Genomic DNA, 72,089 nt, shown 5'->3' with positions numbered 1-72,089 from the left:
TCCCTGACTACTCTTCAAATTGGAAACAGTTCTTCCCTGATTCCCAGCACTTCTTATCCTCCTTACATTTATTATTATTATTTTTTTCCATAACAGTTGCCACCAGCATCTAACCTACTAGATCATGCATTTATTTCATATATTTAGACTCCTTCCCCTTACAAGGACATTCGCTCATAAGAGCAGAGATTTTTGTGAGATTTGTTCACCGCTCCCTAGTGCCTAGAGCTGTGCCAGTAGGAACTTAACAAACACTGTTGAATGAAATATTTCTCTTCAGCTGGAATTTGTCTGGAGAAAGGGGCCCTAGAGATCTGACCAAAATGCTTCCCGGTGCTTCTCATGGTTGTACGTGCCGGTCCTCCTTTCAGGAAAGGAGGCTGGGTGGATGCTTTCAAATGATTTCCTGTATGGCACAGCACCTGAGAATCTAGGACCCTCTGCACAACCTTGCCAGGTTCCTCTGCTTCTCATTTTAGGTTGCACTGACCCAGGGAATGCCCTTTGGAGCTCAGCTTGGCCAGCTTACAGCATTGCTCTGGGGAACCATGGGACAGCCTCTTCCACCCTGTGTTTTACGAGCTTCCTGGTCTCCTGTGCAAGTCTGGACCTGACAATCCATGACACACATCCCCTCTCATCCCTGAGCCAGACTCCTGGCTGCTCATTTCTAGCCTTCCTGTAGTCTCTGTCCCCTCTCCCCCCACCTCCACCATGAGCTAGAAGTTTGGGAACTGGGAGACACAGATGAGAAACAGGGCATGCATCCATCCACTCTCAGACAGGAGAGTTAAAGGATTTCTTCCAGGCTGGAGATGAGAATTGCTTGGCACTAATTTAATGAAAATGACACGGAGGAGCCAGAGTTAAGCCAAAAAATAATTCAGAAAATCTAAAAATTAGAATTGATCAGCAGGTTAAGAGTTCTTTAAAATTCTAATGAGCTTTCAGCATTTGTGCTGTTTCCTGGGCTTAAAGAAACACAAGGAAATAAAGAACAAAAATTGCCTTTTAGGTTTGGGTGATGATGGCTAATGCATCTATTTCCCTTGCTACTTTCAGTTTCCATTTCATTCCAACATCTTACTAAACCCAGGAGGTCGCCTTCAGGTTTTCAGCACTGCAGGGGATGATCTAAATCTAAATAATAATAAAAAGCCACTGCTTTTATTGGGATTCTATTTTATAAGTTGATGGAAACATTTCATATACACATTAGGTTTTGTAACCCAATTTTGGTACTTGCTGAGTCCCGGAGGGGCTGTTTCACTACTTGGGAGTTCCCTGACATTTGCATTATTCCTCCAAGGCAGAAGAAAGAAATGGTTTCAGTGAATAGTGTTTTTATTTTAAAAAAATTTCACATTTAAGGTGGGACACACATTCTTAGGTACACACACGCACACTCTCTTTCTCACTTTCTTAAACAGGGTATATCATAACATTGTAGAGTTTTAGAATTGAAAGGTCCTTAGAGGTCATCTGTTCTAACACTGGTAAGTTACATATGAGGAAGTTTCTTCCCAGACAGGTTAAGTACCTTGTCCAAGGTCACCAGCCTCCAGGGGAAGGGACCAGACTACAATTTAGGTTCCCTGACTCAAGTCTAATTTTCTTTCTGCTACACCACATTGCCTCTCAAATAAGTTAATGTATATGAAATCATTTTGAAAACTGGAATGTATTATGCAAGTGCTGGGTGGGGAATGGAATGGGGAGAGAGCGTGATAATGAGATTTCTTTCTTCTGAGACAAGCCTGACTTGCTTGGCCCTCTTTCCAAATAAAGAAAATTCATGTTACATGAATCACACATCGCATTTCTAATTAGGTTCCTGGATATAGCCTCCAGAAATTGAGCACCAAAGGGGTCAAATCCAAATACATTCTTCGTTCAAATACATCTGTCTGTCCCGTCTTTCTTCCTTCTTACCCTCCCTGTTTACCTCCCTCTAGCGTCCATCTTTAGTTACTGCGTTACTGAGTGTATGCCATCTGGTTGCATACAGACTTCACAAATATTTATGTATTGTTTATTGACATTATGTGGCCTATATTTTGATATAAGCAGCTGCTGACAAGAGCAAATCAGAATGCTTTCATATCAACAGGAATAACCGGTTAATATAAAGGCTTTGATATTGTTTGATCCCTGGGTTGGGGAGATCGCTTGGAGGAGGGCATGGCAACCCAGTCCAGTATTCTTGCTGAAGAATCCCTATGTCAGAGAAGCCTGGCGGGCTACAGATCATGGGGTTGCAAAGAGGCGGACATGACTGAATGACTAAGCACAGCACAGCGCATTGTTAAGAAAAGTCTTTAAAATAGTTTTGAAATTAGAATAAGACTGTATTTAGAGCTTGATTATTAAATTGTTTTTAATAGACTTGAATCACAAAAAAGTCCTTGTAACTAATTGAAATGTTTAAATTACAAGGAGATATAAAATTTTAAGACCAATTAAATTAGCTAACGCATGATTCAGCAGAAGAATGAATAACTACTTTAGTTGGAATAATGACAATTGCTAAATATTACTGCAAATAAGTTGAAATTTTATTTTGGTGCTATTAATATATTAATTCACTAAATCATATAGTAATGATAAATAATTTTTGTGTTGACCTTTCTGACATATATATCTATATTTCAGCCCTCATCCATTATAATATCTGTATTCCCTTGAAAGAAGCATGTCCAATCTTTCAGTATTCTAGCCAGGCCCCTTGTTAGGGTGTAAAACATTGGCAAGATCATTGGAGGGAGATGCGTTGGCAGTCTTTGGACCTCACTCTCTGACCTCATAAAATCCATCTAAAAACACAAGTGATATTTACAAATAAGAGCCTTCTACGAATTTCCAGCTCGTGTTGGCATGTGACAAATAGGTCAGTGTACACAGAGAGGAGAAGAGGTTCCTTTTTTACAATTAATTTTTATTGGAGAAGAGTTGCTTTAAAATGTTGTGTTGGTTTCTACTCTACCAACACAAATGAATCAACCATATATGTGTGTGTGTGTGTGTGTGTGTGTGTGTGTATCCCCTCCCTTTTGGACTTCCTTCCCATTCAGGCCACCACAGAGCATTGAGTAGAATTCCTTGTGCTCTACAGCAGGTGGAGAAGTGGTTCTATGTGGCTCTCCCCTGCTGCCTGCCTGCCTTGATCTACCAGCACTTGGCTCTCCTTCCACACCCCTCCTCGTCCAGGAACACATAGAAGATGTCAGGCGCCCACGGGCACACGTGCATTCTGAGAGCGGAAAGGCAGGAAGTCATTCAGGTGGACGGATGGAGCCAGGTCTCAGAGGAGAGGTGGGCCTGGGCTGTGAATCACCATGCTGGCTGGTTTCCCCTGCAGCTCAGCCTTAGACAGGTGTCTGGGGACACCTCTCATTTCCTGTCTTCTTTTACAGGGAAACTGCCAAATAGCAGAGAGAAGAAAATTCACCTGCAAATAAACATTTTTATGGCTTTAACATACAGACTAAACCCTACTTTACTACTCAAGTGTGGCCCCAAAAGTTCTGTCACAGATTGGAGGGGTGCTTTATTGCCAGGTTAATGGAATGATCTGTTTGAGCCTACGGTCCAGGGCTGAGTCAACTGCCAGGTGTGGAGTTTCTGAGTGGGATTTCTCAAGGGTGCTCATGAGAAAGGAAATCAAGGTGGCCTTGTTTTCAGTCTGTTCCTTTTCCTTCATCTAGGGACAGACTTCCTCTCTGCTTGTAAGGGACAGCACGGGACCCAGGACAGACCCATCACAGTCCTCATTCCCAGCTGCACGGATGGGTCCAGGCACTCACAGGGCAGGGCAGGGCAGTCAGAGTCCTTCCCTGATACTGTTCTCTCTTCATGAGGCTGTAAGGACCTAGGTCCAGACTGGAGTGGCAGTCTTGCCACAGAATCAGCTTTGTGGAGATTTGCAGACACCAGCTGAGACAGCATCTAAGAAAGAAAGAATGTCCCAGTGCTGTTGTCCCCCAGGCCAGCTGTACCCAAACCCTTTTTTTTCTGTCTTGTTTATTATTGTATTATTTTCAGTTCAGTTCAGTTCAGTCGCTCAGTCGTGTCCAACTTGTTGTGACCCCATGAATCACAGCACGCCAGGCCTCCCTGTCCATCACCATCTCTCAGAGTTCACTCAGACTCACATCCATCGAGTCGGTGATGCCATCCAGCCATCTCATCCTCTGTCGTCCCCTTCTTCTCCTGCCCCCAATCCCTCCCAGCATCAGAGTCTTTTCCAATGAGTCAACTCTTCGCATGAGGTGGCCAAAGTACTGGAGTTTCAGCTTTAGTATCATTCCTTCCAAAGAAATCCCAGGGCTGATCTCCTTCAGAATGGACTGGTTGGATCTCCGTGCAGTCCAAGGGACTCTCAAGAGTCACTTTTAATTGAAGTATGGAGTTCCCCAGTAGCTCAGAGGTTAAAGAATCTGCATGCAATGCAGGAGACCAGGGTTTGAGCCTCAGGTTAGGAAGATCTCCTGGAAAAGGGAATGACAACCTACTCCAGTATTTTTGCCTGGAGAATTCCATGGACAGAGGAGCCTGGCGGCTACAGTCCACAGGATCACAAAGAGTCAGACACGACTGAGTGACTAAGACTCTCTCTTTCTTTTCAATTGAAGTATAATTAATTTACAATGCTGTGTTAGTTTCAGATGTACAGCAAAGTGATTCAGTTTTATGTATACATGTATAATATATTCTTTTTCAGATTCTTTTCCATTATAGGTTATTATAAGATGTTGAATTTAGTTCCCTGTCCTTATTGTTTATCTATTCCCAGATCCTTTCTTGCAGTTTACTGTTTTCTCCCCCTTTTGGTGTAAGTTAACTGGAATTGGGTTTCTGTTACTTGTAACTGAAGGACCTTTGAATAATACAGAAGCGACTCTAGGGTCTGAAGACACGTTAGTGAGGCAGCGGTTGTGAGCGATGAAATTCCATCTTCAATTAGCTTCATTGTATTGGATCGGGGAACCAGCGTGCCCAGGAGAGGCTCTTGTTTTAGATGCTCAGATGGTATCTTCAGGATCTTAATTTTTCTCCAACCCTACCCTCCACCTTGCTCAATCCTAGTTTTATTCTCAGTATAGCTCTCTGCTCGGTGGCAAATCTCCTCCACCTCATACCCAGCCCACTTAGGAGCCACAGATGTGCGAGGAAGGTCCCTGGATCTCACAGTGCAGAAGGAGAAGGGCTCTCCCTCTCCCATCACCCAGATGACCCTCACCTCCCCCACAAAGTCAACCCATCATCATGTCCAGAGGAACGCGCCCTCTGACTGGTCAGAGCTGATCTCTGACCCGGAGGCTGGGAGTAGGTGGCTGGGCCACCAGCTAATGGCACAGACAGTCGTTACCATAGAACTGGGAGAGGGATGTCCCCCCTTTGATAGACGGACTGCTATGACTACCCAGACATGGTGGGTTATGGCTGTAACAGATTGAGCACAGCTGAGCAACTGCGAAGCGGCAGCAGGCGAGGCTGGAAGATAAAGTTCAAGCACCCAACCAGGTGAAGTCCTGTGGCTCCACCTGGGAAGGCTGGTCCCTGCGAGCCCTCTGTGCACTCACGAAGATGCCCAGGCTCTCAAGTGATGAACAATCTCCTGAAGGGAGTCAGGGCGGGCAGCCTGGCCAAGCAGTGCTCATCTGGGCAGGGCTGTCTGCAGGAAGGCAAAGAGGAGCACAGGGCAAGAGCCTCAGCCAGCGACCCTGCACACCCGAGCTCGGTCTGGGGCCGCCAGCAGAGGGACGGATGAGAAAACTACCTGTGGGGACTTTTATCCCTCTCCTGGTTTTCTCTCTTTTTTGTTTAATTGACAGCTCTGTTTCCTGTTGGCTTGAGCAGCGTGAGAAGGAAGGAGGGTTGAATTAGCTGCAGAAAGCAGACACCTTTGCTAGGAGCCTGGGGTCCTTTTAAAAAGACACAGCTGTGTGGTGGCTTCAAGGTGTCATCTGGAATTAATTGCCATGAATGGATCAGGTGTGAAAAATAGCCATGAACAAATGCTGATGATCTGAGAATATACTGGGTCAGCCTTGAGGTGTTTAGCATGGGATGTGCTTGTCAAGTCCAGGACATGGAATTGCTGAATTCCCTGGTCAGCTGATTTCTTCTCTGGTTCCCATCTGAAGTGCCCTGAAGACATCTTTGGCGAGCCTGGGTGTCCTTTTAGGCTCGCCTTTGGGCTTCCCATGTAGCTCAGATGGTAAAGGATCTGCCTGCAGTGCAGGAGACACTGATTCAATCCCTGGGTCGAGAAGATCCCATGGAGAAGGAAATGGCACCCCACTCCAGTATTCTTGCCTGGGAAATCCCATGGACAGAGGAGCTTGGCAGGCTACAGTCCATGAGGTCGCAAAGAGTTGGACATGACTGAGTGACTAACACTTTCACTTTCACCTCTGCTCGGCACTTGGAGTTTGGAGAAATGGATTGGCAAGAAATTCCAGGCTGAGAACTAAGCCAAGGGGAAAGAGGATCGCTGGCTTCAGAAGAGGCCAGGTGATTTGGGGGCAAAGTTGATAATCTCTTCTCCTTTGCATGAAGGGTGAGGCCATGGGGGGAACCCAAAAGCAGAGATTCAGAGGCTTGTCGAGTTTTCTGTGCAAGTTCTTGACAGGACCATAAATCCATCCCAGCTGAGAAAACTGTTTACTTCCAGCACCAAGCCAAGCAAGTCTGGCCTTAATAGACTGAAGCTGGTTGGATGCTTCTATTCTTGAATTTGGTGCTGTTCACAGAATATTGATTTAAGGCACTTTTGTTTCCCAAACCCCTCTCAAACCTGGATGAAGAGCTAGGCTTAACCTTGGCTTTAAGTAGAAAAGGCAGAGGGAAAGATGAGGGCTGGCTGTGAGGGTACAGTTGCAGGTCCCAGACACCCCTCTTCTGGGGGGTGGGCGTGGGTGGGGCTTTAGAGCTGGAGACCTGTGTTTACATTGGCATCAGTGGGAAAGGTCACTGAAGTACAAGGCGTGGTCATGCCCTGTGGGAGCATCTGGTCAACTAGCAAATCACAAGCAAACCCTATCAAAACTGTCTAGTTATGTTCCTAGTACCTGGTATAAGAAAAACCATAAATAAAGTAACCCAGGCAGTTCAGAGAAGGACTTGGGGTGGGAAGAGAAGCTACAGTGAAGAGAAGTAGAGTTCATTGTGGTGGGGTCTCTGGAGGATGGGAGAGGAGCTTGGCTTAGGTCTTAAAATAAAAAGAGAAAAATTGGCTAATTTATCGCTCACAATATCTGCTGGGAACCACTCTGGGTGGGACTCAGCAGGACGGAGAGGAAGGAGATAAAGCTGGAAGAGCTTCTCCATCCCTGTGATTCCAGTGCTGCTCAGGCCACCCCCCACCCCCGCCCGAGGCCCAGCTGAGCCTCACCTGTGGCTCACCTGTGAGTGGGTGACAAGAAGAGAGGAGGGAAAGCAGAGGGTTCAAGAAGGCAGAGTCTGGTTTTCATTCGTTGCATAGGACTGGGATGTGAATTAGGATGTGGCGCCAGCCCTGGGTCACCCGTGGGACAGGACCTGTGGGCTCTTCTCAGGTCTCCATGACGGGGCTTGGGGGGTGGGAGGTGGAGGTGGGGCAGTGAAAGTGAAAGTGTCAGCCGCTCAGTCGTGTCCGACTCTTTGTGACCCCATGGACTGTAGCCTGCCAGGCTCCTCTGTCCATGGAATTCTCCAGGCAAGGACACTGAAGTGGGTTGCCATGCCCTTCTCCAGGGGAATCTTCCCGACCCAGGGATGGAACCTAGGTCTCCTGCCTTGCGGGCTGAATTCTTGACTGTTTGAGCCACCAGGGAAGCTGCTGGAAGTTGCAGTGCTGAAGTTAAGTATCACATCTCTCCGAGTTTCTCCACCACATTCAGGAACAAGGGGCATCACACCGTATTATTTGTTCTGAAGAAAATGGAATCTGTCTCCTAGCTCCTACTTGTCAGTGGTAAGAAGTCAAGATGGGTTAAGGGTCAGCCCCACCCCTCCCTCAGGGTCTTTTGGAAACCCTAGAATATTCAGGCAGAGCAAGGTCTTCGGGGCAGGGCCTCTGGGCACCACAGCCTTGGGTCGCTGCTGAGGAAAGGACGGGGTGGCTCGCTGCTTCTGGGTCAGGTACGCTCTTGGCTGCGACTCCCAAGCTGCCAGGCCTGATGGCCATCTTCAGAGCATCCACATAATGGTGCTCTTCAGAGAGAGGGATCCCACCATCACTGGGGGCTGTGTGGGAGAGGAGGCTCCAGTTCCCACCTCCTGTGTTATCGTCATCCTTTCCTACCCTTCGGCTTTGAAGAAACCACCCATTTCTCTTTCCGGAAAGGCCGTTCCCCCTACTTCATCTCCTTCATCATTGACCAGGTCTTGCCTACCAAGTGCTTCCACATTAGGGGTGTTTCGTAGATGGGGGAGGGGAGGAAACGTGTGCCTGCCCGCCCGTGTGTGGCTGTCTCCGTGGTAGTGACAACTTCTGGCTACAGTTCTGAACGGCAAATGCCAGGGAAACTCCCTGGAGACTAAGGAGCCCAGCTGTTTAACACAAAGGCCTCGGGACGGGAGAAGTGTCCCCCATTTCTGACTCTTACTGAAGCCAAACCAACGAAGTAGGTTATTCCGCACATGCCCATTTGCGTTTGATGCTTGATAGAACTGTCTGTTTGCATCTTCCTGGCTGTATAAGGGCAAAGATGCTTGAGAAAGAAGAGATCAGGGTCCTGAGAGAGAACTTGTTCTCAACCCTTCACTCTCATCATGATAACTACTAACACACACACACACACAGAAGCGCAATGACAGAATGCCAGGTCTGACAGTTTTCTTCAACCAGAAAATGACCACAGGGTCCCTTAGAGCAGCAATCCCCAAACTTGTTGGCACCAGGGACTGATTCCGTGGAAGACAATTTTTTTCCCAGACCCGGGGTGGGGGGGATGGGTTTGGGATGATTCAAGAGCATAACCCAGGTGGCGACAGTGGTAAAGAACACACCTGCCAATGCAAGAGACATAAGAGACCTGGGTTTGATCCCTGGGTTGGGAAGATCCCCTGGAGGAGGGCATGGCAACCCACTCCAGTATTCTTGCCTGGAGAATCCCATGGACAGAGGAGCCTGGTGGGCTACAGTCCATAGTGTCGCAAAGAGTCAGACACAACTGAAGCGACTTAGCATGCAAGAGCATTACATTTATCGGGCGCTTTACTTCTAATCGAATGCCACCACTGATTTAACAGGAGGTACCCGTCCACAGCCAGCTCCAGCAAGGGAGAGGGTGGTGCCTCTCCTGGCTGGGCCTCCAGAATTGTGGCATGTTCCATGGCACGCTTAGCAGGTGACCCCAAATCTGTGTTAATTAGCATGTGATGGAGGGAAAACCCCTCTACATCTGTCAGGTTGGAGTGGGCTTCTTCAGCGACCAGGGTGTGTCCCAAGCAACGTGGCTGCAGATGCATGAGCAGGAAGAGCTGTGCCCTCCTGGGAGCTCACCCCGAGCCTCCAGCAGTGTCTTGTGCAGCGCCCTGTGCAGCGGGTGGGCCGTGTCTGGGTGAATGCAGGGTCTGAACACTGCTTCTGTCTCCTCCACCAGAGCTGGGCAGGGGGTTGCCTGAGGCACTGAATTCCTTTGGAGGAGCTGGGGAGGAAGAGCTAGGGTGTGGAGCCTCCAGGGGCCCCCCTGGGTTCTTGGCCCCCCAGCAGGCTACAGTAAGGTAAAGGGCCCTCAGAACCCAGGCAGAGATGATTCCTACTAGGAAACTGGGGGGAGGTCAGGGCTACTGAGCTTCAGACTGCTGCTTATTTGCAAGAGTTACCACCAAATACCACGTAGATCAGGTGCAGCTTCATTCTCAGCGGCACTGAGTTACCCACAGGTCCTCACCACCCTGGGGAAGGCGCCACAGAACTGTGATGTCCCAAAGATAATGATGACTGTATCTCTGGAGAATTTCCTCCTAAAGTATAGGCTGCCATCTGAAGCATGTGGGCCCATTTGGTAAGGAGCTTAGCAGGTGATCCAAATGATGTGTTAATTGAGCCCGTGGAGAAAAATTAAATAGATCCAATAAAAATCATCGAGGAAGGTTTCTGAAACTGCTGAGTATTGGGGACTCACTGATGGCTCCCTTCTATCAAGTCATTAAGCTGGTTGTAATAATTTCTCTTGGAAGATAAACCTTTTTCCTAGTTTGTATTGTGTGTGTTTACCTTGCTGTTGTCTCCACCATTTTCACAGCTGTCAGTCACTTCAGAAAGCCCAGATGGAAGGAACCGTGGAGGGCATTTCTGATCTCTCTCTAGGGGACAGCTGTTCTTCCAGCATGTTCTTCTAGGCTTTGCTAGGGCTAGTTTTAAAAGGATCCTGAAGTGAGGTCCGGCCACCTCCCCTGGAGAGAGACGATTCCATGGTTAGATCTGATCACACAGACAACTCTCCCCTTGTTATTCTTCCCCAACTTTCTGTTCTAAATGTCATCCTGGCAATCATTCATCACAATGAATAGGAAGTTATAATTAATAGAGGCCCAAATCATTCAAGTGGAAGATTACTCTTTTGAATTCTTGTATCTTTCTTGGAAGATGTCCTTGAGTTAATTATTTAGTTTTTTTTTTTCTTCACAGTCTTGTTTCCAAAAAGAACAAATTGATCACAGTAATGCAGGGGATGAAGGGATTATGTACAATGTATGTAAGCGACAAACGTTAGAAATAAAGTTAAAACAAGGCCCCAGAGCTTTGCGGCTCCCCCTGCTGGATTTTTCAGAAAAGAAAGAGAGATGCTGCCCGGGCTCAGAGCCGCACAGTGAAACAAAACCGAGAGAGATCCACCGGTTGTTGGGTTCCCTTAGGCACCGGGTTTGGCACAGGGCGTAAGAGGAAGAGGCGTTTTGCAGCCTGTGGGAGGGTGTGGTGGCTGCAGTTTCCCGGGCCCTGCCGTCAGCGCACCGAGGGGTCCTACTTCTGCATGGAGCCTCCTCGCGCTCCCAGGACCAACAACCTACATCCACGGAGAGACTATGGAACATTCATGGAGGCAGCCATTCCACAGTGAGCCACGGAAGAGGGCAAATTAGAAACGACACAGCCCTGGACTCTGTGATTCTGTGGCCCAGAGGGAGAGGCAGTGTGCGGAAGGCTCTAGGGCGCCCCCTACAGGCCTCCCTGTTCCCTCAGTTCAGTTCAGTTGAGTTCAGTGCTCACTTGAGTTCAGTACCCGCTCCAGTGCTCTTGCCTACAGAATCCGAGGGACGGGGAAGCCTGGTGGGCTGCCGTCTATGGGGTCGCACAGAGTCGGACACGACTGAAGTGACTTAGCAGCAGCAGCAGCTCAGTCGTGTCCGCCTCTTTGTGACCCCATGGACGGCAGCCTGCCAGGCTTCCCTGTCCATCACCAACTCTCTGAGCTTACTCAAACTCATGTCCATTGAATCGGTGATGACTTCCAACCATCTCATCCTCTGTCATCCCCTTCTCCTGCCTTCAATCTTTCCCAGCATCAGGGTCTCTTCAAATGAGTCATTTCTTCGCATCAGGTGGCCAGAGGATTGGAGTTTCAGCTTCAGCGTCAGTCCTTCCAATGTATATTCAGGACTGATCTCCTTTAGGATGGACTGGTTGGATCTCCTTGCAGTCCAAGGGACTCTCAAGAGTCTTCTCCAACACCACAGTTCAAAAGCATCAATTCTTCGGTACTCAGCTTTCTTTATAGTCCAACTCTTACATCCATACATGACTACTGGAAAAACCATAGCTTTGACTAGACAGACCTTTGTCAGCAAAGTAGTGTCTGCTTTTTAATATGCTGTCTAGGTTGGTCATAACTTTTCTTCCAAGGAGTAAGCGTCTTTTAATTTCATGGCTGCAGTCACCATCTGCAGTGATTTTGGAGCCCAAGAAAATAAAGTCTGCCACTCTTTTCCATTGTTTCCCATCTATTTGCCATGAAGTGATGGGACCAGATGCCACGATTTTAGTTTTCTGAATGTTGAATTTTAAGCCAACTTTTTCACTCTCCTGTTCCCTACCTGCTGGCATCTCAGTTTCTGCCCTGGGGCGGGCATTAGCATCGTGTTCCCAGAGGCAATTCATATTTATGTTTTATGTTCCCTTGTTGACCTCAGTCTGGCCACTTGTTTTTTTTTCTAAAGACACCATTGTGTGCTTATTCTCCAGGCTCAGCAGCTTCTGGGGTTGCTGAGATCCGGGGCAGAGTCCTGAAGCTGCTGAATGCCCTGAGGTTTGAGGCATCTCCCTGGCATTGGATTACAATGCCTGGACCGAGTTCTCACTGACCTGACTTCACCCTGCTGCTCTTGGGAAAGCCCTGAGTCAGGAATCACGGGAGCTTCCCTTATGAAGGGATTCCTGGAGGGAGGAGAGAAGCTCCAGCTATGAGACTGGAATCCTGGATTATGCAAGGGTGGGACTGCAGGGGGAAGGGGTGCTTAATCCATGACCACGGGACTGAAATGCGTTCATTCATTCATTCCTTCTCGCCTTCTTTCTCTCACTCTTGAGGCATTAACCTGATTAGAAATTTGTTCTACTAGTGAGTCCATGTGGCTTTTAAGGAAAATCGTTTCACAGCGATGACTCTGTCCATGTTGTGACAAATTGTTGGCGAAAAGGGTCCCAATTCTTTCCCTCCCTGCATCCATATAGAGTGTTAAATATGGCTTTGCATCTTTCTCCTTGAATAGAGGATTTTTTTTTTTTTTTTTTGCCCTTGAATCTGGACTGGTTCTGCCACTTCCTTTGACTTAGAATGTGGCGGAAACGATAATGCCAGTTCAGAGCTAGGCCTCCAGAGTCCCTGGATAACTCTGCTTTCAGAACCCTGCCACCTTGGAGACAAGCCCAGGATAGTATTAATCTCTGGCAAAAGAATAGAGGCCACATGGAGGAATCAAGTGCCGTTTGTCCCAGCCCGAGGCCATCATAGATCATCTTTCAACTGCTGACCCCTAGACACGTGAGAATCCAGCCATGATAGGGAGGGCTGCCTCCCCCACCTTGAGGGGACTGTCGGTGCATGTGTGAGGCCAGCTGACTCGTAGGCTTATAACCAATAAGCAGTGCTTACTGTTTTGAGCCACTAGCTTTCAGGATGGTTTGTTACACAGCAATACTGGCAAATGCAGTTTTAGCAATGAGTAGGCAAGGCAGAATCTGTCCACCAAGCCTGGAAGAATTTCTTGTTACCAGGAGTTTCGATGATATCCGTCAGCTGGGGACATGGGATGGAAAGGAAGTTGTGGCATGATTCCTGAGAAACCAGCTCACTTTGGATAGTTAAAACAGGGCTGCTACCCGCTGTGGCCAGACTTTTAGGAGGAACAGAAAGTTACTATAACTGACACACCATATTATGCTGTCTAATGCCGTTTGCTAGCCAGGTGTCCAACAGACACATCTTCAGTCTTATTGGCAGCACCCCCTGCCCATCCCCTTACTGCCCACCTCTGTGGTCTGTGGACCTGGGCCTGGCAACCACCTAGGAGAAGGATTCATAGTTACTGGTGGAGAGAAGGTCTCCAGTGCTTCAGGACCGGGAGGCCTGCCTAAAGTGGGGTGGCTCCTACCTCTGCTCAGGAGCTCATCACGGCTCCTGGTGGGTGACAGGGCTCAGGAAAGCACTGCAGGAGTGCCGTGTGGCCCTCACCGAGGGGGAGTGAGCTGCCACGCCTGCTGCTGGGACTGTGGTTCTAGCCCAGGCCTAGGCAGAAAGGAAGCGGGGCCCTTGACAACTGGGGTGTGAGGTGAAAGCAGGATTCCTGCTTTCTCAAACCCTGTTGAAGCCCTGCTCTTCTCTGCACCGCATCTGGAATTCTCCCCATGAGAATCATCAGTTGACCTCTTAAAATGGTCACCATGCACTCATTTTCTCATTTGTGTTTTCCTCACACGTGATGCAAATGACAACGTTCTCAGTTTCACAGAGGACACTGAGAACGGGCAAGGTGACTAACCTGCCCCAGGTTGGGCTGTTCCTGTGACAGAGCTGGGGTTTGAACCCAGCTTGCCTGGTTTGCAGGGCACAGAGATCACCCGCCAGGTTACACCAGCTTCAACAACAGGCGCTGCCTTCAGAGAGCCACTGTGAACCCTGACCAGAGGGAGGGACTGGGAGCCCAGGGTTGTATCAAGGGGAACAAGTCAGGGTCACCTGAAAGGACAGGAGATGGTGCCCAGGAGCCCTCAGTTGTTTAGGGCTGGGGGTGGGAGCACAGAGTGGGTCTGATCCCAGGGGCTCCCTCAACTCCCACGATGCTATGCACACCTCATTCTATTGGATGTCCCACCACAAGCCCTCACCTCCTGGGGGCCCCCTGTGAGCCTCTTGAGAAAGGAGTTTATAGAATTTTTATTGCCCACGGTGGGGAGGACTCTGTGACTACAGGTCCATAGCAGGCCTGGGTCTGGGTGAAGCTTGGCGGGGTGGCTGGGCCTACCATCAGGAAGACAGGCCTGGATTTGCCTAAAGTGGAGCTCCAGAGTGGCTGAACCCTCACCATTATTAAGAGAAATACAGGGCTTCCCTGGTGCTCCAGTGGATAAGAAGCTGCCTGCCAGTGCAGGGGACACAGGTTTGATGCCTGGTCTGGAAAGATCCCACGTGCCATGGGGCAACTAAGCCCAAGTGCCGCAACTACTGAGCCTGTGCTCTGAAGCCCGCATGCCCTGGAGCCCCCATGCTCCACACAAGAGAAGCTGCAAGGAGAATCTGCCCACAACGACTAGAGAAAGCCCAGGTGCAGCCCAGAGCAGCCAAAAAAAAAAGTAATTCAAAACCTCTAAGTAGAAGAGATCATTCTCAGAGTTCAGAGTAAGGAGAGCCCTTAGCCCTTACAGAGAGGTCATAGAGGAGGAGGGTTGATACCGGCTTTGAGATGAGGGAAGAGCTGCTGGTCCAATCAGAGCCAAATCAGAAACTCATAGGACTCATAGGATGGGGCCCAAGAATTCCTATATATTTTTAGGAAAAAAATATCGCCAGTGGACTTTTAAAAATTTAACAGTGTATGTTGTGTGTGTGTGTGTGTCGTAAGGTTTGAACCATTTATAAAGTCTGTATTGGATTTGTTACAATATTGCTTCGGTTTTACATTTTGGCCTTGAGGCCTGTGGCGTCTTAGCTCCCCGCCCAGGGATTGAACCTGCTCTCTCTGTGTTGGAAGGTGGAGTCTTAACCACTGGACCACCAGGGAAGTCCCCCGAGAGGATTTTGATTCTCAATCAGGTTAGGGAACCGCTGGGCTCTGCCCACTCTGGGTCACACACAGGTGACACCAACAGGCAAACGGTTCTTAAAGGAGCACTCAAGGATCACTGTCTACGACTGTTCTTTGAGTATACTTACTCCGGGTACGCATTTATTTTTTAATGTGGGGGCGCTCTGAGTCAACTAATTTTTGAATCTTTGAAAACCAGACGGAGAACAATGAACGTGAACTTACAGGGGGTAAACTGAACAGCATGCCATCTGTAGCAACATCAGCATATATTCCCCAGATGGCATCGGGCTGCCAAGACAACTCTCCAAGCCTTCACTCTCTGCTTCCGTAGAGCATGGGCCCTGGAGAGATTCAATTATCTCCACATGTGTGCTCCTAGGGAGCCTGGCAAAAGAGAAAGGACTGGAATGCTCAATAGTAAAGTTCCCAGAGCTTTGAATAAAGGGAAGGGCAGGTGAATCAGAGCTCAGCTTGCATTCCTGTTATAGATCTGATTGCTAATAATTAGCCAATGATTCAGTTGTGATACTTACATTTTGACCTAATTGAAAAATAACTGGTGGACAGCATCCTTTTAGGGACACATATTGCATATGAATATCCACTCATTCATTTCTGGCAAATATTTGTCTGCCACGTGCAAAATACTGGACAAGCCATATGGCTCCCACTGTCCAATTGCTTATAGAAAGGAAAGTGTGACATCAGAGAGGAGATACTAATTGAAGACTTTGAGGGGCATATTGTTCAGGGAAAATAAGGATGCTTTTAGGGACGAGATGAATTTGAGAAGAGCTTTGAGAAACAGATTGGATTTATAGGAGTGTAGCTTAATGGCAGGGCTTCCCAGGTGGCTGGGTAAAGAATCCGCCTGACAATTCAGGAGATGCAGGTTTGATTCTTGGGTCAGGACAACCCCTTGGAGAAGGAAATGGCAACCCACTCCAGTATTCTTGCCTGGAGAATCCCATGGACAGAGGAGCCTGGTGGGCTACATACAGTTCACGAGTTTGCAAAGAGTTGGAAACGCCTTAGTGGCTGAGTGTACACACACACACAGCTTAATGGCAATGGGGAGGAGAAATGGCAATACGAATAAAGCACAGGAGTAGGTGGCTAGACAGCAGGTTTGAGGAGCAGTGCAGTGACTTGTTTTTATTTTAACCAAGAGATTGGAGAGCTCTAATGTTAATAAGATGAAAGGTGGGCCAAAGGGTGGGAAGCCTAGAAGTGGATTGGCCCGTAGGAGGCATGGGTGTCCCATTGCCCAATTCCAGTGCTTATGAAACACATGACCAACTGATCCTGAGCATCTTTTCCATTAACTCTGGATACAGCTTTAGAGTTTTTTCCACGCTGTGCTCTACTTGTGTGTGCACGCTAAGTCTCTTCAGTCATGTCTGACTCTTTGTGACACTATGGGCTGTAGCCTGCCTGGCTCCTCTGTCCATGGGATTCTCCAGGCAAGAACACTGGAGTGGGTTGCCATGCCCTCCTCCAGGGGATCTTCCCAACACAGGGATCGAACCTGTGTATTTTATGTCTCCTGCATTAGGAGGCAGGTTCTTTACCACTGGTGCCACCTGGGAAGCCCTATTCAGTCAACTCCAATCAACTGCAGTCGGCTCATGAAGGAAAATTCATTCCGTGCCCCTCTTTGTCTTTTTGAAGGTCAAGGAATTCTCATTTTATTCTGGAGAAACTGGCTGGGGGGGAACAACCTTTCCTCCCCTTCTCTCCCTGCTCCCCCAATTGAAGGGGTGATGTAATCAAACACAGTGTTTTGAATGACTAATCTGATGATAGAGTCTGGAAAAGGTGGATGAGGGCAAGGAGCAGCTGAGGCTGGGAGGCCCATCGGGAGGTTGTTGCAACAGATGAGTAAGGAGCGACCATCGCGATTAGAGAAGCGGCAGTGACGAGGGAGCAGAAGCAGGAGAACAGCACTGGCATAGCTGGGAAGCTCACTGGATACTGGAGGCCAGGAGGGGAGAGACTGGAGGAATGCAATTTACAGTTCAGAGTACAACAGCCAACTTTGCCAACAAAGGTCCATCTAGTCTAAGCTATGGTTTTTCCAGTAGTCATGTATGGATGAGCGAGTTGGACTATAAAGAAAGCTGAGCGCCGAAGAGTTGATGCTTTTGAACTGTGGTGTTGGAGAAGACTCTTGAGAGTCCCTTAGACAGCAAGAAGATCCAACCAGTCCATCCTAAAGGAAATCAGTCCTGAGTATTCAATTGGAAGGACTGATGCTGAAGCTGAAACTCCAATCCTTTGGCCACCTGATGCAAAGAACTGACTCACTGGAAAAGACCCTGATGCTGGGAAATATTGAAGGCAGGAGAAGGGGATGACAGAGGATAAAATGGTTGGATGGCATCACTGACTCAATGGACATGAGTCTGAGCAAACTCTGGGAGTTGGTGATGGACAGGGAAGCCTGACATGCTGCCGTCCATGGGGTCACAAAGAGTCGGATACGACTGAGTGACTGAACTGAACTGTAAAACAGCAATAAGGTATGAGGAAGGGGTCTCAGAAAGGGCAGCAGGCTTCAGAAGTGTAGATGGTGAATTTTGTTCTATATTATTGAGTTTGAGAAGCTGGCAACACTTCAGGAGGTTTAGAGGCATGGAACCAAGGTCGGGGAAAAAGAGCTAAAATGTGCATTTGGCATCCTGGGTCTGCAGGTGATGGTTGCAGATACAGGAGTTGATGAGATCATCAGGGGAATGGATGGAGAGGAAACAGAAGCAGGAGGGGAGCCAAGAGGAGAAGGCAAAAGACAAGTGCAGCCTGTGTGTTGAAGCTATTACAGAACAAGCTGTGCTTGTATTTATTCTCCTGAGTCTAATGGTTTCCAGCCTATTCGACAAGATCCACTTTCGTGTACTAAAACCCCTTGGTAAACACAGCCTCCCCACAACATCCCTAATCAGTCAGATTCAGGAAAAGACCTAAACACTAAACACAAGTTGATAGATGTCAATGGCTGGTCCCTGTGGATGCAGGATTTTGTTGCTATGCAGACACCGGGCATGGAAACCTACATGGAGAGGGGCTAAGGAAACCCCTCCTGTGTACAGGAACCCGGTGCTTTTTGCCTTAAAATGCTACCTAACAGGCCCTTCATTCTGGATGAAGAGCAGGGAGGGTGTCCCAGGGCCAGCCGAGCCCCGCTTCAAGGTCACAGCCTCTGCGTTTGGGCGGGAAAGTGGCTGGCTGCTGCTCCTTGCCAGATGGCCAGGTGGCTCTGAGCGACCACAGGAGAGGGTGTAGGACAAAACTCTGGCACAAGAGGGCTTGCTGACCCCTCACTGGAGTATCCTCTTTGGCTTGAGGACTGAAATGGGGGCACCAACCCTAAAACCTTAGGGGTCCCCAAACTTCACTTGTACAATGCCACATGTGTTTGGGCACCCCCTTAGCTCCCACGCTGTATTTAACCAGTTGAAGAGCCTCACTGGATCCCAAATCAGCCTGCTGAAGCAGGCAAACATTATGCAGAAGTATATGCTGGGGGGAGGACCCTTTAATAAGTGAGATTACTCCATAGACATGCATAGACATGGGTAAACTTATATCGACTTCTGGAATTTTCTTTAGAGCTCATTTTCCTGGCCATTCCTGTTGGACCCCTCACCATCCAGACCCCTCTAGTCCTCCGACCTGTGGGGAGCTTTCCCAGTGGGAGATCTCATCTCTCTGGCTCCTGCAGCAACTACAGCTCTCTGCTCACTGCCCGCCCTCCCCCAACTCGCTGTCACCCCTTCCCTCTCCTCCTTGTTCTCTTCTTCACAGGCTCTGTGTTAACCTTCTTCATGTTCCTCATCTTCTTGGCTGTCTCACCGTCCTGCTGGGTGGGACTTCTGCCCTGTCTGGATTGTCTGTGCGGTGACCACAATGGAGTGGCCTTTGTTTGATGGGAGTCCTCTGTTTTCTTGGCAGGTGACATTCCTGCCCTTCTATGGAGGGTCACAGCTGTTTCCTTGCCAGAGAGGTGTTTACCACACTTATTTTGGCTGATGAAGGCTTTACTTTTGACTTTGAGTCAGTCAAGAGCTTTGCCCTTGTCTTGAGAGGCAACATAGTCACTTCACCCTGATATCCACCTAAAAAGTTAACAATGTCAATCATTTTTGTGACAATAGTAAGAACTTACACAGACTGTGCTTACTGTGTGCTTGGCACTGTTCTGAGATCTTCACATGGAGAACTCACTTAATCCTTAAAATAACCCTATAACATTGAGGTAGCCAATATAACTATCCCCATTTCACAGATGGGAAAAACTGAGGCTCAGAGAGGCTAAATCACATGCTCAAGGTCCTTATGAAGCTTGAAACATGGTAAGCTCTATAATAAGCACTAGTTGTTTATTTCTGTTTTTAATTCACGTCTGCCTCTGACTATTGTGACGTGGGAAATGTACCTTGTTTTTGTAAAGTCTCAGTTTCCTCATCTGTAAAATACAAATCATCTGAAATCTCCCTTCCAATTATAACCTTCATGCTCTTTGTTCATCTCATCCCTGCTTTCCTGTAGAATATAGAACAGGCTTCCCTGGTAGCTAAGATGGCAAAGAATTTGTCTGCAATTCAGAAGAACCCAGTTGGTTTCCTGGGTTGGGATGATCTGCTGGAAAGGGAATGGCAACTCACTCCAGGATTCTTGCCTAGAGAATTCCATGTACTGACCATTCAGTTGAAAAGAGTTGGAAACGACTGAATGAGTAACACTTTCTATGGAATGAGTTCTTTTTTCCCAGGAAGTCTATCTCTCTAGCTTTTCCTGGATTTTACAAAGAAATAATTGTTTGACTGCTCTGGGAGTTTCAAGAAAACAACTTAAAATAATGCCCAGGGGGGATTTTGTCATCTCTCGTTTCTCTCAGAAGTCACAGCCACCTCAGCTGTCTCTAAGAGCTTTCATTAAGCTGGCTTTGTGATACTAAATCAATGTTTTCCAACCTGAATTCCCTCTGGGAGCAGTGAGGGAAGGATCGTGAGAGGCTGGAATAGTCCTCAATCACACTTCTCCTCTGGTTAGTTCTTGTTTTCCCACTGAATTAAGCAGACCTTGCTGCACCACCTTGAGTTTGGCCAGAACAGAGGTTAGAATCAAGGGCTCCCCCTTGGCCATCAAAAGGCTTCCTTTCTTTGGGAGAATCACAGAGAAAGAGGTGCACTGGTTTTGCTTCTCTATCTGTTGCCATTTATAGGTGATTGAAGTTCTGGGCTCTCAGTGCCTCAGAGAGATAGGCAAGCCCACCGGCTAGTGAAGTGGGCTGAAGACCATGGTGCAGGCAGAGTGCCCTCTGATCCCATCTGGTAAAGTCTAGTCAAACAGCACCACAGGGATTCTGGAGTCTCTGGCCAAGGTGCTGAAGGACAGATTGTTAAGAGGGGAAAACTGTCTTTGAATTGTGCAAAGCACAGGGCAGTGCCCTTGCCAAAGCAACACGGTGGGAGCATGCTGGGTATTAATAGCAACAGCTAACATTTATGGAACACTTGCAGTGTGCCAGCTGCTGTGCTAAGCACCATTTAATCCTCACGATGACCCTCTGAAGAAGATCTTATTATCACTGCCAACACTTTGACGAGGACAAAGACACTAAGAGAGGCTGAACTCCTTGCCCCAGTTACACAGCAGAGCTAGGTTCTGATGCCAAAGCTCACATCCTTATCCTCTGCTCTACACTGTCTTCCTCCAGAGTCGTTGGTGCAAAGGACCCCACAGTGCAGATAAGGGGATCCAAGAGCAGCAGCTGAGAGGCTGCTTTGGGCCCAACATCGGGCTGGGTTTGTATCTTTCAAGACCCATTCTGGGTTTTGGCACTGTGATTTCAGAAGGTCTGTTATCATTTATTTAGAGGGGGTGGGGTTGGGCCTGGGGCAAAGAATTCCTACTGATCTCAAAGAAGAATCAGGACACTGGAATCCAGATGTTTGTATCCAAGGTGACCCACACCTGCCAGTTCAGTTCAGTTCAGTCGCTCAGTCGTGTCTAACTCTTTGTGACCCCATGGACTGGAGCACGCCAGACTTCCCTGTCCATCACCAACTCCCAAAGCTTGCCCAAGCTCTTGTCCATCGAGTCGGTGATGCCATCCAACCATCTCATCCTCTGTCATCTCCTTTTCCTTCTGCCTTCAATCTTTCCCAGCATGAGGGTCTTTTCCAGTGAGTCAGTTCTTTGCATCAGGTGGCCAAAGTATTGGAACTTCAGCTTCAGCATCAGTCCTTTCAATGAATATTCAGGACTGATTTCCTTTAGAATTGACCGGTTTGATCTCCTTGCAGTCCAAGGGACTCCCAAGAGTCTTTTCCAACACCACAGCTCAAAAGCATCAATTCTTCTGTGCTCAACTTTATTTACAGTTCAACACTCACATCCATACGTGTGACTAGACAGACCTTTGTCAACAAAGGTCCCACACCCACCATTTTTATGGTAATCCCTGTGAGGAGGCGGTCTGCTCAGGAGACCTCACAGCAGATCTGAACACTGCTCAAGAGACATTTTCCAGCAGTGAGCAGATCTTCTCTTTTTGAGGGATATTCCTGCCTGGTGCATTGGTTCTGGTCTTTGGAAGTCAGAGTGCCTTCATTCTTGATCTTTACTGGTGATAGTTCAATACATTCTAACTTCATGTTGTATTTTCCAGTACTCTGCCTTAGGCCCTCCCCCCACCTTCCATTATCACAACACTGCTTTAAGAAAATCATGATAACATTTCTGAGGTTTAGATATATTTTATACCATGATATTAAAATTTCTGCCTTCCAAAGAATTGGAGGAGAAAAGCATTAGGAGGCAGGAAGCTGGAAGCCAGGCTCAGGGCAGGTCAGCCCACTGAATAAGAGGACTAGAGATGGTCCAACCCATGCAGGGGATGAAGCTCAGCATATACTCCTGCCTGGACTGGGATGGAGAGACAATTAAGACCCCTGGCTGGAGAGTCTGGGAGAAAGGGGGGGCGGGGCTCAGGATAAGGATGACCGGGAGGGGAGATAAAACAGTTCCCTACAGGGGAGCACTTTCTGGGCCATTTTAAGTGACGCGCTTCCTGCAACTGAGGGTTCACCCCTGAGAAGCCCTCAGAAGAAACTTCGCTGATTGACGGCAGCCGCTGTCCAGACTTTGAGGCATGCAGGAAACAAGAACAGGAGCTGAGATAGACATGGTTGATGCGGACTTCTCTGTGGCTCACCTTCATGTCACTTCTAAGCATTCTGCCCTAAGGGAGTCCAGGCAATGTTTTTCAACTCTCCTATTGTTGATAAATAAATTACCTTCTGGGGAAGTGATTGCTGACCTAGAGATCTAGACTTCCAGGTCTCATTAGAGATATTTGAACTATTTTCAATATTTCATAAAGTTTTTAGGAAGTTGTACATTTACACAGATAATAATGCTTGTGCTAACAAAAATGTTCAGTTCCTTTGCCTTTGGGCTTGTTGTTCAGTCACTCAATCATGTCCAACTCTTTATGACCCCATGGACTGCAGCACTCTTGGCTTCCCTGTCCATCACCATCTCCTGGAGCTTGCTCAAACTCATGTCCATTGAGTCAGTGATGCCATCCAACCATCTCGTTCTCTGTTGTCCCCTTCCCCTCCTAGCCTTTGGGCTAGAATTATATTATTAGCTTGGTGTGGCAACACTGGTTATCCTCTTGCTAATAGGAAAAGTTGATTGGCAGATATCTATATTATGAATGAATAATGAGCCTGGAAAACAATTATACCTACTTATTTGTCATTTACACCCTGTCCTGTTACACAAAAGATTGGAGGTGGCTGAATTACTGCTTGATTTTTTAAATTATAAAATATCTTTCATAACATTGAGTCTGCATAGGAAAAACCTAATGAAAGTCATGTGAGGGAATGAAGGATTGGAGGGTTCTCTCTTGGCCTTATCTCTTATCTCAAAGTTAGGTGGCAGTGGAGGGTCAATAGAGGACACCTTGAGTCCCCTTAGTAAGGAGATCAGCTTCACAGATACCCTCCTACTTGGGATGCAGACAACTTTTTTCTACTTTCTGATAATGTCATCTGTATGCTTTTGTTCACCTGGGTTCTTGAATTGTCCAGTTGTTCAAATTCTCAAGGACTGACTTAACTCCCAACCTCTTTCTAAAACTATATCTTGTAGACCAGAATCATCATTTGCTTCTCTTAACGACAAAGGTCCTTTCTTCTTCACCCCGTTTAGCAGGTAATTAGGCATTGCCTTAGTGTCTTTGCTATGTGCTTCCCTATTATACATCTCTCCTGGGGCCTCTTGTAGGCTCCTCTCAAATCTTTAGTAGCAAAAGATGTGATACAGTGCCATGAGGACTTTATCATTCTGTGTGTGTGTGTGTGTGTGTGTGTGTGTGCGCACGCGCACGTGCTTAGCCACTCAGTTGTGCCCAACTCTTTGTGATCCCATGGACTGTAGCCCACCAGGCTCCTCTGTCTGTGGGATTGCCATTTCCTGTTCCAGGGGATCTTCCTGATGCAGGGATTGAAGCCGAGTCTTCTGCATCCCCTGCACTGGCAGGCAGATTCTTTACCACTAGAGCCACCTTATTATTCTACAACCTTTAGCATTTCTAAATGCCTTAGCCATCATCACCACACACGATCCTCATCACATCAGTCAGGTGAGGTAAGTGGGAAGATGTTAACACTCTAGTTCTACAGACAAAGAAACAGAGGCTCAGGGAGTTAAGGTGACCCAGAGTCACCCCATGGACGAGCGGAAGATCTGGAACACGAGCCACTGAGGTCTGATTTTCACTCCACTGTACCATATGCCTTCTTTCTAGATATTCAATTTCAAGTGCAGTGACTTTTAAATTACATCACCTTCCTGGGCAGTATTGCAGTAAGTATTTTTCAGAGGATCTGAGCAAGTTCCTAGAATCCCTGTTGAGTGGATATGGGGCTAACCCTGGTAACAGTAAAGGCTGTGCTATAGGCTTCTTTGCTTAGCTGGTTTCTTTATTCTTCCATCTGATACTGGACAAGTCAAGCACTAGGAAAGCCCTGTGATGCAACAGATCTGTTCTGCCAAGAAGATTGAAAAAATAATAACCACTTGGGTAAATGAAGCTACCCAGTAAACAAGGAGAATCAAAGATCCGCAAATAGAAGCAGACCCCTTTTGTCTCACGCATCCCAGCTGCTTTTCCTAGCTTGTTGGTTTCTGTGTCCTTTGTTTTCTAGTCTTTTCATTACCCTACTGCTCACTTCAGATTCTATGTCTGGGTTCATTAAAGAGGGTCACTTCACCCCCAAAGCCTCACTTCCCCTCTCAGTTGGGACACAGGGCTGACCTGGAAGAAGGGAATTGGCATGGATCCTCTGAAGCCTGCAAATACAAGTTCTGCCAAGCCCAGATCAGAAGCCCACCTCGCCAGCCAACAGAAGGATTTGAGCTGTTCCTGTGGTCTGGCTGCCGAGTCTCGGTCCCAGGCCCGTGACAAACGGCAGTCTCCTGGGAGGCTGAGGAAGGGGTTGCTTCACTGCGAGGCAGCCAAGTGGAGAGATGGTGGGACGCATCTGCTTCGAAATGCCTTCTCACGGCAAATAACATTTGCTCAATTATGCCTGCAAATATCACCATGGCATTTGCTAAGTTAAACACATGCTCTTGCTTGCTTGACCTTCACCTTATTCCAGACCCAAGATGATTCTGGGTCTGGGAGCTCCACGCTGAGGAGGGACTCTCCCCTCAGCTCTGACCTCTGAGGGTGAGATGCTTCCTTCTTGACCTGGGAGAACACATCTCTTAACACATACAGAATCCAAATATTAAACTAATTCTGATCTGGTGGTCCGTGACATGGAGGCAATGATAGTGAGTCCTTACACTTCCTATTTTTTGCCTCTCGTTAGCCTACAACACATGAGATGATAGACCTTGTCCATCTAATTTTCATTGTACTGTACAACCGTTTTGTCTTGATGTTTTCATATAAGTGTATTGCCTTTCCCAAAGGTGATAAGCTGCTGGTGGAGGGAGACTGTATCTTTCATTGCAGAGTCATCCACGCATGTTGATGGGCTACATTTAGACGTAAGTGCAGATACATCTGTATAAGATCATATAGGCATAGGGAGTTCCCTGGTGGTCCAGTGGCTAAGACTCCATGCTTCTAATGCAGGGGGCCCAGGTTTGATCCCTGCTCAGGGAACTAGATCCCACATGCGGCAATGAAGAGTTTGCATGCCACTACTAAAGATCCTGGATGCTGCAACAGAGCTGGAAGAACCCGTGTGCCACACCTAAGATGAGGAGCAGCCAAATAAATAAATTTTGGAAAAAATCATATGGGTGTAAAGAAGCATATGGATGGGTACATATTAGGTTATTAACACAGGTTATGTGAGTGAGACATAGGTATATGGATGGAAAAAAAGAATAGGAGCATGGTTAACAAAGAAAAAAGACAAAAAAGACTACACTTTAAGAAAGAAGACATTCCTAGTATATCAGTTCAACTTTGCGGGCAAAAGAAAGCAAAGAGGATGAACTAGCCAATCACATTTATGCATTTATGTAAAAATTTACATATATATGTCAAGAAATTAACAGACAGAAGAGATAAGGTAGATAAAAATAGTACTGTGCCCATACAGACATTCAACAATGCCTGTATGGGTGAATACATTCACAAAAAATATCTGGTGAATGAATGAACACTGGATAGTCTGTTGGATGTGATAATTTTGTAGATTGGGACTTTCAAGGACCGATTTGTTGAGTAATATTACCATGACCCGGCAGTGCTTGCAGTGTGTTGTCATAATCAGAACCACTTAGGTTCTCTGGTTCGAGGGTGAAATGATCTGCCTGGGAGAGTCCCAGTTTACTCTGTGGTCACCCTGTTCACTGACCGTCTGGAGTGATTGATATAAGTGGAAATGACAGGCTCCAGCCTGGGATTCGAAACTAACTTTGGTGGGGGGAAGGGTAGGACTTTGGAATCTGCATTGCTATGCTCATTACAGCTTCAGAACTGTTGCTCTAGGCATTGTTAGCTGCCAAAGTGATGTACTGCTTTTATAATTAACTATTCTTCAAACAAAACAAAACAAAGAGAGATTTATTATTTGCTATATATATATATATATAAATCATGCCTCAGTGTCTGACCTTCCTTGGTTGCCATTTCCTTCCCCAATACATGAAAGTGAAAAGTGAAAGTGAAGTTGCTCAGTCGTGTCCGACTCTTTGCGACCCCATGGACTGCAGCCTACCAGGCTCTTCCATCCATGGGATTTTCCAGGCAAGAGTACTGGAGTGGGGTGCCATTGCCTTCTCCATAAGACCCAATTCATGTGAACTTTGTAATGTGTCCACAGAACTTGCAATGAAGCTGTCATTTCTTGAACTGAAAACACCTCAGTGCCTTTTCTTGTCCCAGCTTTGTGCAGGTGCTGACCTGTCTTGGCAAAAGAATCTTCGGTCTTTTGTCATCCCAAAGCAAGTTTCTGAGAACAAAATGCAATATATCAAATATTAAAAATAGATTGGAGGCTAGCCCTCCATGCTCTTACCTCTCAGCTTCACCCAGTTGTAACATTTTGTTATACTTTCTTCGAATATACATTTTCATAAATAAAACATTCTAGAAAACAATTGTGTAGCCTTCTGTGACCCATCCTTCCTTCCCCCTTCCCAAAGGTAACCGTGGAACTGAATTTAGTGATTTTATTCCCATAAATATTTGTGTGTGACTGTATAATGTATTCATACACAATTTGGTTTGACATTTTAAACTTTATATAAATGGCATCATAGGGTGTGCATTTCTTTGCTAATAGATATGTTTTGCTCAATGATTTACCATGTTGGCATACGTAGCTCCAGCTCATTCAACTGCCATATAGTATGGCCTGGTGTGGTATAGCACTGTATCATGCAGGATGGTAACACATAATGGTATTACTAGTACAGTATTAATAGGTTGCTGTTGTATGAAGGTAGTCCCACTTTTACCTTTTCTTCCCCACTGAAAGGACATTTACGCTGTTTTCCTTTTTTTTTTTTTTTTTTTAACAATTACAGACAACGTTGAAGTGAACTTTCTTGGTGAATTTCTCCTGCTGTGTGGTTTTTCTGCATCTAGGACTGGACCTGTGTGTCGCTATGTGTGTACATCTGCAGCTTTGATAGATCTTGCCAAATTATTCTGCAAAGAGATTGCACCAATTCCCATAACCACTTCTTGAATATTCCAGCAAGTTTTCCTTTCTGAGGACTCAAATTGAAGAACAGAAAAGAGAAATACAAGCCAAAGTAAGAAAATAGCTTTGAGAATGCATTTAATGATCAGTGGAACTTACCTCAGGCTTATTTTTCCATCCAGGGGCATTTCTCCCATGGACCACCTCCCTTCAAATATAATCAGTGCATATTGGCTAAGCTCTGGTGACCAGGCATTTGGGATTCAAAGCTATACATGCAAGAAGACTTATTTTCTGAGAGTCTAAAGATTAACTGAGGAGCTAAGACAAACTATAGGCTAAAGTTAATTATTTAAATAACAATTTAACAGTAAGAAAGAAAAGATCTCACTGGATAATGCTGATTCATCATTGAATCAATTGTGTCTGCATTAATTCTCCAGGAGTTCCCCAGACAGGGAAGTCAGAGCTTAGGCGATTCTAATTTGGTTTCCTAGCAACCACCACTAGATGAGAATCAGCTAACTCTGCTTTTTTGTAGCAGACTTTATTTCTTTAGAAAAAATGAGTTAAATAAATACCAGCTTAAGGTAAAATTTCACCACATAAAATTATATCTGAAACATGACTTCTGAACCAAGATCTGAAGTGGTTTCCTTTCCCAGAACCTAACAAAGGTGGATATGTGGAAATGCAAGTAGCATCAGATTTTAGGGACTTGAGCATATGACTTTTCCTAGGAGTTGGAGTTGGACAGTGATGAGCGAAGAGACAAAAGACAGACTCAGGGGGAGAGAGTGTGGCAACAGAACCCTACACTTACAGTACAAAATTGAGCACTTTCCCAGCCACATCTGGCCCAGAAAGTTTTAGGGTTCTTAACTCAGAGGTGGGCAGATGAGTTATCTGAGCTTCAACCCTGCAGACTTGCTCTACTTCACCGAAGTCTGCTTTGTCTCTGGAGATTAGTTCCAGAGACAGAGATTAATTCTCTGGAGAATTGCATTCTGAATTGGCTGACATAGAAAAAAAAAATTGATTGTTTCTATTTCTCTTACCACTTCTTTCCAGCTCACCAAGCAACTGTCTGATTGGAAGGGGTAAGAGCTTGCAGAGTATTCCCAGGGAGAAGGCGCAAGGAGAGGGCTTGTTTATGTATCTTGACTTTACTAAGCACTTGTTGCCACAGCCCCACTGAACTTGACAGAGGAAACTCTGTCATCACTGAAGGACAGGTCTCCAAAGCAAACTCTGTCAGCCAAGACCACATCAAAAGGACATTTCTTGGGCCTTTAAATAGAAATGGAGACTCACAGAATTCTAGAGCTGGAAGAGAATCTTCCAGATCAAAAATATGGAACAGTGTTAACCAAAATTTCAGAAATGAAGACCTGATTGAAATAAAAAGGTGTTTATTTGGGGTTAGGACTGTAGCCTTCAAGACACAGATTGAAAAGAAGCACCTGAATTGTGTTCTCAACTACAAAATGGGGGAGGCTTACAAAGATAAAAACTACAAGATTATGGTTAGTTACAGGAGATGTTTATCAAGAATTATAATTGAAGCTGGCAAGAAGTAAGGGCGCTTGTTAAGTCAGGAGTGGTTGGGGTCCAGAATGGTTGCATAGTTACAAGGGGATGCGTTGCGACCATAAGGTTGTGGCTGGCAGGTGGTGTTCTGCAGACTGCTGATGTTGTCCTTGGGGCTGGCACAGTTCAAAGAAAGTTCAGGTTATTGATGGTGCAGCCACATGTCTGAGACCAGATCCTTAATGGCAGCCTGACTCCAATTTTGTGTATCTGAACTGTGATCACTCATTATAATTTCAATTTGTCATCAACGTAAAGGCATACCTTGTTCTGCCTTGTTGTTTAGAGTTTTACTTGTACCTGACTTTTGGAGAAGAAAATGTCTCTTTACCTTCCCCCTTTGTGCAAAACAAATACCTTCAGGGGCTCTCAGAGACATTTATTTATAAGAAAAGGCATAATTTATTTTTAAACCTTAATAAAATTGAGAATAAAATATAAATTAAAAGATTCTGAAAAATTCTTATTATTCTTAAAATCTAAGGTTTTAAGATAAATTTAGAGTTAATAATGGATCATACTAGTACAATTTTTCAGCACTTTAATTTCTTTTTTTTACATATATATATTCTTTTCATATTCTTTTCCATTACGGTTTATCAAAGGATATTGGGTATAGTTCCCCATGCTATCTAGTAGGACCTTGTTGTTTATCCATCCTGTATATACAAACTGGCATCTGTTACTCCCCAACTCCCAATCCATCCCTCCCCCATAACCCCTCCCCCTTGGCAGCCACAAGTCTGTTCTTTATGTCTGTGAGTCTTTGTTTTGTAGGTATGTTCATTTGTTGTATTTTAAATTCCACATATAAGTGACATCATATGGTATTTGTCTATCTCTTTCTGACTTTGCTTAGTGTGATAATCTCTAGGTGCACCCCTGTTACTGCAAATGGCACTGGTCTTTTTGATGGCTAAGTAATATTCCATCGCACATATATACACCACATCTTCTTTATCCATTCATCAATGGACACTTAGATTGTTTCTATTCTTGACTGTTGTAACCAATTCAGCACTCTAATTTCTGTTACATATTAAATGTGATTATAAGCCTGTAGAAATCAATGCTATCCCAACTTGAGAACTTTAGTGACAAATACTTTTTCTAGACGGTGGACTAAGTTATACACTTCAGGTATTCCTTGACATCATTTTTTTATATACCAATTTTTATTAAGAGTAATTAAGTTTTGAATGTAACCATGAGGCATGCCTGCTAAACTGCTTCAGTTGAATCTGACTCTGTGACCCTATGGACTGTAGCCCTCCAGGCTCCTCTTTCCATAGGATTCTGTAGGCAAGAATACTGGAGTGGGTTGCCATGCCCTCCTCCAGTTGATCTTCCCAACCCAGGGATAGAACCTGCATCTGTTCTATCTCCTGCCTTAGCAGGGAGGTTCTTTACTATTAGTGCCGCCTGGGAAGCCATGGTATATCAAGGAATAGTGATACTAGATACAAAAAATGTAAGATTCCAGCCCTACCAACTCTGGTGGATTTTCTGGTTTCTGTCCCCTGAATCCAGCCTGTACTGGAAGATACAGTGGTATGTTGGGGTTGGCTCTCTTCCCAACTTCATGTTCAGTGATGATGCTAGTACTTTGGAACAAGCTGTGGTAGGAGTATTCACGTCACTAAATGTGGCAAGCACTGTAAATCAGGGCTTTTATTGTAGAGCCAGTTGTTAGAAATTCACCAGCACATCCCTGGGCAGATGTCATCACTGTTATCACTGGGAACCATGAATCCTAAGCCAACTTTCCTTCCACTGTTATTTACCACCTAGCTTATGTTTGCCCAGGGCATATACTTAATTCTCCAGTTTATCCAAGCAAAATACAAACAGAAAGGTAGTTTAGAATCACTTAAAAAAAATTTAAAACCCAACCCCCCCACCCCCCTCCCCCACCAAATCCTCATAGAAACCATTCCACAACTGTTAATTAGAATCTTGAATATTTTGGCTTGAGGGATTATCCATATCTTAGAAACCCCCATTCTCATATGCAATGGAGACATCTCTTGAAAGCCAAGTCAATCTTCTCAAATATTTCTTGTTTATCTTTTCCAATGGGCTTTCCAGGTGGCTCAGTGATAAAGAATCTGCCTGCCAATGCAGGAGACACAGCTTTGATCCCTGGGTCTGGAAGATCCCCTGGAGCAGGAAATGGCAACCCTCTCCAGCATTCTTGCCCTAGAAATCCCATGGACAGAGGAGCCTGGAAGGCTATGGTTCATAGGGTTGCAAAGAGTCGGACACGACTGAGTGACTAACACTCACTACTTCACACTTTTAGCTTCGCTTTAGTGCTGAGTATTCTTCCCCTTGCTGGTTAAATCCCTTGTTTTATCCTATTGGTTGCACTAAGATTATCACTAAATATTCATCATGTGTGGGCAGTGTGCTAGGTACTGGTCTGCTGGGAAGATAGAAAGTGTTTTGTTGCTGTTGTTTCTCAGTAAAGCTCAGAGCCAATCCAGTATGATAGCGATTGAATGAGAGGTAAGAAGGAGCCCAGGAGACAGGATGCTTGGTTCCTTTCCTGTCCCATTTCAAGGCCAGAATTAGCTGGTACTGAGACCTGTACAGTGTCCGGTGATCTTGGTATGTTTTTGATGATGCTGATACAGTTAAAAAAAAAAAAAACAGCAGTGAAAAATATACTGTCACCTGGACTTTGAGAATAAGTCTTTTTAGGCAGAATAGATATCTACCTATCCATCCATCCCATGATGACATTGCAAAAACCTAGGATCTAGTCTGTGTAGGCTCTGTGAGAACAATTTGCCCATGAGTGGCAGTGGTTGGCGAATAGGAGTTGCAGAATAGGGTGCAGAATCTACTTATTATCAGCTTGCTCCCTTTTGGGTGCTGGTTGTTGTGGGTGATACCAAAGAACAAGAGGTCTTTCCCTGTGAGGAGTTTATTACAGCAGAGGAGCTCAGCATCTAAGCTGTCGGCCACCACGTCATCCGCAGAGAGAGGGGAGGAGACATAGATTTCACACCTCCTGCATAGTCTATTCCCTCGAGTCTCTAAACAAGGTGCTTTAAAAGATAAAATATTCAAAAGGTGTTGAAAGAATCACTGATAACAACCTATAAGCCCTTCTAGGGCAACCTCCGGAAAAGGCAATGGCACCCCACTCTAGTACTCTTGCCTGGAAAATCCCATGGACAGAGGATCCTGGTGGGCTGCAGTCTATGGGGTTGGGAAGAGTCAGACATGACTGAGTGACTTCACTTTCACTTTTCACTTTCATGCATTGGAGAAGGAAATGGCAACCCACTCCAGTGTTCTTGCCTGGAGAATCCCAGGGACAGGGGAGCCTGTTGGGCTGCCGTCTATGGGGTTGCACAAGAGTCGGACACGACTGAAGTGACTTAGCAGCAGCAGCAGCAGGGCAACCTCCTTTCCCAGTTTCATCCTGAGTCAGGCTTCCCTGTTTCTCAGAAGGCAAAACAGGCCATGGCTGAACCACAGCCTCCTGCGTGGCTCCAAGAATGTGCTTGCCCCTCATACCTGCTGACCTCCTGCATCTTGAGGGCACAGGGCTGCCCCAACCTCTCCATCATTCTCCTGATGTGTCAGAAACTCTGTGCTATGCTTACCAACTCAGAGAAAAGTCCAAGCAGGAAATAATAATTTGGTGGAAGATCATGTTTCAAAAGTTGAGTTTCGTGCTGTGTTGCTCCCATTGATGCAATTAGTTACCCAACAGCAGAAAGCTTGTTCTGATGTTAGCAGGTACCTTGGCACATTACCCGAGGAACAGATGGCTACTGGTTCCATAAATTAGATTTCCAGATAATTGCATAATAGTCACCCAGCCACTCCTCCCTGGCCCTTCCTGCCTCTCTGGTGAATAGGAGTGGGTCTGTGTAAATGCACTGACTTCCTGCCAATTAACCATTCTTCTGGGTGGGAATGCAGTTGAAGCAGAGTCTGAGGGAGGGCAAAGAAATGTGATCTTTCAGTTCAGTTCAGTTCAGTTCAGTGGCTCAGTCATGTCCAACTCTTTTTGACCCCATGAACTGCAGCACGCCAGGCCTCCCTGTCCATCACCAATTCCCGGAGTTCACTCAAACTCATGTCCATCGAGTCGGTGATGCCATCCAGCCATCTCATCCTCTGTCGTCCCCTTCTCCTCCTGTCCCCAATCCCTCACAGCATTAGAGTCTTTTCCAATGAGTCAACTCTTCGCATGAGGTGGCCAAAGTACTGGAGTTTCAGCTTTAGCATCATTCCTTCCAAAGAACACCCAGGACCAATCTCCTTAGGAGGGACTGGTTGGATCTCCTTGCAGTCCAAGGGACTTTCAAGAGTCTTCTCTAACACCACAGTTCAAAAGCATCAATTCTTCGGCACTCAGCTTTCTTCACTATTTAAATAATCTGCAATGTGATCAAACCAGTCAATTCTAAAGGAAATCAACCCTGAATATTCATTGGAAGGACTGATGCTGAATGTAAAGCCCCAATACTCTGGCCACCTGATGTGAAGAGCTGACTCATTGGAAAAGCCCCTGATGCTGGGAAAGATTGAAGGCAAAAGGAGAAGTGGGTGACAGAGGATGAGAAGGTTGGATTTAGGCATAGATTTATGCAGAATAGATATCTATCCACCCATCCATCCCATGATAATTAAACACAGCAAAAACCTAGGATCTAGTCTGTGTAGGCTCTGCAGGAATAATTTGCCTATGAGTGGACAGGAATTGGGGGATAGGAGCTGCACAAGAGGGTGCAGAATCTAACTCAATGGACAGGAATTTGAGCAAACTCCAGAAGACAGTGAAAGACAGGAAAGCCTGGTGTGCTGCAGTCCATGAGGGTCACAAAGAGTCAGACATGACTTAGCGACTGAACAACAATCTGCAATGTGTACATCTTCTAGCCCTTTCCCTCTATCCTTATTCCACCTCTCCCAGATGTTCTATGTATTTACTAACCTGAAGATACCAGATCTTGCTTCAGACTGCTTTATCAGCAGGTTGGGAAGGAGTCCCCTGCTCCAGGTCTATCCTTCTGATTCACGTTGATGTGTTGCAACTAAGGATCTTTCCCTATCACTAACGAGGTAAATAGGAAGGGATCTTCCTTAGAAGAATTGTTCATCAGTCCCTTCCTGCCTCCACAATCTCTCCTTAAAGGAATTACATAACCCTCCTACCCTTCAGACAAGTCCTTCTACTGTGTATCTTCCCTTCTACCTTGATGGCAGTTGACTAGGAAGGTTGGTCAACCCAATGCTCATAGCCACACTATTCCCAATAGCCAAAGACAGGGAAGCAACCTAAATGTCCGTCGATAGATAAATGGATAAAGAAGGTGTGGTACATGTATACAATGGACAACTACCCAGCCATAAAAAAGAGTGAGATAGCAGCATTTGCAGCAACATGGATGGACCTAGATATTTTCATACTAAGCAGAGTGAGTCAGAGAAAGACAAGCATCATACAGTATCACTTACATGTGGGCTCTTAAGGAAGACGCAAAAGAACTTATTTGCAAAACATAAATAGACTCAGCATAGAAAGAAAATTTTAGTTACCAACGGGGAAAGCGGAGGGAGGGATAAATTAGAAATTTGGGATTAACAGATATACACTGCTGCTAAGTAGCTTCAGTCGTGTCTGACTCTGTGCGACCCCAAAGATGGCGGCCCAACAGGCTCCCCCGTGCCTGGGATTCTCCAGGCAAGAACACTGGAGTGGGTTGCCATTTCCTTCTCCAATGCATGAAAGTGAAAAGTGAAAGTGAAGTCGCTCAGTCATGTCCGACTCTTCGCGACCCCATGGACTGCAGCCTACCAGGCTCCTCCGTCCATGGGATTTTCCAGGCAAGAGTACTGGAGTGGGGTGCCATTGCCTTCTATAAAACAGATAAATGACAAGGATCTACTATATAGCACAGGGAACTATACTCAATATCTTGTAATAACTTATAATGGAAAATAATCTGAAATTATTATTAGATATATATCTCTAACTGAATCACTTTGCTGTACACCTGAAACATAGTAAATCAACTATATTTCAATAAAAAATGAAGGTTGGTCAGAAGACATCAGATTCCCTCTCAGAAATGAAGAGGGAGGGCTCAGCGAGCAGAATGATGTCAATAAACAGGCAACGGGGTAAAGGTCTAGGTACTCCTCAGATGCCCTCAGCATGGTCCTGGCTCCAGGATCTAGTTGGTCACCTTCTCATTGGATCCCACTTAATCTGAATCTTTTGAATAAAAGCCCCTTTGTTTAAATTTGCATGAATGCTTTCTGTGCAGCTAAATGATTTATCTCTGGTCCATTATCTTACGTCATTTCCTTCCCCAAAGGAAAATCACAGAAACCATATCACTGCCTTGACTATAACTATCCCCCAAATCCTGAAAGTTCAGATGTCTATCCATCTACTAGGCAAAACCTTTTTGAGCCAGAACTACAGTCAAGTTCCACAGGGATGAAGTGGGAATTTATCTGAAGGCCTTTCACCTGCGCTCTACGCACTAGGGCAGCTCACATTGTCAGTGCCTTGAAATCTTGAAGCTAAAGTTTTTTTCAGTATCTGGGTTTGCCCACTCAGTGGTGTTCGGATCGTTATACTAAATGGATTGAATACTAATTGTACCCCTTGTTTTTCCTGCTTTTACAGGAAGGTGGTTTAAAGAGCAGTGATGCTGTTCATGGCAGAGGTGGGTTGGGACCTGCACAGTCCTCCATCAAGGATGCAGCTGGGCTCAGACTTGGAGCCCTGGAACCAGGCTTTGGTGGAGGAGAGCATCCCGGAGGTAGGCCTAGGGAGTGCCCAGCCAGTTGGAGAAGAGGTATGTCCTTTTGGTTTTATTTGGTTTGATTTTCTCACATTTTTAACATTTCTAACATTTTTTAACCCTGTCTACCAGGGTGTGTGCCAGGAGCCCACTGGACTCAGTCTCTGTAAAGGGAATGATTGGCACTGTGGGTCCAGTGCAAGGGATCTTCCAAATTTCCTGCGTAAATGTCGGGGGGAAGAAAAGCAGAAGCATCACTCACATCCTTACTCCAGGCTCTTGACTTGGGATCTTTGAGGCCAAGCCCTGGTCAAATCAACCAGTGGCAACTGTCTGTTTAGTGTGTAGACAGTCCTGATCTAGGCTACTGGGGAGCTGCCAGCCAGCCTGAAGAGGGACTCGGGGTAAAGCAATGTCTCTGTTGTCATACTGCATTTGGCTGAAGGCACACAAAGTATAGTGACCATGGGTGATGATCCTGTCTCCCTCTTTAGCATGTTCCTTCTGTGTCTGAGGTCTTGTTTATATGTTTGGTGACCAGCTAACTCCAAATTGATGTCATCATCAGGGACATGCTGGGCCAAGTAAATTGTCCCCTTTGGCCAGGAATGTCTGAGTTTGTGGTTTGCATAAGGCAAGACAGTGAGGTCTCGCCATCAGGAAAAGGCCAAGCAAACTGCAAAATGATCATTTCCAGATGTATCCAAGTTTGTTATAGAGCCAGCTACCTCATGCAATCAGGCTGGTGCCCTGTGACATAAGGCTAGCTGAGTCTTCAGTGGGAATTGGCTCTTGTTCCCCTGGCCTACATTCATTTATCTTCTTTAACTTCTTTAAGCTGACCTGCTGTTTCCTTCCTTGAAATCCCTGGGAGTTTATAACCAGATGATTAGGAAATTTAAATAAGCAGACACTCAGAAAGTGAGGGGAAAATATTAATATCAAGATTCAGACCTCAGGCAATGACCAGGTTGCAGAAAAGCAGCCTTCCCTGTGTTTCATGGGACCATCTCTGATTGGGGGCAAGTGGCTTACCCTGTTCTGTTTCCCGGGTGAGCAACTGCACTTGACCTTTTCTTGCATAGGAGAAACTTTGGGCCTCAAACCCATGACTGGAATGCTAGCAATTTAGAAAGGGTTTTTTCTTCAATTTACTACCTGAATGAGTAACAAAACCCAAATGGCATGGTTTAAAAAAACAAACAAACAAAAGACAGCCAAGGCGCAAATACATCAAAGGATGAATAAACCACGAGGACTGCAATAAGTGCAGGGAGAGATGGTTTTACAGGAAAGGGTCCAAACCTCAGCCCCTCTTAACAGCTCTTTTCATGCAGTGCCATGCAATTCGGGACTGACTCCATGTCAATCTTCCAAGGCTACATTAGGCCATTTGGTCAGGTAATGTCTATTGGATGTTTGCTTTATGAAAGGCATAGGATTAAGAGCTAAGTGGGGAGAGAAAAAAAATCTGAAGACCTGGTTCTTGCATTCGCAGAGTTTGCGATCTCATTGGGAGATATCCTGCAGGTCAAGCAGTGTTGAAAAGTAGTTATCTGAAATCATAAACTATTATACCAAATACCAGCAGCATAAGGAACACAGAAGGGAGAGAATGAGACAGTGAAAATTCATCCACCTTGTCTGGGTCATTTCACAAACACATAAACACATTCATAAACACATTTCATAACACATTCAGTGTTATGATACATCCAATCAAGTTCAGGATCTAGACATATGGATGTAAGTATCTCATGAGGGTCTCTGATCTGCTTAGCTTCTCCAAAGCCAATGGCAGTTTAGTTCCATTGATATCACTTGGGGACTTTCACCAATAAGACTGTTAAGCAAGAGCTCAGCATGAGTCATCATCTTCTTTTTTCTACTGTGATTGGATGGTATTATTACACCTGAATACATTGTTGCTACCATTTTGCCAAGAAGGTGTGTGTGAGGTTAGTGCTTTTGTTGGGTATAAGGACAATCATATTTCTGGATATATGTATGCTGGAGAGAGTATATGAGTGTATGGTTAAAGGGCATATAGTATTTAAAGCTTAGGTGAATTCTTAATATATGACAGGATTAATGACCCCAATAGAAGGTGAATGTTTTGATTTTCAACATTAGTCCACATGTGACTATTAATTTTTTCTTTGTTCTTGGTTGGCCATTCAAGGTACCTGGAACCACATGGGCCTTGGTCTGTCATTTCTGGCTTTGGAAGCCAAGCAGCCAGGCTCCCAAGAGGTTCTGATTATTTAACCAAAGTGAATAACATGCTTTGCCTCTTATTTTTTTTTAAACAGTTTTTAATTAAAACAGTGACTCACATGCATTTTCTAAAACTTTACTGCTTACTTTTAAAGATGGCTGAATTTTGGAACAATGATTAAGGAAACAATAAAAACCTATGGGCCACGTGATGGACCTGTGTAGAAAATCTTGGCACATTGTTAGGGGATACTCCATGGAACTTGAAAGGCCAAGATAATTCAAGTAAAAGGATGCATATATCCCACGTTTGGCATATGGAGTTTGTTATCCAGAGGAGATATTAATAGAATAGGTGGAAGATAAAAAGAACTTAAAATGGTGTATTGGTTCTTGGGTTGAAGATTGATAGAAGCATACTGAGGAAGATGACGATTGGACACATAGGACTGTAATATTTCTAAATGAGAAAAGAGCAGAGCTTTCTGTACATTTGTTACCAAGCCCAAACTTGTACTGCTCACCACAGGACAGGCCAAAAAATCAGGAGACACTTTGTTTGGTCAGGGAATGATGACTTTATAAGGATGGTCTGCAGACAGAGAAGATGGTAGACCTATGTCCTAAAGAATCATCTCACCTGAGTTAGATTTTAGGCTTCTTTTATACTAAGAGGGGAGGAAGTCAAGCCAAACTTGTCCTGGCTTTGGTCTCCAGAGGAGATGTGTTAATTTCTTTCCTCCTACAATCATTCACATGTGGGCCTGGTCAGGATGTTTCCTGTGAGCAAAGCAAAGATATTTTAGCTTAATGCTTACCACCTGGTTCCTAAAGATGGGCCATTTTGTATAATTTGAGCTTATGGGAAGCATCCTTTTACGGATTAACTTGTAACAGAATACAAAGTTTCTTCCCTATTATATGTTCCCTCCCCCAGAAAAAAATATTTCTTGGAATCATGTTGGGGAAAGAATGATGGACTGAACTGATTCCACATAGAAGGCCTTTTGTATAAGTTGACAGTAGCTCTCCTCATCCATATCCTATGTAATATGACAATGATAAGAAGCTCCGCACCAGTGGAGAGGTTGTCACTCAGCTCATCACCAGCTCTGTGAGGACTGGCTTTACATTTCATTAAGAGAAACCTGGAAACTAAAGGGAGGGAGAAGATAGCTCCATTGCACCCTCTTCTAAACAGATCACTTCTGGAATGCAACTTGGGGTGCCAAGGATTTCCAAGTTTGAGAAATAATACCTAAATACGTCTACATATTTTGTCTATGTGCTAGAGTCCCTTGGACAGCAAGGAGATCAAATCAGTCAATCCCAAAGGAAATCAACCCTGAATATTCACTGGAAGGGCTGAAGCCGAAGCTCCAATACTTGGGCCACTTTACACGAAGAGCCGACTACCTGAAAAAGATCTCTATGCTATGAAAGATTGAGGACAAGAGGAGAAGGGGGCGACAGAGGATGAGAGGGTTGGATGTCATCACTGACTTACTGGATATGAGTTTGAGCAAACTCCAGGAGATAGTGATGAGCAGGGAAGCCTGGCGTGCTGCAGTTCGTGGGGTCACAAAGACTCAGACATGATTTAGTGACTGAAGAACAACAACGTGCTAGAGTTCTCCAAGTGGCTCCATTTATTATCTCACTATTCCTCAAAATATTCTAAGTCTATGATTTAATATTATCCTCATACTGCAGATGGGAAAACTGAGGCCCTGAGAGGGTAAGAGGCTAGCCAGGAGGTGGGGTTCCAGATCTTAGATACAAGCTCTTTGGCTCCGTGACTGGTATTTTCTCTGCCATTCCATGAACTGAATTGCAAGAAGACCAGAGGCAGGGACCAGAAATGAGGGTTCTGGAAGCCACTTTCCATAAGGTGCTTTTGAAGAAACCAGAGATGCCTCAAAAAGAGATGTTTTAAGGGGGCCTGTGATAGCTGTTGCTAAATATTTGAAACTTGTCATAGGAGGAGGGAGGAGATATTTTAAAGGCTCCAGAGGGCAGTAGCAGGACCAATTGTTTGAAATTACACATGAAGCCAGAGGGTGGTGGCAAAACTGTGTCTGAAAGAGTGACAAGGGCAGAATTATGTCCAGATAGATCAGCAAAGCAGTGACCCCAGCACAGCGGAGCCAGCCCAGCTGCCTAGACAGGTAGAAGGGCGGGGCACGGGCACAAATGTCAGCAGTTGGGTTTTCACCTGCTTTTGTGGTCAGGTTGGACCATTCTAAAGCGCTGTTCCGCTGGGTTTTGATTCCTCTCCCAGCAAGTTCCTTGATGTGGATCTTATCCTAAAAGAGAGCCCTGGCTACTCAGCTTGGAAAGGTCATGGTTCAGAGCTGGCTGCAGCTCCCACCCACCCCCACCCCCCCACCCCCCGATCCCCCATCACTCCCCCCCGCCCCCCCCCCGCCCCGCCCCAGCACCGTGGCTGGATGGGGCAAAGCCCTTCCCAGCACCAGCTGTTCTCTCCAGGCCCACAAGCGCTCCCACCTGTTACCTACTTGGAGGTTTTCCTGTTCTAGGTCTATAGATGCCTGGTGGCCCACTTCTGCTTCCCCATAGGTGCTGAGACCACCTGGGGCTACAACTGTTGGGGTTTATCACAATTTGTTTGCATTTGGGGTTTATGAGAATACTTATCCAGCTGGTTTGTCATAAATGTCCCCTGTGGCCAGGTTAGTTGGTTTTCCTACTTAGCAGATCTGTTTTTCTGTGGGGATTCAAGAAGGTCCCACACCTGTTTCCACATCACCGCCACCTTGCCAGAATTCTCTGACTCACTGCTGTAACTTCAGGTTCCTCTTTCTCTCTGGTTAGGTCTCTGCTGATTCAATCATCTCCAACTGTCTCTTAGAATCAAATTATCATTAGCATATAATAAATCACAACAGTTCTATGAAAGGGTTTGGAGTTATACAATAAGCTTTGCCAGAACACAACTTAAACTCAGGAAGATTTTTAAAACAGAGAGGATTTTTTTTCCCCCATACCGAGTTGTGGTCCTGGGCTGGGTAAGAGATGCTATATATACATATTTTGCATTTTCTGCCCCAGAAGAAAACGATTCTCACAGTTGGGTGTCCGACTCAGGAATCTGTCGTTTTTGCTTGACTAAAGTCACATCATTGATTGATGCCAGATTTTGCTCAATTAAATGTCTGTTTTCCTTTGGGCATCAGCAAAGGCAACATCGATGATGGGTTATTAGCATGCACCCCTCGGATTTTGGATGCTCTGGGGGCGTTTGCAGGCTGCTGTTTTCAGCGGCGCAGGGCTCTGAGCCACCTTTCTATTCTGGGCCCAAGGACACCTGTGTGTGTGTGACTGAGGAGGGGACCACTCTGTCAGGCCCTTTCTAGAGATGAAAAGAGAGAAAGGATCTTCACGCAGTCTGTCTCACTCCAGTCCCACACCCCCAAGCTAAGAAAAACAGTGATATTTTGTGACCACATTTAGGTTATTCTTGTCTATTTGTTCATTTGTTTATTCATTCAATGAGTATTTTGGAGGGCTGGCTTGTGGGGCAAATGAGAAAAGAACAGAGACTCTAGAAAGAGGAGCCCTAGCCTCGTGTGAGAGCTGTCTCTGCTCCATCTCTGGAGCTCCCGAGCAGATGTGGAGACTATGAGCCAGCAGCTGCAGACACAGCCTCACACGGGCCCATCTCTGAGGCTTTCCGGGGGAGGATAAGGCTGCAGCCAAAGGACTTTCGGTTCTCACACACCATCTTCCATTTGGGGATGGCCCCCAACCCCTCAACATGCTTTGGCCTTGAGCTGTGCCTCCACTGATCAAGACTTCATGGGTTGACATATATAAGAAAAACAGCTAGTGGGAAGCTGCTGTATAGTTCAGGGAGCTCACCTCCGTGCTCTGTGATGACCTAGAGGAGAGGGATGGGGGAGGGGTGGGAGGTCCAAGAGGGAGGGGATATATGGATACCTTTAGCTGGTTCACGTCACTGTACAGCAAAAATTAGTACAACATCGTAAAGCAATTATACTCCAAGTATGTTGTTTTTTTTAACAAAATTTAAATAAAAAAGGGGAAAAAATAAAAAGGAAATTAAAAAAAAATGAAGAGTGGCTGCTCTTCCCCGCAGGGCTGTGGCCTCCAGGAGGCGCCCTCTGGCAAGATGGAATGATGCCCAGTTCTGTCCCCGCACCGAGGCTTCTCTGTGTTCCAGCCTTCTCTCCTGACCAGGCCCACATCTTCACAAATATCCAATGCATTTGTTCCCTAGGGCTGTGCAACAAATGACAGTAAACTTAGAGGCTTAAAATTAGTTTATTATCTTGCGGTTCTGAAGGACAGAAGTCTCACTAGTCTGAAAACCCTGGTCTGCAGGGCTGGGTTCCTCCTGGAGGCCCCACGGGAGAATCTGCTTCCTTGCCTTTGCCAGCTTCCAGAGGCATTCTGAGTCCACGGCTCCTGACCCTCTTTCTCCATCCGAGAAGCCGGCATCACAGCACCTTCTCTCCTCTCTGACCCCTGCTTTTGTCTCACATCCACTTCTCTGACTCTGACCCTCCTGTCCCTCTTGTAAGGACCCTTGTGCCTGGATTCACCTGGGTAATCTGGGATAAGCCCCAGTCCTTCAGGTTCTTAACGAATCACTACTGCAAAATCCTTTTATCATGTAAAATAGCATTCACAGGGTCGGTATTAGTAGGGTGACCTTTTAGGGGAAGCAGGATTCTGTCTGCCATACCCAACTTCTTTAAAAAAATTTTCTTTGGTTTGTTTTCATTCTTTTTGCTTTTTTATTGTATAAAATACACATACATAAAATTGACCATCATAGTCATTGTCAAGTATACAGTTCAATGATATTAAATACATTCATAATGTTGTCCAACCATCACCACATCCGTCTTTACAAGTTTTCATCTTGTAAAACTGAAAGTCTGTGTCCAGCATCTTTTATCCTGACCAAGGTAGGATAATTCCTCAGCACAGCGCTACAGTGGCATTTGTTCAAAATGATAATCAGAAGAGCTAACATTTATTGATGCAAAGAACTGACTCATTGGCAAAGGCCCTGATGCTTGCAAAGATTGATGGCAGGAGGGGAAGGGGACGACAGAGGATGAGATGGTTGGATGGCATCACCAACTCGATGGACACGAGTTTGAGCAAGCTCCTGGAGTTGATGGTGGACAGAGAAACCTGGCATGCTGCAGTCCATGGGGTCGTAAAAGTCAGACACGACTGAGCGACTGAAATGCTGAACTGAACATTTAATGAAGTCTTGCCACAAAGGATAATTAGGCAAAAAAAATAGATAGTTGAGGAAACTGAGGCATGAGAGGTTAAATATAACCAAACCAGGAAGTGAAGGAAGCAAGCACTCTGACTGCAGTTGCAGGCTGTTTCTTTGGAAAGGAAGGCTTATTAGGACCTCAGGGGGGCAGACAGATAAAGAGTTGTTCTCAGATGTTGCCTGCAGCAACAGAGGAACTTGAAGATAAAGCTTCTCAGATGCCTTTGCAGCCAGTGTCAGTTAAACACCATTGCTCTATGAGGTTCTTAATCAGACATTTCTGCCTAAAAAAATAATGCTCCCGAAGTAAACAGGGCTTCTCTACAGTTACAGAATAACTGTCAAACTTGTTAGTGGAAATTCCCCATCCCCCGCCCCGCCCCCTTCATGTGGTTGGTTGCTGACGCTGCTGCAAAAACGCCCTCCAGTGCTTTTTCTCTCCAAGGTCTCCAGACGGTTCTCTCTTCTCATTTGCTATTAGTGGTGCTGTTTCTGTGGATCTCCAGGAGTCCAGTTTTCTTTTTGGAGGAGAACTGGCAAATCTTCACAAGAATTCTGCGACTCTACACCCCAGCTGAAAGATGGGTTTCAGCCCAGCTGAAAGAAAAACTCTACAGCTCTGTGAAAGATCAGAGTTTAGGGGAATGAAAGGGCTCACAGCTACTCCCCCAGAAGAACATGAGCCCTTGGAGAATCCAGGAAATGAAAATGAAATGCCCTGCTTGGATGCAGGGCCAGCTAGACAAACCTTGCCCATAGTTCAGTGTTAAACGATGCCCTTAATCCCCAGCTCTTGGGGTCTGGTGTCTCTGTTGAACGTTGATCAGCCTTAGTGTTCTCTGCACCGACTTTCAGGGCTGTTTGCAGGCACAGTAAATATTTGTCCTGTCAAACGGCATTTGGCTGCTCACATGTCTTATTTAAGAGATAAATGTCAGGGGTTTCTCTCTCTCTCTCTTTGGTGTGGACTACAAGGAGATATATAAGCATCAATATCATTCCTACTTTCCTAACAACTGTGAGGCCCCCGATAAAGACAAATATCTTCAGAGTTTCATATCCTGATTGGGTTTGTGTCAAGTCGAGGTGAAGCCACCCTCGCCTCAGTAATATACGTGCCATGGAGAGCACAACCCGTACCAGACTGGAAGCAATTTCTGTTCTGACATCTCTCTGTTATTGAAAAGTTAAGGAAAGCAGAGGAGGGAATACAAAGATTGCATCTATCAAAGACAGAACTACAAAGTTAATGGTACTGAGCCGTCTGTTTGGAGAAATGAGGAAATCCATGATGACTTAGCCAGGAGGAGACTTTGGAAATCCACAGGAAGGATCGACCACAGGGAGAAAAAGGAAATAAAAGAAGAAAGAAAAAGAATATGTTTGCCTTATAGATATTATGTCAGTGTTACAGACACAGAGAACAATCATATGGATACCAAGGGGAGGGGGAAATGGGAAAGGGATGAATTAGGAGATTGGCATTGACATATATATCCTACTGATACTGTGTATAAAATATATGACTGATGAGGACCTATTGGATAGCTCAGGGAACTCTATTTGATGTACTATGGGATCTAAATGGGAAGGAAATTCAAAGAGAGGGGATATATGTATATGAATAGCTGATTCATTTTGCTGTACAGTAAAAACTAGCACAACATTATAAAGCAACTATACTTCAATAAAAATTTAAAAAGATTACAAGGATAAAGGATAGTAACCAACGATCAGGGAGCAAGTGTTGGGTCATGGAAGACCAACCCCTTTGCCACTATTGCAAATTAAAAAGGACATAACTGGAAATGATGACTTCACGTTTTCATAATTGCATATTCATAAATGACCAGTGATTGATGGGAAGGCAAGGGGGTCTTTTTGTGTGTGGGCTTAGAGACAGCCAGGGGCAATGGTTTTGTCTGACCTTTGGGAATTTTCTCAGGCTGAGGAAGGGAAGGGGTGTGGTGAGAAGCAGCAAGAGGTTTTCCTAAATCTGGTGTGGCAAGGTGTGTCCTTACAATGGTCTTATTGTCCTTCTTGCCACTGGGGAGAGAGCCTCTCCAAGGAATAGCGCTGTGAACAAGGTCCGACGAAGCGCAGAAGTATCAGTGGTGAGGATTCTGCATCCAGAATGAATGTTCTCCCTGACAAAGATTAGAAAGTGAGCTTTATTAAAATTATCCTGAGTACCTCTAGAACCCAGGGACCAATCATTGTGTGGAAACTATCTGTTACATAACACACATGACCTCATGCAATTCTCCCAGCAATTGTGAAGGGAAATTAGCCATCCATTAACTTTATTTGATGGAGAAGGCACTGGCACCCCACTCCAGTACTCTTGTCTGGAAAATCCCATGGACGGAGGAGCCTGGTATGTTGCAGTCCACGGGGTCGCAAAGAGTCAGACATGACTGAGCGACTTCACTTTCACTTTTCACTTTCATGCATTGGAGAAGGAAATGGCAACCCACTCCAGTGTTCTTGCCTGGAGAATCCCAGGGACGGGGGAGTCTGTTGGGCTGCCGTCTATGGGGTTGCACAGAGTCGGACACGACTGAAGTGACTTAGCAGCAGCATAGCAATTCTTGGGCACTCAGCTTTCTTTACAGTCCAACTCTCACATCCATACCTGACTACTGGAAAAACCATAGCTTTGACCAGATGGACATTTGCTGGCAAAGTAATGTCTCTGCTTTCTATTATGCTATCTAGTTTGGTCATAGCTTTCCTTCCAAGGAGCAAGTGTATTTTAATTTCATGGCTACAGTCACCATCTCCAGTGATTTTGGAGCCTCTCAAAATAAAGTCTCTCACTGTTTCCATTGTTTCCCCATCTATTTGCCATGAAGTGATGGGACTGGATGCCATGATCTTTGTTTTCTGAATGTTGAGCTTTAAGCCAACTTTTTCACTCTCCTCTTTCACTTTCATCAAGAGGCTCTTTAGTTCTTCCTCACTTTCTGCCATAAGGGTGGTGTCATCTGCATATCTGAGGTTATTGATATTTCTCCCAGCAATCTTGATCCCAGCTTGCGCTTCCTCCAGCCCAGCGTTTCTCATGATGTACTCTGCGTAGAAGTTACATAAGCAGGGTGACAATATACAGCCTTGACATACTCCTTTCCCTATTTGGAACCAGTTTGTTGTCCCATGTCCAGGATTAGTGCCCTCATATGAAGACACATGAAACAGATGGTTGCCCTCTTTGCCATTTAAGGACACAAAGAAGGTGGCTGTCTGCAAACCAGGAAGAAGTTCCTCACTAGGCATCATATAGTTTGGCACCTTGATCTTGGCCCTCCAAGCCTCTTGAACTGTGAGAAATAAATGTTTGGTGTTTGAGCCTTGCAGTCTAAGGTATTTGTTACAGCAGCCTGGACTAAGACGTTTCCCTTCCAATTAATGCCATATCTACTCTTCCTTGTCTTTACAAACCCGAGTAGACACCCAATGGTCAAAATACATAAACTTAGGACTTCCCTGGTGGCCCAGCAGTTAAGAATTTGCCTTGCAATGCAGGGGACTCAGGTTTGATCCCTGGTAAGGGAACTAAGACCCCACATGCCTCAGAGCGACTAAGCTCATGCACTGCAGCTGCGGAAGCCTGCACTATCTGGAGCCTGCGTGCCACAGCTAGAGAGTCCACACACCTCAAGAAAAGATCCTCATGAAGGATCCTGTGGGCCACAGCTAAGACACAAGGCAGCAAAATCAATCAACAAATGATTTTCTTTTTAAGTACATAAACTTAACATAATGAGTAGCTAAAAGTAGTGATTGCTCCTCCTCATAAACCGTCATTTATTCATTCAGCAGGTGCTTGTGGATCTCCTACTCAACATCAGGTACTATGCCAGGCACTGGGTGTCCAATAGTATCTACTCTCGTGAGCTTATGAGCCAGTCTGTTCATAATTTAAAATGAATGATCACTGGCACCAAAATAATTATTTAGCAATGATTTTCTATGAATCAAATACTTACAGAGGAATCATAATTACAAATGAAGAGAACTCTGATGGAAATGAATGCTGTGTTAAAAATGCAAAGATCAAAGAGGGCTGAACTGGTGGGGAAGGAGGAGGGAATGTAGAATATTCTCCTCTGGCCCCTCAAGACCCAGTCTTACCTCTTTCTCAGGTTGCTCTGACCCCTAATGACTGCACCCACGGGCTTCTTGGTCCTCGGCCTTAGGGTGGTTTTGGCCCATGGGAGACACCAGCGAGGAGAGGAAGGGGAGAGGGGTGGAGGTATTTGCGCCCTGGTACTTTCCCTGCTGGACTGTAGTTTGGCAGTGATTTGTGTTCTTCTACTGGAAGTCACAGGCCTGTCAGGAGGCTCCTCTCTTAGAACCACCGCTTCCTCCCTTTGCCCCTTGAGACCCAGGAATGCTTCATCAGCCACTGTTGGTCCCTTAACTGTGCCTTTTTCTTGTAACTAGTCCCTTCATTAAACTCCCTTCAAGCCAACCCTTCTTGGGATGTACTCTCTGTTTTCTGCTGGGACCCTGACCAGTATTAAAGGTTGCTGTAAGGAAGTCTTCTGATTAAAAATTAACCAAGAAAAGGAATTGGGGTAGGGAGGAGCATGTATCAGGCAGAAAGAATAGGTTCAAATTCTGTTGGCTGGTGTGGGCCAGACACATTTGAAAACTAGAATGTGGCTGAGTGCAGAGAGCTAGGGTGAGACTGATACAAACTGAGGCTGGAGAGATAGGTCAGGGCTCAGGGCCTGGTGTACAGCTGTGCAGGTTGCGTACTGCCTGACTTCTAAGGGAGACTCTACCCAGACTATCATGTGAATGGTGGCTCCTGGAATTAGACAACTTTGTGGCAGAAACTGCTGGGTCTTATAGGCCATGCTAATGATTGGAATCTGGATTCTAAGAGTAACGAAAAACAGTTAAAGAGTTTTAAGAAGGGTAAATGGTGTGTGTGTGCATATGAGAGAGAGAGAGAGAAGAAATCAGAATTGCATTTTGAGACATCATTCAGCTTTTAGTTTTCAAATATCTTTCAGTATTCACTTAGGGCAAAAGGATATGTAGAGAAGACTGGTTAAGTGTGTTATTGACCAAGTGAAAAAAGATGGTGGCTCAGGGAGAAATGCCAAAGGATGGAAGGGAATGGATAGATTTAGCAAGTATTTATAAAGTAAAATCAGCAGTATTTGTTGATGGATTAGATGTAGAGGGTAGGAAAGAAGGGAGTGTTGTGGATGACTCCAGATTGTTTGGCTGGTGCAGCTGGTTAGATGATAATACTACTTCTGAGCTTGAAAGTACAGATCAGGACCAATTTAAAGGCGAGGCTGAGAAAGCAGTTGCCTTGAGACATCCAAGGGAGTCTCCAAAGTATGAAATGCTACTCAGACATTAAACGAGATGAAGACTGAAAGCTGCCCACTAGATTTAACAATTAGAGATCGTTGGTAGCCTTTGTGTGAATTGTTTGTGGGGAGCAAAGAGCTAGATTTTGGTGGTAAGGAGTGAGTAAGAGATAAACAGACGTAGCCAATGAGTGTAGACTGCCTCTTCTGAGAATTTTGGCTGTGACTGGGCTGGGGGGTGGACAGAGGTGAGGTGTTAACTGGAGGAGGTGGGATTGAGTGCGAATTTGCTTTTTAATGGGAGAACACTTATGGAGGGAAATCCAATGGAAATATAGAGACTGCATGTACAAAAGAGAAAAGGATCACTGAGAGTAAAGATTCCTGAGAAGGAAGAAGATGATGGCATCTGAAAAATAGTGGAAGAACTTGACTTAGATTGGAGGAGGAATTCCTTTGTTAATAAAGCAGAGGGAAAGGAAGAGAAGATGCACGCACAATCAGATATGTGTGGATTGTAACTTTTAATATGTAAAGCTTCAGGAACTTTCCAAAAGATGGCTTCTACGTCTACATGGAGTAGGGGACTTCATAAGAAAGTCACCTACTTAGAGTGAACTGTAAGTGTGTGAGTGTGTGTGTGTGTGAGAGAGAGAGAGAGCGAGCTCATATGCTCATCCGCATTTTGATTTGAAATAACCAAGTGTAACACAGAAAGTTCTAACTGACAGGAGTTTCGTCTTCTGGATCAGAAGGAGCCTAGTCCTGGTCCATTGCCAGGATTATGGATGGGACTTCAGCACCTTTTGAAGAGAGACAAGGAGGCTGGTCTTTTTGAGTGTGGTTTACATCTTTCCCTTTGTATCACACTTGGTCCTCAGGAATGATAGGTGAGGAGAGAAAATCTACAGATGTACTTCAAACATGGCTGTGATGTTTACAGGACCACAGATGAAAATAGAAAGTCTGGATGTGGTTTTAAGTTTGGGGAAGAGAAATTGATCACTCAGGAATCTTTGGCTCAGAGCACTGAGCTCCTCTGAAAGCTTATCTGTGAAGACTTCTCTTACTAAGATGTTTGTTTACAGGTGAGTGATAGAAATGTTTCAGAACCACAAGTTGAAAGGTTAGGGTTTAGGTTAGGAAAGTCCACACTACAGTTCTATGTATGATTGTCAGAAGGACTTAACTCTTCATCCTCAGGCTTCCTTAAGGAAATAGTCCAAATGACACTTCATATCCTTGGTGATTCTCAGGTGAAATGTTTGGAAGCCATTTGGCTGCAGGTCTAGTGGTAAAGAACCTGTCCCAGTGCAGGAGACATAAGAGACACAGGTTCGATCCCTGGGTCAGGAAGACGCCCTGGAGGAGAGCATGCCAACCCACTCCAGTACTCTTGCCTAGACAATCCCATGGACAGAGGAGCCTGGTGGGCTACAGTCCATAGGATTGTAAAGAGTCTGACATGGCTGAATTAACTTAGCACACATGCATGTGATCTGATCGCTGCAAATCTAATGTTTTGATCTCCATTTTTCTGACATCTATTTCTAGATCTCAGTTGGCTCAGATCACAGAAGGGAGAGTGGGGGATTTACTGCCCTCCTTCAACCAACCCGGCTGCCAGTTAGGGCCTGGGGTTTTCATACATTATCTCATTTCACATCAAAACACACTGGGGGCCAAGTGTGTTTACTCTTCCTTTGTGTGTGCTCACACACTCAGTTGTGTCTGACTCTTTCGAGACATCATGAGCTGTAAGCTGTCAGCCTCCTCTGTCCATGGAATTTTCCAGGCAAGAATACTAGAGTGGGTTACTATTTCTTCCCACAGGGGATCTTCCAGGCCCAAGGATCGAACCTGTGTCTCCTGTACTGGCAGGTGGATTCTTAACCGCTGGACCTTAGGGGATGAAGAACTGGACCTTAGAGATGAAGAAACTGATGTTTAGAGAATTTCAGTAAACTAACTCACTCTGCTGGGCAGGGACAGGGCTGGGCGTGAACCCTGTTTATTGATAGCAAGCAGAGCCCTGGCACCTCCTCTGCGCCAGACTGCAGCTGTGCTGCTGTGCTCACCCAGCTCTGTGCCCGTGGGGTGACACCTGAACCCCTAGTTCCCCGTGCACAGTCTCAGACTCTTTTCAGAGGCAACTGCTAAGCACAGCAAGGCCAGCTCGATGATACTCCTGGTCCTGATCCTACCCCCTCAGCAGTGAGTGAAGGGTCCTTTCCCACCTTAGACGTCAGCACTCACCCAGAGCCGCCCTGGATTCAGACGCAGCAGCGGAACCCACAGGGACAGGTCAAAACACCGTGGCTGCTTCCGCTGAGCTCTACTTCAGGACTTGGCCGCGCGGAAGACGGGCTTGTGCTTTCAACAACACAAGCCCTTTGCAGTTTCCCTGCATTCGCTGACAAATAACTTCTTCGGGAACGGAGAGTGGGATCCAGACCGGAGTTTGGAGCCTGGGTTAGATCCTGGCCCCCAGGCCCTGTGATTTCCACTCTGGCTTCATTTCAGCCAATATTGAGCCTGGGGAAGGATTCCCGCCCAGCTCAGGCAGGAGTTAAGGCTGATTTTGGAGCCGGCTTGGCTCAGAGCCTCTGGGATTTCAACCCATTAAGGCTGGACTCCTCCTGTTTCCTCCTGTAATCTTCCTTGTAACTTTCCAATTTGAATTTGTTTAAATTGTCGCTAGATTGTACAGCTTTGCTTCAAAAGACTCGTTCCATTGTGAAATAAAAAGTGTTTTCTTAATATGTAAATGCTTATGCAAATCGTGTCTTCCCACCACCAGTTCCTCCTTCCCAATTCAGTCTCTGCCACTCTGATTGCTGCGGTTCACAGGATGCTTGATCCACAGAGAAGCAGAAATCTGGGGCAGATGTTGCCATGACGACCGCTTGTTGGGCACTTACTCTGTGCCAGGGACTGTGTCAAGATCACTGTATCCGTTCTCTCCTTTTCTTTCACAACTCTTAGGGTTAGATATTATTAATATTATTTTAACAGAAAATTGAATAACTCGCTTCAGAGAACATGGCTTCCAGCGGGGCCAGGATTGTCTGCCATGTGTAGAACTGGAAACCCGGTGCCCAGGAGTACTATGCTTTCCAGTTAAGATGTCTCCTTAGCCAAGTTCAAGGATATGGGGCCCTGGTGTAGGTGAACCAAAAGGAGAAGGTTTGAATCACCTTGATTGGATTCCTTCAGAAGAGCAAGTAGAAGACCCAGTACCATATCCAGGATTTAGAAAAGGCAAAGACTCTGAAATCAGAGACATGTGTTCAGTATCGTCTGTGGTGTTTAGAGCTGTGCAACCACAGGCAAGTTATTCACTCTCAGTTAGCCTGTTCCTCAGCTATCAGCTGGAAATATTAATAATAGTAACAGCCATTGTTATTTTTTTTCCAAAGGTCTCTCTGCCTAATTTGCTTATTGTGTTGTCTTCCCTATTTCTAGGATAGGTAAGCATACATGGCACATGGACCAACAAAATTGTAGATATTGTTGTAATTCACTCATGTATTCAACAAGTATTTACTGAGTGACTATATTGATTTTACCCCATAAGCATAGTGCCTAGGACTTAAGAGCTTTTCAAGTGCCTACAAGAATATCTAACACCTAAAATAATAAAATTATTAGCTCCAAGATAAGAATCCACTTCCTGTGGATTCAAAATTAATAAATGCTTAATTGAATATCCACTAAAGTAACATTGTATCAGTGAACTGTTAACAATTAAATTCTTAGAGTTATATATAAATAATAAAGATAATAGAGTTTACACCACATGAATGATGGGGAGAATTTAATATGTTAAGGGATAATTTTTGAAAGAAAAAATCATGATTGTCAAATAAATATACAAAGTGAATATAAACTAAGTGTCTTATTTAACTTATTAATTAATGAGGAAGTCAATAAAATGTTATAACTGGTTCAAAGGAGAATTCAAAGAGCAGAGACATAAGTGGGTCATGAAATGACTTTACAAATAAATGCAAAACTGACTTTTTCCATAATGGAGAAGAGGAAGGGATCAATTGTTCCTCCCCCAGACAGAATTAATTTGCATGTTCATAGATAATAATTATTTGCATTGCTATCATTTTAAAAAGTAACTCACAGAATTGTAAAATAGCTCAAAGACAATGAAAATGTTAAATGCCATAGAATCAGATAATCCAAAATGGTATGCTCTAGGACTTTCTGGGTGGCTCAGACAGTAAAGAATCTGCCTGCAATGCGGGAGACCCGGGTTCAATCCCTGGGTTGGGAAGAACCCCTGGAGAAGGAAATGGCAACCCACTCCAGTATTCTTGCCTAAAGAATTCCATGGACAGAGAAGCCTGGCAGGCTACAGTCCATGGGGCAGCAAAGTTGGACACGACTGAGTGACTAATACTTTCATTTTCACAGCTAACGTATAGATTGCCCAGAAATAGAGGAAATCATTTGGTTGGGGGAGGGGAGCGGAGGCTTCCCCGATCCCCGATAGCTCAGTTGGTAAAGAATCCACCTGCAATGCAGGAGACCCCGGTTCAATTTCTGGGTTGGAAAGATCTGCTGGAGAAGGATAAGCTACCCACTCTAGTATTTGGGGGCTTCCCTATGGCTCAACTGGTAAAGAATCTGCCTGCAATGCTGGAGACCTGGGTTTGATCCCTGGTCTGGGAAGATCCCCTGGAGAAGGGAAAGGCTACCCACTCCAGTATTCTGGCCTAGAGAATTCCATGGACTGTATAGTCCATGGGATGACAAAGAGTCAGACATGACTGAGCGACTTTCACTTTTGGTACATTTCAAAGTCTTTCACAATTTTTTTCTCACAATCTCTCTCCATTTGTGATTGTAGAATTTCAAAGAAAGATTATTCTTGATCACAAAATAAGGCTGACTTCGATGATTGTTCACATAAATGCAGCAAAGGTTTTCACTTAACATACAGACTTCCTTAAGTCTGCTTTGCAATTCTTGGTCCATACAGTGTTGAACAACTACTAATGCAACAAAATTAACTCCTCTCTGAGAGTCTTCATAAGGAATCTCAGACAGATTTAAAAGCCTCTACTATTTACTATCTTAAGACCAGGAAACCAATCCTAAGAAATTTTCTTCACCAAAGCTCACCTGCAGGTTCTAGGAATTTAGTGAATTCTTCTCTTCATAAGGCCACCAAATATTCTACAGTTCTTGATCTGCTAGGATATAACCTTACTAATCACCTGAAAGGCTGTGACACTGTCAGCCAGGAACTGAAACAGCTTTCCTAGGAGGGTTTTGTAGGTATTAGTTCTATAAACACAGCCAACCTTTGTTTCCTAAAACAAAGTGGTTGTCATATCTGATTAAGTGAACACCATTCTCAAATATAACACTTCAGATAAGATCTTTATTGCACAATCAATTTGTCTGATTATACCCAGTAAAAAGGAGGACCAATTCTTCTGGAAACTGAAATAACAACATTGCCTTGAAAAGTGAGGAGATTTAGAGTTTCTAAGTTCTGCAGACCCAGTGAGAACCAGACATCATTTAAAATTTGTTTCATTTCAGTTTACAAAAGCAAAGTTTACTATATTGTTGTGGGTTTCAGAAATGTGAAAGGAAAGAGAAATAACTTTCTTATAGGTCCAGAAAATGGAGCAATTTTTAAAAATCAACAGTATTCCAGATAGCCAATAAGTTTTCCATCAGTTTGTTCAGTACTATAAATAATTCTTGTTCTGGTGGGTCTTGGGTTAACAACTACATGAAGCCTTCTGCTTCTCAACTGGAAAAGGGTTCTGGAAATCTTGACTCAGCCTGCTAGTACCCCCTGAGAGTTGTTTAAGGCATATCACCTCAGAACACTGCACCAGAGAGTCTATTTTTTTGAAATGTCAGTAGTTTGAAGTACTTTGTGAAGTCTTTTTCCACAAGACTCAGACTGTCCTCTCTTTTGATGGGTGAATTCTGGCCTGCTTCTTTTTATTTTTTAATTTTTGGCTGCACTGTGCAGCATATGGGATCTTAGTTCTCCGAACAGGCATTGAACTTGTGTCCCCTGCATTGGAAGAGCAGAGTCTTAACAAGTGGACCAAGAGGGAAGTCCCTGGCCTGCATCTTGTAGCATCACTTCCGAGAAGCATCAGAGTAAAACAGAAACCATCTGTAGATACGAAAGACTGAGAATGGCTGTCTTTAATTTATTACTGATCCTTTTGAAATTTAAAATGTCTGGTGATATGCAAAACAAAGATAATTAAGTAAGTTTTAAAATTTAGGCAAAATATCACTAAGGATATTTATTAAACTTATCTCTAAAGAAGTCAGTGAATGCTACATTTGGTTTATACAAATGTACAAATATGATTTCAATAAAGAAAAAAAATCTTGAGATACAGCACATAATTAACAGTTGTGAGACATATACACACTATATCAAGCGTTTCAAGTAAAAAGTGTCAATAAGTCTGGATTTTATTTTATATTTTATAAAATATATAAATGGACATTTATATTCCCAGTTTTTATGCCCATACTCCATTGGTAAAATTGATGTATTTTTTGACTGAGAACCATTGGCCTAGCAGCCTCTAGATTCAAATTAAAGAAGTAAGGCTTTGACTGAGTAGGTATTTCAAATAATAATTGAATTTATAACAGATAATACCGTACTGCTGTGGCTTAATTTCATCAGGTAAAGTATCTCTGGGACGCTAATAAAATATAAGAAAACTTGAAAGGAAAAATTTCTTAAGAGTTTTAATCAGTGCTTCCCCTAAGGTGAAAGCATATTGTAGAAAGAATGAATACTGACAAATTTCCAGGGACTTCCCATAAACCATACCCTTTCTCAAGTGTATTATTTTAATACCATTTTACTTACAGAAATTTAACCTGGGGCAGGCTGAGTGTCTCTGCTGGCAGTACTTCCATGAAACTCTTACAATAGTCACATATCAAGCAAGCTTAATTATTTCTATTACTTCCCTTTTTATAAAATAAAAGAAAAAATAACTTTGTGAGTTTTTCCAGGGGCTCTCTGGGAAATTGTAGTTTCAGATGTAAAAAATATCTTGACAGTTTTACTTGTTTACCCATTCTGGGAAGGAACAGTTTAGAAAAGTTTTCAAAAGAGTTCAGACAGTTGATTTAAGCTAGGCTCATGGATTCCTGAGAAATAGTATTTGATTACCTAGTTAATCAAAGCAATAATAAATATTTAAAAACATACACTGGCAGCAGTGCAATTGGAAAGAACCTTATTTCTTTTACAAATGAGGAATCTTTGCTTTTTTTCTTTAGATAATCAAGGACATAATAAAATCCACATAAAACATAGAAAATTATTGTCATAAGACACAGAACTTTTTCTTTCTAGACAATTTACACAGAAATAAAGAATCATCATTTATATTGTAAAAAAAAGAAAAAGGCACTTGTCTGTAAACCAAGGAAGCAAACCCATAAAAATAGAGTGAACTTTGCTGAGATATTAACACATTTCATAACTTCTTTTTCAGACTTTGTTTTTATCAACTAAGGCAAATAGAATTCATTTCTGAGTTTGATCTTTATTATCCTTGTTCATATTCTGAAACATACTCATACTTTACATTAGAACAGATCTCAGGAGGCCCGCAAGATCAAAAAAAATTTTCTTAGAATTCTGAGATGCTATTTACATAAACAGGCAATTTGTTTATTGCTGCTATCCTCAAATTTAATAATAAACCAGTATTTTAGAAATTCTTAGTTTGAGTTTCTAATATGATATTGATAGTTACAACCTACATACACAGAAGTCCTTTGGGAGCCTGAATAAGTTTCAAGAGTAAAATGATCTGGAGACCAACAAAATAGAGGTCTACTGCTTTAGGATAAAACTACTGTTTTTCTTTGAAGAATCAGAACATATCTACAGTTAAATTCTGTTATTGTTATTATTATTATTATTATTATTGCTCCTAAGGGTAATTGCAACCATTTATACTAACTACAGGGGCCTCCCAGGTGGTGCAGTGGTAAAGAATCTGTCTGCCAATGCAGGAGAGGCAGGAGACGCAGGTTCAATCCCTGGGTCAGAAATCGCCCTGGAGAAGGAAATGGTAATGCACTCCAGTTTTCTTGCCTGGAAAATCCCATGGACAGAGGAGCCTGGAGGGCTACAGTCCATCAGTCGCAGAGTTAGACATGACTGAGCACGCTTGCATACTACCTATAACCTTTAACCAAAACAACTAACATCTCATTCATAGAGGAAAGTACAGGGTGGGTAATTGAGAAATTTGTCATACACCAACAATACAGCAAACTAGAAAAGTTCGTGAATATACTTTTCTATTACCACACATAGAAGTCTTCTCTTTTACATGTTCTTAAAGTAGAAAAAATGAACATGTTCATTAACATGACCCATAGATATAGCTCCTCTAGAGAATAGTATTAATTTTATCTCAATATACTATCTTAGAAATAATCTAGATATTCAGTGAATATCCATTAATTAACTCAATTTAATACCAGTTCAAAGTTTTAAGCCACCTAGGAATCCTGGAAATTATCTTTAAGCTGACATGCTACAAAGCATAATTATTCTTGAAGTTATGAAAACCTTGAACACAAATTTACATTATGTAAGAGTAATATTAGTTTATTTGACCAGTAGCTTGTATAACTATAGGAAAAATAAACCTAATTAAAATAAAATATGTTTCTATTATACTCAACACTGATAAATCAGAGAAGATATAATTGTTCTATTAAACCAGACATTTCAAATCAGTCACATTGGCCAAAGATTTACCTCAATTATGTGAACATGGATTCTTAAAATGTTTCTGAGTTAATTTCTGCAGAAATTAAATCTCATGTTATTAAAATTGTAGGAATATTTGATTTATGTAAAGAACCTGCCTGCCAATGCAGGAGATATAAGAGATGCAGGTTCGATCCCTGGGTTGGAAAGATGCCCTGGAGGAGGGCATGGCAACCCACTCCAGTATTCTCGCCTAGAGAATCCCATGGACAGAGGAGCCTGGAGAGTTACAATCCATAAGGTCACAAAGAGTTGGACACACAAGCACTTATTTACCTCTTTAAGTCAGTTAGAATAGATACTTGATAATCTGGACTTCCTTGGTGGCTCAGCGGTAAAGAATCTGCCTGACAATGCAGGAAACATGGGTTCGATCCCTGATCCTGGAGGATCCCACGTGCCTCAGAGTGATTGAGCCTGTGCTCCACAACTATTGAGCTTCTGCTCTAGAGACCTAACAGAAGCAAAAGAGATTAAGAAGAAGTGGCAAGAATATAGAGAACTATACAAAAAAGGTCTTAATGACACAGATAATCATGATGGTGTGGTCACTCACCTAGAGTCAGACATCTTGGAGTGTGAAGTCAAGTGGGCCTTAGAAAGCATTACTATGAACAAAGCTAGTGAAGGTGATGGAATTTCAACTGAGCTATTTCAAATCCTAAAAGATGATGCTGTTAAAGCACTGCACTCAATATGCCAGCAAATTTGGAAAACTCAGCAGTGGCCACAGGACTGGAAAAAGTCAGTTTTCCTTCCAATCCCAAAGAAGACAATGTTAAAGAATGTTCAAGCTACTGTACAGTTGCTCTCATTTCACATGCTAGCAAGGTAATGCTCAAAATCCTTTAAGCTAGGCTTCAATAGTATGTGAACCAAGAGCTTTCAGACATACCAGCTAGATTCAGAAAAGGCAGAGGAACCAGAGATCAAATTGCCAATATCCACTGGATCATCAAAAAAGCAAGAGAATTCCAAAAAAACATCTACTTCAGCTTCATTGACTATGCTAAAGCCTTTGATTGTGTAAATCATCACAAGCTGTGGAAAATTCTGAAAGAGATGGGAATACCAGACCACCTGACCTGCCTCCTGAGAAACCTGTATGCAGGTCAGGAAGCAACAATTAGGATTGGAGAAACAATGCACTGATTCCAAGCGGGGAAAGGAACACACCAAGGCTGCATATTGTCACCCCGCTTATTTAACTTAAATGCACAGGACTTCATGTGAAATGCCGAGCTGGATAACTCACAAGCTGGAACCAAGATTGCTGGGAGAAACATCAACAACCTCAGATATGCAGATGATACCAGAAAGTGAAGAAAGTGAAGAGGAACTAAAGAGTCTCTTGAAAAGGGTGAAAGAGGAAAGTGAAAAAGCTGGTTTGAAACTCAACATTCAAAAAACTAAGATCATGGAAAATGGTCCCATCACTTCAATGGGCAAAAAGATGTGAAAAATGTTGAAAAAGTGACAGATTTTATTTTCTTGGGCTCCAAAATCGCTGCAGATGGTGACTGCTGCCACTACATTAAAAGAAGCTGTCTTCTTGGAAGAAAAGCTATGACAAGTCTAGACATCTTACTAAAAAGCAGAGACATCACTTTGCTGACAAAGATACATTTAGTCAAAGGTATGGTTTTTCCAGTAGTCATGTATGGATGTGAGAGTTGGACCATAAAGAAGGCTGAACACTGAAGAATTGATGGTTTTGAACTGTGGTGCTGGAGAAGACTCTTGAGAGTCCCTTGGACAGCAAGGAGATTAAACCAGTCAATTCTAAATGAAATCAACCCTGGATAGTCATTGGAAGGACTGATGCTGAAGCCGAAACTCCAGTGCTTTGGTCACCTTATGTGGAGAGCCCATTTATTAGAAAAGACCCTGATGCTGGGAAAGATTGAGAGCAAGAAGAAAATGGGGTAGCAAAAGATGAGATGGTTTGATAGCATCACTGACTCAGCGGACATGAGTTTGAGTCAAACTCTGGGAGCTAGTGAAGGACAGGGAAGCCTGGCATGCTGCAGTCCATGGGGTCACAAAGAGTCAGACACAACTTAGTGACTGAATAACAACAACCAACACCCCAGCTGCAGCTAGTTAAGCCAGCGCATCTAGAGTCTGTGCTCTGCCACAAGAGAAGCCACAGCAATGAGAAGACCGTGCTCTGCAATGAAGAGTAGCTCTTGGTCACCACAATGGGCAACGGCCATGAACAGCAATGAAGACCCAGCACAGCCAAAATTTAACTAATTAATTAATTTTTAAGAGTCCTTAGTATTTAAAAAAACAGATTTATATCTGTTTATTTGTGCAGATGAAATTCATGAAGGATAAATGAGATTGATTATCTTAAGGAAGTAAGTGGGAGAGGGGTGGGAGGAATTGGGATGGGAATGCGGTAATGGATGAGGAGGGACCGACATTTCTGAGTGTACATTTCATACAGCCTTGGCTCTTAGAATCAGCATGTTTTACACACACCTCAAAATATAAGTGAATAGTTAAGAGCAATCAGGCTGTTGAGACAACCAAAATTGAAATACAAACCATAACAAATGAGCCTAATTGTTAAATGGTGAAAAGCATTGAAAGGAATGGGGAAGAAAAGACCTGACTTTCGTAACACTGGAAAAGTTATGTGGACGGATTCTATAAGACAAAAGACAAAAGGAACTGCTCACAGGTACTGTACTCTAGTCAGTAAATCTGCTTCTCTTAGAGGCATGGTTTAGCAATTCTGTAACTACTTCATACTAGAGTTGAATAAACAAGCATAGATAATGAGAACCAGATATCTCACTGGTGACGAAAGAAAAAGCTATAAATAAGGCAAGGAGAAATACTAGAAACAGCCTGGTGGTGTTGGACTGAAATCAGAGGTATTGGTGTAAACTAATGAAATATACATGAGTGTAGATATATGTATGTGTGTAGTTTCATCCAAGCTATGTGTACTGAAAGGGCCCCCACAGCACTAAGTATACTAATTTCCTATTCTTGGTTTCCCTAGTAAAAGGAAACAGTGCTCCATAGGAAAAATGGTAGAATCAGGATTTTGACATAAAAAATTCAAAATGAGCTTGGAGTATCTTGTGGCACCAGGGAAAAAATGAAGCGCTTGAAAAAAATACAGGGATACAGCTAAAAGATACAGGAACACATCTGAGGGAATACCAGTGGCTAAATTTCAAACAATTTGAGCAAATAAATAAATAATGAAAGAACTGGGTTATAGACTGAAACAAATATCTGTGAGTCCCTACGCATGTAAGCAAATCATAGGGAAATCTACACAATTCTAGGATGCATGCATCCTGGAATTACTCGGTGTAGTAAGCAGAGAAATGCCTCCCTACAAAGAAGCCCACATCTTAATCCCCAGAATTTGTGAATGGTTCTTTATGTGGCAAAGGGACTTTACAGATGTGTCAATTATTGTCTTTGAGTTGGAGAAATTATTCTGGATTATATGGGTAGGCCCAAATGGCCAACATCTGCTGGATCATCGAAAAAGCAAGAGAGTTCGAGAAAAACATCTATTTCTGCTTTATTGTCTATGCCAAAGCCTTTGACTGTGTGAATTACAATAAACTGTGGAAAATTCTGAAAGAGGCAGGAATACCAGACCACCTGACCTGCCTCTTGAGAAACCTATATGCAGGTCAGGAAGCAACAGTTAGAACTGGACACAGAACAACAGACTGGTTCCAAATAGGAAAGGGAGTATGTCAAGGCTGTATATTGTCACCCTGCTTATTTAACTTCTATGCAGAGTACATCATGAGAAACACTGGGCTGGAAGAAGCACAAGCTGGAATCAAAATTCCTGGGAGAAATATCAATAACCTCAGATATGCAGATGACATCACCCTGATGGCAGAAAGTGAAGAGGAACTAAAAAGCCTCTTGATGAAAGTGAAAGAGGAGAGTGAAAAAGTTGGCTTAAAGCTCAACATTCAGAAAATGAAGATCATAGCATCTGGTCCCATCACTTCATGGGAAATAGATGGGGAAACTGTGGAAACAGTGTCAGACTTTATCTTTTTGGGCTGCAAAATCCCTGGAGATGGTGACTGCAGCCATGAAATTAAAAGACACTTACTCCTTGGAAGAAAAGTTATGACCAACCTAGATAGCATATTGAAAAGCAGAGACATTACTTTGCCAACAAAGGTCCATCAAGTTAAGGCTATGGTTTTTCCTGTGGTCATGTATGGATGTGAGAGTTGGACTGTGAAGAAGGCTGAGCACTGAAGAATTGATGCTTTTGAACTGTGGTGTTGGAGAAGACTCTTGAGAGTCCCTTGGACTGCAAGGAGATCCAACCAGTCCATTCTAAAGGAGATCAGCCCTGGGTATTCTTTGGAAGGAATGATGCTAAAGCTGAAACTCCAGTACTTTGGCCACCTCATGCGAAGAGTTGATTCATTGGAAAAGACTCTGATGCTGGCAGGGATTGGGGGCAGGAGAAGAAGGGGACAACAGAGGATGAGATGGTTGGAAGGCACCATTGATTCAATGAACATGAGTTTGGGTTAACTCCAGGAGTTGGTGATGGACAGGGAGGCCTGGTGTGCTGCAGTCTGTGGGGTCGCAAAGAGTTGGACACTACTGAGTGACTGAACTGAACTTAACTGAAGTGAACAGGTTACATCAAATCCCTTACGATTATACAGTGGAAGTGAGAAATAGATTCAAGGGATTAGATCTGATAGACTGAGTGACTGAAGAACTAGGGACAGAGGTTCGTGACATCGTACAAGAGGCAGTAATCAAGACCATCCCCAAGTAAAAGAAATGCAAAAATGGAAAATGGTTGTTTGAGGAGGCCTTACAAACAGCTGAGAAAAGAAGAGAAGCTAAAGGCAAAGGAGAAAAGGAAAGACATAACCACTTGAATGCAGAGTTCCAAAGAATAGCAAGAAGAGATAAGAAAGCCTTCCTCAGTAATCAATGCAAAGAAATGAGGAAAAAAATAGAATAGGAAAGACTAGAGATCTCTTCAAGAAAATAAGAGATGCCAAGGGAAATATTTCATGCAAAGATGGGCTCAGTAAAGGACAGAAATGGTATGAACCTAATAGAAGCAGAAGATATTAAGAAGAGGTGGCAAGAATGCACAGAAGAACTAAACAAAAGAGATCTTCATGATCCAGATAACCACAATGGTGTGATCACTCACCAAGAACCAGACATCCTGGAATGTGAAGTCAAGTGGGGCTTAGGAAGCATCACTATGAAAAAAGCTAGTGGAGGTGATGGAATTTCAATTGAGCTATTTCAAATCCTAAAAGATGATGCTGTGAAAGTGCTGCACTCTATATGCCAGCAAATTTGGAAAACTCAGCAGTGGCCACAGGACTGGAACAAGTCAGTTTTCATTCCAACCCAAAGAAAGGCAATGCCAAAGAATGCCCAAACTACTACACAATTGCACTCATCTCACATGCTAGCAAAGTAATGCTCAAAATTTTCCAAGCAAGGCTTCAACAGTACATGAACCATGAACTTCCAGATGTTCAAGCTGGATTTAGAAAAGGAAGAGGAACCAGAGATCAAATTGCTAACATCCATTGGTTCATCGAAAAAGCAAGAGAGTTCCAGAAAAACATCTACTTCTGCTTTATTGACTATGTCAAAGCCTTTGATTGTGTAGATCACAACAAACTGTGGAAAATTCTTAAAGAAATGGGACTACCAGACCACCTGACCTGCCTTCTGAGAAATCTGTATGCAGATAAAGAAGCAATAGTTAGAACCGGACATGAAACAATGGACTGGTTCCAAATCGGGAAAGGAGTACATTAAGGCTGTATATTGTCACCCTGCTTACTTAACTTATATGCAGAGTACATCTTGCAAAATGCCGGGCTGGATGAAGCACAATCCAGAATCAAACTGCTGGGAGAAATATCAATAACCTCAGATATGCAGATGATACCACCGTTATGGCAGAAAGTAAAGAAGAACTAAAGAGCCTCCTCATGGAAGTCAAAGAGGAGAGTGAAAAAGTTAGTTTAAGCTCAACATTCAGAAAACTAAGATCATGGCATCTGGTCCCATCACTTTATGGCAAATGGATGGGGAAACAGTGGCAACAGTGACAAACTTTATTTTTGGGGGCTCCAAAATCACTGCAGATGGTGACTGCAGCCATGAAATTAAAAGACACTTGCTCCTTGGAAGAAAAGTTATGACCAACCTAGACAGCATCTTCAAAAGCAGAGATGTTACTTTGCCAACAAAGGTCCGCCTAGTCAAAGCTATGGTTTTTTCCAGTAGTCATGTATGGATGTGAGAGTTGGACTATAAAGAAAGCTGAGTGCTGAAGAATTGATGCCTTTGAACTGTGGTGTTGAAGAAGACTCTTGTGAGTCCCTTGGACAGCAAGGAGATCCAACCAATCCATCCTAAAGGAAATCAATTCTGAATATTCATTGGAGGAATTGATGCTGAAGCTGAAACTCCAACACTTTGGCCACCCAACATGAAGAACTGACTCATTGAAAAAGACCATGATGCTGGGAAAGGTTGAAGGGAGGAGGAGAAGGGGATGACAGAGGATGAGATGGTTGGATGGCATCACTGATTTGATGGACATGAGTTTGGGTAAACTCCAGGAGTAGGTGATGGACAGGGAAGTCTGGTGTGCTGCAGTCCATGGGGTCGCAAAGAGTCGGACAAGAACTGAGCGACTGAACTGAACTGAACAAGTTACATACCTAACAAATTAGCAAAACAAGTAGAGTGGTTAAAAAACAAAAATCTTGATTACTCCTAAAAAGGGCAAAAAAGAAGAGAAAAGGCAATGTAGAATAGGCAGGACTACTAGAAAGCAGAAAATAATATGGGCAGATTTAAATCCGAGACATGGACTGAAGTGAATAAAGCAGGATACTGAACTATATGCGTCTTTTAAGGAATTTTTAATAGTTTACTAACTATTATTTTTATAGACTTGTCAATTCTGTTTTGAAGGTTTCATAGAAAGTCTTAGATTAGAAGAAGGCTTCTCTTTCATTACCTCTACTCAAAATCTCTGACCATGTGAATGTACTACATTTCCAGTTTTAAAAGCTAATTAAAATAAATATTTGTTGAATGAATACACTGGATATGAAAATTCATGGAACAAAATTATCTTTTGGTACAAATTTAGATTTTCATCTCTCCTTCCTCCCCAGTCTTCTCTCTCCTTCTCTCTTCCTTTTCTAATAGGTTGTGCCTAAAAGTGGATTAAAGTGGCTTGATTGAAATACTGCAAGTTAAAAAGTACATGATGTATTCCACGTTGTGTCTGAGACATGTGTTTCAGTAGTTCATCTCTGGTAGCTTGGCACAGGATACTGCCTCATCCAGAAATAGGCTGTGTCTGAGCGGGCAGGAAATATTGATAATTTCTTTTTAGGCTAAGCTTGAAATTCTTCTAATGTGTGTGTTTGTGTGTGTGTGCACGCGTGCATGTATGAGGGGATTTCTAGAGATCTTTAAGACAAACTTAAATGTTTATATGTATTAATTTTTTATCAGCAAGCTTCTATTGACTGTATTTTAATCACAGCCTCTCACCAGTAGGCAATCTAGTATTTTGAAGCCAGTAATATGGCAGCAAAACCACTAAGATTCCCAGAATTAATCATTTCCATGAGACCAGTGGCTATAAAACATGATTGGCAAACTACAGTGTGTGGCCAAAGATGACTCACAGCCAAATCCAGCTCAAGGTCAAATGTAGCTCACTGTCTCTTTTTGTAAATAAAGTCTTACTGAAACACCCCTTTCTATTTATTTATATATTAGCTATGGTTGCTTTCATGGTAAAATAGCATAGTTAAATTGTTCCAAAAGCCTGAAACATTTATTCTCTGACCTTTTGTGGAAAAGTTTGATAATCCCTCTTGTAATTCACACAGAGTCTAACATGCAATCTGGAGACACATCCAAAACTAAATTTGTTTAGTAAAGACAGGCAGACAGGAGAAATTTAGGGCCACGGAGTCTGATGGTTGTTTAGGACCTAACATTGCTGTACTTTTTCTCAGCGAGTTCAGGCTTATCGTGGTATACCCTGGGCATGATGATGGGGTTTAGCAGTGAGTAAGGGCAGAGTGGATTCTGTGCGCATCTTGGCAATTTGATAGTGGTGAGTGTGAGAGAGAATGGATAAATGCCATGGGTTTATACCTATGGGTGCAGCAGCTAGAAGCATTGGATTTGATGAATGCTTAGCTACATGAATGGATTATAAAAACTTATTGTGCAGGGAAAAAGTGAATGGAATGAGATCTATAATGCCACACCACTTATGTCAATTAAAATATATGCCTGCAAATCAACAATCTATGTGCTGCTATACCCCTTATAATCAAGGAGAAATATATTAAATTTATAGTTGGCTTGTGAGGGAGGACAAAGAGGGTGACTTTGGGCGTGAGTCTGGAGTCATCAATAAACTAGACGAAGGACAATAAAATGGGCAAATGATGGCAATGCACCTTGAAGGGAGGCACCTGAGGTTTAAGGACAACAAAATGATAACCAGAAAGAAAGAAGCAAAGACGGGGAGGAGAGAGGAAGGAATCTGGACACATTCCTTGATTCTGTTATCAATTCAGTTCAGTTCAGTCGCTCAGTCATGTCCGACTCCTTGCGACCCTATGGACTACAGCACGCCAGGCCTCCCTGTCCATCACCAACTCCTGGCGTTTACTGAAACTCATGTCCATTGAGTTGGTGATGCCATCCAGCCATCTCATCCTCTGTTGTCCCCTTCTCCTCCTGCCTTCAATCTTTCCCAGCATCAGGGTCTCTTGTAATGAATCAGTTCTTCGCATCAGGTGGTCAAAGTATTGGAGTTTCAGCTTCAGCATCAGTCCTTCCAATGAATATTCAGGACTGATCCTTTAGGATTGACTGGCTGGATCTCCTTGCAGACCAAGGGGCTCTCAAGAGTCTTCTCCCACACCACCGTTCAAAAGCATCAATTCTTCAGTGCTCAGCTTTCTTTATAGTCCAACTCTCACATCCATACATCACCACCAGAAGAACCATAGCTTTGACTAGACGGACCTTTGTTGGCAAAGTGATGTCTCTGCTTTTTAATATGCTGTCTAGGTTGGTCATAGATTTTCTTCCAAGGAGAAAGCGTCTTTTAATTTCATGGCTGCAGTCACCATCTGCAGTGATTTTGGAGCCCAGAAAAATAAAGTCTGTTACTGTTTCCCTATCTATTTTCCACAAAGTGATGGGACCAGTTGCCATGATCTTCGTTTTTTGAATGTTGAGTTTTAAACCAACTTTTTCACTCTCCTCTTTGACTTCCATGAAGAGGCTCTTTAGTTCTTCTTCACTTTCTGCCATAAGGGTGGTGTCATCTGCATATCTGAGATTATTGATATTTCTCCTGGCAATCTTGATTCCAGCTTGTGCTTCATCCAGCTTGTGCTTAATTCTGTTATAGCTCTGGCCACTAAATGGATTTGTGACCTGGTAACAAGCCTTCGGTACTCACCTTACAAATTAGCCAGAGTCTGAATGGTGGAGGCAGTGATGGTGGTGATGGGGTATGTGTGTGTGTGTGAGGTAGGGAAGGGTCAGAACCAGGAAACTCCAAGCCAAATGGGGTGCATAAAAGGGGACCAGTCTACAGTAAGTAAACTGCAAGCATCCCAAGAAAGTTGGGGTTTGGGTCTCAGCTGGGATCCAGTCCAACAGAGAACATGGTGATGAGGATGGACCTTGATGTGGGTTCAGGGAGAAGTCTCCAGCTCTTTAGACATGCACCTCAGGCACGCTGGGTCTTAAACTGAGTCCTCTCTGGGGAGTGGGCACTGAGCATAATATTGGATTCTGAGTGGCCCTGGGACTGAGCAGAAGCCTTGGGCAACAGCAGGTTCAGTTCAGTTCAGTTCAGTCACTCAGTCATGTCCAACTCTCTGCGACTCCATGAACTGAAGCACGCCAGGCTTCCCCGTCCATCACCAACTCCCGGAGTTCACCCAAACCCATGTGCATCAAGTCAGTGATGCCATCCAACCGTCTCATTCTCTGTTGTCCCCTCTCCTCCTGCCCTCAATCTTTCCCAGCATCAGGGTCTTTTCCAATGAGTCAGCTCTTCACATCAGGGGGCCAAAGTATTGGAGTTTCAGCTTCAACATCAGTCCTTCCAATGAACACCCAGGGCTGATCTCCTTTAGGATGGACTGGTTGGATCTCCCTGCAGTCCAAGGGACCCTCAAGAGTCTTCTCCAACACCACAGTTCAAAAGCATCAATTCTTCGGTGCTCAGTTTTCTTTGTAGTCTGACTCTCACATCCATACATGACCACTGGAAAAACTATAGCTTTGACTAGACGGACCTTTGTTGGCAAAGTAATGTCTTCGCTTTTTAATATGCTGTCTAGGTTGATCATAACTTTCCTTCCAAGGAGTAAGCGTCTTTTAATTTCATGGCTGCAGTCACCATCTGCAGTGATTTTGGAGCCCCCCAAAATAAAGTCAGCTACTGTTTCCACTGTTTCCCCATCTATCTGCCATGAAGTGATGGGACCAGATGTCATGATCTTAGTTTTCTGAATGTTGTGCTTTAAGCCAATTTCTTCACTTTCCTCTTTCACTTTCATCAAGAGGCTGTTTAGTTCTTCTTCACTTTCTGCCATAAGGGTGGTATCATCTGTTAAATGTCCTCAAAGGCAATCTTTAGATTCTTTGGGCAAATATCATCATCTTTCTGTACTTAATATCTACAATTTGGAATTGTAATATCTGTTCCGGCTATCTCATTGGATTTTTTTAATGGTCAGATCAGAGGACATATAAAGAGGAGTTCTGGAAAAATTAAGTACATCACACCACAGTTATTAAAATATTTAAGCAACTTATTAGAATATAATTCCTTCTTTCCACCTGCCCTACCAGAAATATTTTTCTGGATAGAAATAATAAAAAAGAGAGAGAGCTGATAAAACTCCAAACATCCAATTTACTCTGCAAGACTTGAGAGAAAACATATTAGCTTTTTTTTTAAGCAATTTTCTTCAAAAGGAATGTGTTTTATTACACATAATTTCATCTTTCAATTCTAAACAATTAAACCAGTTCTTTCTCATAGTTTTCAAATATTTCTGAGATGCATCTCAGGACAGCCCAATTGATAGCCAGTTCCTAGCAGGCTGTCCTAGCTGCTGACACTGGAACTTTATCTGGTCCTAATCTATCAACCTTGGAAAACAAGAAAAATGAATATGGTTTTAAAGTTAGCAAGTTAGTGCGCTTTACACATAGGAAAGAATGCATAGGGAAGAAATGGAAAGCTCACTGGGAGAACTGTTCTTGCTAACTCAACTAGATCATATTTTAAAGGAATACGATAAATATGCTAGTATCATTTTCTATAATCAGATAATCCAGATACATTTCTAAAACAACATTTTTCTCATTTAGAAATAATTTTGTAATTACAGTAGAGCCTAACAAGAGAGTGAAGAAGTGAAGTGAAGTTGCTCAGTCGTGTCCGACTCTTTGCAACCCCATGGACTGTAGCCCACCAGGCTCCTCTGTTCATAGAATTTTCCAGGCAAGAGTACTGGAGTGGGTTGTCATTTCCTTCTCCCAGGGATCTTCCCGACCCAGTGATTGAACAAGAGAGTAAAATCCATTAAACTTTTGTGGGACATACACTCACTCATATATATATATATATACTATATACTACAAATATATATACTATTATATAGTATATTCATTTCTTGCAACATGAGACTCAAGCCACAAGTTTTGTGTTCTGCTGCTTTTAAAATATATAATTATTTAAAAATATATATATATGTATTATTACATCATGAGCACCTTTTTATATTACTAAATTTTCTGCAACAATGTGAGTTTTAAGAACCAAATAATATTCTAACATATGAATGTGCCATGGTTTATTTGACCTTTTCTCTATTTAGGTTACTTTTAATATCTTTTTACTACTATAAATAACATTTTCATGAACATTCTTTTACACAAATCTTTAATAACATTGCTGATTGTTTCCTAGGATAGAGTCATGAAATTGGAACCACTGGGACAAAGTATGTTAACACTTTCAAGTCTCTTACAAATTGTTTATCAGAACCATTGTGAGGTTATGTGCCAATCAGTACATATCTTACCACACCCTCAACAACGTTAACTTTCATCTTTTAAAAAGTCCTTGCCTGTTGAAAAATGAACAGATTGTTTTGTTTTTACCAGCATCCCTTTGGAGAACAGTCTTTCTCCTATTTCATAATTATTCAGATCAGACCCTAGAAGTATAAAGTCTACACTGATGAATACAGAGTATATGCCTCCATGTGAAAATACCACGTATTTTATTGCTTAAACTGGCTTTGCACTACAATAAGGATAGCTCCTATAATCTGTCCTGATTTTTTTTTTAAAGTCTTGTGCAAATAGAGATTGTTAGATAGCATCACCAACTCAATGGACATGAACTTGAGCAAACTCTGGGAGATAGTGGAGGACAGGGAAGCCTGGGATCCTACAGTCCATGGGGTCTCAAAGAGTTGGACATGACTTAGTGATTGAACAACAACAATGCAAGCCGTATCTGGCATACACACTACTATTCTACAGGAATAGAATATTCCTTACCTTTCAGTGATGAAAAGCTCTCCAGGGTATATTTTCTTTTTTGGATTTTTGGCTCTGCACAGTGTCAGCCCTATGTATTCATTGCAAATGATGGTATTTATAGCCTGGTGTGTAATACTCTGTGGAAGGAAAGCTTGTAAAAATCATAGACTGGACACCGAGTGTGAGACAGGGAGGGATGTGGCAAAAAAATAGTGTGAACCCACCAAAAAAATACTGGAGACAGAAATAAAGAATACATAGAATGAAGCAAAGAACAAGCAGCAAGAGAACTGTTTTTCAAGGTCTTGAGATCTAGTTTGCTTTTAAATAAAAGCAGGACTTGATGTAAAAGATTGAGTTTTCACTGTTGAGTTTAGCTGAGGAGAGGGGCAGGGATCAACTACGGGGAAAAAAAAAAAAAAAAACAGAAACCTTTTGGAGAACAAAATGAAGGACCTACAAGCACAAAAGCCTACACTCAGGGAATCAGGTTCAAGAAACCTCTAGATAAGACTTGCATCTCATACAGGAAGAGAGTGGGCTCAATCTAAGAACCACCTGGAATTTACCTGTTCACACATTGCTCCTGTTTCTAAGAGTCCTCAACACGAGAATCAAACAGTATTTTTAGTTAGTGGGTACAGAAGTTAAATACCCAACATGGTTGTTTTACTAAAGAGTTATGATGTTGTGGGGGGAAAAAAAAAAACCTTCAGCGTGGAAGAGAGTGCTTAAATCTCTGTTACTTCTTCCTGAAAAAGAGTTTATTCATAACTCAAGGCTTCACGGCTTCCCTTTGGCAGCTCCTGGAACTGTTTGCATCAAGTCTAGATGGAAAAAGCCAGTCTCCGTAGGGTTTGCCTGGCAAATGGTACAGAAGAGTTTCTTCTGAGTCACCGCTGGGAAGAGGCGCTGAAGGGAAAGGAAAAGGCATAAACTGCCAATTATAGGCTAAGAGAAATACTCCAATTAACTTCTTATTTTAGCAAATGTTTAAAGGGTGCATTCCCTAACCACCGCTCTCATGAACTGTTCCAGCTATTAAGCTATTGTCTCTCACTCCTAACCCATTTCCGTATAATGTTTTGTGATACTGGTGCTGGGACTTCAGAAAGCAATTTCTACTTTGCCAGATGGCTCTCTGTTAGGCTTTCCAATAGAGGGTGCTACAGGGAGATGGTGACTCTGGAGGAGGCAGAAGGGAGGTATTTCTTATTTACTTCCTGCTGGCTTCTCCTTCCCATCAGGGTCATTCCAGCTAGTGAGGCACCTGGGCTGGGAGGTGGGGGGGTACTCTCTGCAGTGACTAGCTCATAGAATTCTCTCATTATTCTTTCAAATGCCTAGATTACGACTTTCTATCTGGTTAACAGCTCCTTATACTAAATTTATGCATTTACCATTAAATAATTGGTGTGGGTTCTAACCTCTCACTGACCCATAAGACCTTACAGGTCTTTGTACATAATAAGCAAGTGTCTGGGAAAGTATCTCCTTTTGATAAGGTGTTTTGGCTTCTCTGTCAGTCATTAAATATTTCCTTGCTCTGTGTGTTCAAAGTGGGACTAGACTGTGGGGACACAGGGAGAACAAGACATGATCACTGCCCTCGTGGAGTAATTTTTAGGAGCTGATGACAGGAAGTGCCAAACACAGCAAGTGCAGCAAGTGTGCATGTACTGACACACGGTTCTCAGACTTGATGGTGGATCAGAAGTCCCTGGAAAGCTTAAGAAATCACAGGTTGCGGAGTCCCACTCCCAGAGTCTCTGAATTAGTAGGTCGGGGTGGGGTCCAGGAATGTGCTTCTCTAACGAGCCCCAGGTGTTCACTATTGTTGAGACCGCCCTCTAAGACCACTGTTTCTTGCTCGACGTTGAATTTCCCACTGTTTAACCACAGAGGATAAGTCAGTCTGGCCTTCCCAGGTGGCACTAGTGGTAAAGAATCCACCTACCAATGCAGGAGACGTAAGAGACAAGGGCTCGATCCCTGGCTCAGGTCTGGAGGAGGGCATGGCAA

Source organism: Capricornis sumatraensis, chromosome 2 (genome assembly GCF_032405125.1).
Source record: "Capricornis sumatraensis isolate serow.1 chromosome 2, serow.2, whole genome shotgun sequence".
In the NCBI taxonomy this organism is placed as follows: Eukaryota; Metazoa; Chordata; class Mammalia; order Artiodactyla; family Bovidae; genus Capricornis; species Capricornis sumatraensis.
Note: the sequence above shows the minus strand (reverse complement) of the source record.